Genomic DNA, 72,089 nt, shown 5'->3' on the forward strand with positions numbered 1-72,089 from the left:
TAAATCTTCTCAAACCAGTTTTACATGACGTGACACTGAAGCATAACTGGAATGGAGGAGAAATAGCTTCCTTTCCCAGAAAATTCCTTTCTATTCATTTTAGTAGCTTTGGTGATAGAAATTCCTGCTATGGCCAGGTCAGCTTTGAGGAAGGACATTCACCAGAAAAGCTTTCTGCCTCCTTAGACAACTGAAGAGGAGCAAAAGGGCAATGCGACCTATCCCTAGAAGAGGAATGGGATCCCTAATCCCATCAAGACCAATTTCTCTCTTCTTTTTTCCAAAGCTATGTTACTCTCCTCAATTTCCTGAAGAACCCTTTTTCACTGGCTCTTGGGCTCTGTTGGGCTAACTTGAAAGACTGTGGGACCTGAAGGAAACAGCAACTCATAATTCAAACTTCAGTCAGGATATTACATAAATCTGAACTTTGGGAGCATGACAGTAGAAACTGGTCCCCAGAGCTGGGATTATACTCATGGGAGGTAGGTAAGGCAGGCACTGTTTAATGGGAGCATGATCAAATCCACATATAAGGTTAAGAGCTGTAGATACAAAGAATTAGTTTACATATTGGAGATCCTGGCCAAAAGTACAATAGGCTGCCTCTCTCCCCTTGCAGAAGTTGGGTTGATAGTGCAGATCCCTTTCAGGGAAGGATTGGCTTCAATGGCTGCTGAATTCCCCTTCCCACTCTCCAGTTCTGTGTTTCTGAGACTTGTTAATGAGTAACTGTATTCCTCTAATGGGTTACTGATAGGAGCTTATCTGCTTTTATTGGCTAGTAGTACACTGCCCAGGTGGACTTTGGCAATTATAACCTGGGTCAGCTTGCAAACAACAAAGGAGCAAACAGTGAACAGTGATAGGCCCATGCAGAAATCATGGGGCCATGCCCTGCCTCGTCCGTTCTATAGTTTGAGCAATCAATTTGGCAAGTGTTTTTTACTGCTACATATGAGGTTACCATGTTGGCCACTCTTGCATTTTAATTTTAAAGAACAGAGATGAATACTGTCTTGAAGTAAGTCTTCTAGATCTATCATGTTCCTAACAGCTTTGAAGGATCTGTATTGTAGATGGGTTTAAAGCATCTTCCTCTTCACTTCCTTTAGCACTCTGCTTCTAGTCCTGGCCTTTATGTGGGTAGCTTCCAGTAAACAAACTTCCTAAACTTATTCCAATTCAGCATAGTCTTCATTGTCTAGGACACTGAGAAGGTAAGTAACCTACTTGGCTAGGCTCACATAAGGCAGCCCGTAGGGAGGTCTCGAACATTAGGACGGCATCTTGTCCAGCTCTATCCACTTGACCATTCTACTTTTTCCTGTACTGAGAGACTTCCTCTCTCTTCCCTTTGTCAGTCTCTCTCCCTCCTCTCTTCACTCCCCCATCATGCACCATTCTTTGATTTTTATATGGATGTCTCACTGGCTAAGACACTGTGTTGATTCAAAGACCCTGGATCTTATTCCTGACCCTGACATAGGCTGTGAAACTCTACTGTTCTGCTTCAATTTCCCTTCTTTAGGTAGAGACATGAATCCCTGTAATTCTTAAACTTTAAAGTGTTCCATAAATGTATCAGTTATTATTGTACTCACTTTTCCCAAGATACTGAGAAACTAAACATCAAGCAAACTACTCTGCATTCCAAAGACAAAAGGAGTCAGCTATAAAGAGCTATTATAAAGATGAAAGAAAGGTGCCCCAAAGGGGAATTTAATTGGGTGACCATGTTACTTTGAAATTACTTAGAAACAGAAGGAATATAATCTTCCTCATCCTTGGCACACCTTAATTACAGGGTGTGAGGAAGGCTGGAACTCTGAAAAAACAAAGGTCTGCCTATCTCAAGAGCAAATAACAGAGGCATCACCTCTTTGCCCTTTTCTTTCCAGACTTGAATAATTTTAGATTGCTGAGCATAATATAAGCTACCTTATCTCTTCTGGGGGTGGGGGTAGAGGTGGAGGAGATGTGAAATAGGGAAATACAGAAACCCAGCCTCCAGAAGGTGCAGGCAAGTAGGTTATATAGAAACAAGTTTAGTTGTTGATTGCACTTAAGAAAGAAAGGAGGCTAAGTCTGTCTTGATAAACCTGGGAAGGCTCTCAGTCCCATTCTAGCAAGGATGAAGCCTCCTTGAATTGCCTCCTCCCATCAATTCTAGGTTAGACTTATACACTGATTTCCTCTCGCTTCTGATTTTGCGTCTGATAATTTTAGGCTTTTCCCTTCTTCCATATTGGGGATTAGGAGAGGAGAGAAAGCTGTGTCAATGGGACACAGAGCAAGCTGTCTTTCACTAAATGAACACAAGTATTTTTTAATCAAAATGAGGAAAAAACTGGGTCAATGGAGTAAGCTTCAGAAGCCAAGGGGGCCTCTTACATTTTTTAGATGTTTTCCAGGCCCCTTATTTTTAAATACCCTGAGACACAAAATTAGAAGAAAAACAGGAATTTGAAAAAAATTTGCATTAAGTTTGCCTGATAAAGGCCCCATTTCTCAAATGTATAAGGAGCTGAGCCAAAATGATAAAAAAATAAAAGCTATTCTCCAGTTGATATAATCAAAAGATAAAGCAGCCTTTAGCAAAAGAAAATTACCAATAGTCACATGAAAAAAATGCTCTAAATCATTACTGATTAGAGAAATATTAACTCTGACCTCACACGTATCAGGTTGGTTAAAATATCAGAAAAGGAAAATGACATGCTGGAGATGATGTGGAAAAATTGAGATACTGATATGTGGGATACTTCCCAGAGAGAATTTGTGAACTCTGGGTACAGATTGAAGTATTTTTTTTTAACTTGGCTGTTTTATTTTGTGTTTTCTTTTGCAACCTGGTTAATATGAAATGTTTTGCATCACCTCATGTACAATCTTAAATCAAATTGCTTTCCTTCTCAAGGAGAGAAGATGGAGAGGAAGGCAGAGAATTTGGAATTCAAAATCTTTAAAAATATTGTTAAATTAGTTTACATTAATTCGGAAATATTCAATGAAATAAAAATGTTTTTTTAAAAATACCTTGAGGTACAAAGAAACTTCCTGGGGCAAAGAGCCACTCAGGCCTGAACCCGTGAATCCAACATCCCTGGGGCAGAAAGAAGCCTTAGGGAGGGGAGGCACAGAAATGTGAGTAGGCTTTTCCCCCCCAAATAGAGCTGGGTTGTACCCTACCGACTGGCATGGATCCTGAAAGCAGGCAGGCTTGGGTTAGCGCTCTGGAGAAAAGAGCATCCCGTGATTTGGGAGTAACCATGACGACACTTGCATCCTGATGGGATGGGGAAGTGAGCCGGAGGGGCCTAGCCTAAGACACCTTGGGTTAGAGTGTTTGGTCCCCGCTCTACCGGATCGCGAGGCAGCGGAGCTCACCCACGTTTAACCCTTTCTTTGCCTCGAACGCTTGTCACTCCAGAGCAGTCCCTGTCCGCGGGAAGACGGGGACGGCAGGGACGGGTCACGCTTTTCTCGGGCAGCGCCCCGCCCAAGCTCTGAATCGCCGGTGCCCCACTCCGACAGAAGGACCCCCGAGCCCGGGAGCGCGCACTCTGCCAGCATCCCGCGGCTCCGGGGCTCCGGGCACGGGGCGGGGCCGGGCGGAGGGGCGGGGCCGGGCCGGGGCTCCGCGGTGGGTGGCCCCTAGCTGCTGACGTGCGGGGTATATAGTCGGGCATGCGCGCGGTGGCGGGAGACAGGAGGGGGACCGGGGGCGGGGAAGTGGGTATCGCTGGGGCTTGCAACCGGTCCTAGAGCGCAGAGCTGCCGCCGCCGTCGCTTGTCATCCCCGCGGTCCTGGAGGGCCCAGCCGGTGCCGCGGAGCGCCGAGGAGCCGGGGCCAGCCCCGCGGGAGCTGCAGGTGAGCGAGCCAGCGAGCTCGAGCTCGGCCCCGGCAGACAGCGCGCGATGGGGGGGGAGGGGGGGAAGCATCGCGGAGAGAGGGCATGGGGAACGTGGGCACCGGGGACTCCCGCCGCACGCATACACCCGAGCACTTTAGGAAACGGGGACGCGCTTGTACCCTGGGGAAGGGGAGATGCTGGGGTGATGGGCCGTGGCCTGGAGCAGCTTTCTCACCTGCACACGCGGTGCCCAGAACGTCGGCGGACCCAGATGAACGCCGCAGGGAGCGCTGGGTGGTACCCGTGGGCCCCGAGGGCAGAAGAGGAGGGAGAGGCTGACACGTCCCGGTCCGTGGAAGGAAGTTGGAGGTAGCTTCCTGACACGCTCTGCTTCCAACCTTGCCGCCGCTGCCGCCGTTGCCCCTGCCTCCTTTGTGCCTGGGCCACCTCCCGGCCATGTGGGAAAGCTGCTGGCCCCGACCCCTTCCAGTTAGGTCCTCGGGAGCACGGCCCAGGGGCCCAGAAAGCAGACCTGGAGGCGTCCACGGGGATCCAGCGCAGTTCACTAAGTGCTAATTAAGCGCCTACTGTGTGCCTGGCACTGTCCCCTGCCCATTCGGTGGCAGTTTTGATCTCTTAATTAGGCGTTGGGAATCAAGAAACAAGTTTCCAACCGAGGCCTGGGTCATCCTCCCAGCATCAGATGCCTTTCACTCCTCTCAGGCTCGGTCCAGGGGCTTGCTCCTCCGAGTAGCCTTCCCCGGCTTCCCTCCTCCCTTCTGATAATGCCCTTTCTCTGGCGTTTTCCTAACGTTTTTTGGAGCTCTTCTTGATCAGTATTACAAACTATCTTGTATTCTGCCTGAGAAAGGGCCTGTTGGGTCCCACCTTTCTTTGCCTCGAGCGCTTGTCCTCTTGTACTCTCCAGACTTCCGCTAGAATGTAAGCTCTTCACACATTTTAAATCTCTGTAGTTCCGGTGCCTAGCAGAGTACTTGGTACATTATATGAAAAATATGCTTGATGGTTGGGCACGGGAACTATCTATCATTTTCCCTCTCTAACCCCAGAACTTGGCACTGGGCCTTGAACTTAGTAGGTACATAATAAAAAATTGTTGGTGAATTAAATTAAGGAAAATTTCTCTTTCTCATCTCCCAGAATTGCTGGGCTGAAGGCCTTGGAGGAATTTGCCAATGAGGTGATAGGTCCTAAGCAAGCAAAGTTGCCAGCTGATAGAGTTGTCTAGGTGACTTAGATAATGCTGGGCATGTGGTTTGAAGGGGGACTATGAGCCCTCTGCTCTGGCCTTGGCTGTGGTGCATGCGGGCAGCAGAATTATAAGAATAGCACTAGTCTGACCCTGTCTGGGGTGTGGAATACAGATTATAGGCAGCAAACCTTCATTATGAGGAGTAATTTTTTTTCTTCAAACAAGTACTCATTGTTTCTTCATGGATTGTTTTTCCTTGTCATAGGAAGGAAAGAGAGTAGGGTTCTAATTTTGACTCTAGCCAGTGTGGCCTTCAGTGGAGAGAGTAAAGGAACATGGATTAGAATCCAGATTGTGCTGCTTGATCGCTCTCTGTGTGGATTTAAGCAAGCAATATAACTTGTGAGCTTCTGTTCCCTTCTTTCTTTCTGGTTTGGATTAGATGACCCCTCAAGTTCATTTCAGCTTTAAATTTACAAGCCCATGCTCTTTGGTACCTCTCCAGACCTCGGTTTCTTTTCATGTGGAAAATAAATAAATAAATAAAGTTTTCAGTGTCTAGTGTAAGGCCCGGCCACTTCATCAACATATATTGAATTGACTGGTTATTACATAACCAAGGTCCTTCACAGGAGTAAATTTTATTATTATTTATTATCATTCTGTTATGCCACAGTCTCCTGTTCTACCTCAGTTTCCCTGCACTAGTTTCCCTTATTGTCCTGACTGAGTTTCCCTGAATTGTTCTATCTCAGTTTCCTTAACTGTCTGAGTCCCTTAAGTCGTAAAACCCCACCTGGTTCATTAAGACTGAGGACCATTTGCTCTAAGGTTATAAATTGTCAGTGGGAGATGAGGAGCAGACCAGACATCCTGGCTCCTAGCTCCCTCTGCCTTCAAAGAATTTTTGAGATTGTCCCTCTAAGAGATAAGATCACCCAGATACTTCAATTGACATCCTTACTCACATGCTGACTCTGGTTTTCAGTAAGGCTTTTATTGCTTTCCCCATCCTGACAGAACCAAACAGTTCTGTAAGAACTTTTCCCACTCTTGTTCTTTTCTTTGTTTGAAAGCTATAAAAGGGTTTGTCATTCCCCCATTCGTCTCTGGATACTTTGAGACAAAAGTCCTGTCCAGTCAATTAAACTCTCCAATTAATAAAATATTAAAAACTCTCTAATCTCTATCTTGCCTCAGTTTCTCCAGCATTACAATTCAAACTCAGAACAACCCCTAGAAATAAGACAGGAATTAGATTTGCGTGAATGTTTCTTTTGAGTCAAGAAAGGAGAGACACTGGAGTCACTTGGCAACTAGTAACTAGAATCAGATATTCTGACTCCCAGTTGTGGAATCAGTATCTCTATCTAAATGTGTGCCCATGGAAGTAAAACTCCTCCCAAACTGTGCTGGATGACTAGTTTTTGCAATGAGAGACTTGGGTTAAGAGCTTCTCTTCTGGAAAGGGATTAAGAAAAGAGATTCCTTCCTTTGATCAAAGGTGAAGGAATAGGGGATGCAAGGTCTCATTGATAGAGATTGTTTTTTCTTCTTCCTTTAAAAGGGGATCCCTTCCTGCCCAGCCCAAAATGCTTTGCTTCCCTTTCCCTGTTCCCAAGAGTGTGACAAGGGGGAAAGGGGGCAAGAGGGAAGAGGAGAGGGCTGACTCAAGAGAGCAGCTTGAAGTGAGGCAGGAGTGGGAGACCAGGAAAGCAGCTCCAGCCAGAGCATATCGGCAGCTGGACTGGAGATGGGATCTTCCTCACATAAGCTTGGAAAAGGAAAGTAGTTTTGGTTATTTAGTACCTAGAAGCACTGTATCCTAACTATCATCTTTGTGATAGTTCTTTCATTCGGTATGGAAAAGCTTCTGTGTGTTTTTGTGATGGGCAGTAGAAGACATCTTCTACAATCTTTTTTTGGAGGGGTGGGGAAAAGGGACAGGAAGAAGAGAGGAGGGACACACCTCCTATTTTAGTACTTTAAGAATCTGCTGCCCTCCGTAAGACAGGCCTCAGAACCTTTGTGCCTTAGTAGAAATATTCAATAAACATTTATTAAGTGCCTCCTATGTGCCAGATACAGAGCTTATTATTAACAGTTATTATAATTAGCGATTAGCAAACTGGCATTCCGTTTTCAGAGTACTTTACTTTGTCATATGGGTGTTTCAGGACCATCCTGGAAGTTAGTTACTACAGGTTTTATAATTTTCATTTTACATTTGAGGAAACAAAGAGAGGAGGATGAGCATTTGCCCATGTTTATTCAAACTAGAAAGGAGGTGGGATTTGAACACAAGTTTTCCCTGCCCCAAGCTCATGGTGCTTGGAAAATTCATCACTCTGTGGCCAAGTTGAAGATCAGTGTCTCCAAATGGATGTTTTCTTAAGTTAATCTAAGTTATTTGACTTTACTGTTTAGAGTATCAGTTATTCTCCTGACTCTGCTCACTTCATTCTTTACTAGTTCATAAAAGTCTTCTCAGGCTTCTCTGAAACCATCCTCTTATCATTTTTTTTACAGCACAATAATTTTCATTGCATTCATATGTCATCATTTGTTCAAGCCATTCTTCACCTGATGATGAGTATCCCTTTAGTTTCCACTTTGTTGCCACCTAAAAAGAGCTGTTTTAAGTAGTTTTGTGCCTATAGGTTCTTTTTCCTTTCTTGTTCTCTTTGGGATATAGGTACCAGGCTTATTCTGAAATACTTTTCAACTTGGTAGGGCCAGCCTGAACTTATGCTTTACTGGCATGGTGGCCCAGGGTCATCTTCACATCATCAGATTTAGGTGCACATACCTTTATATAGACTAAAAACTAAAAACAAGGATCAGGCATCATGAAGTCAGTACAGGTCAAGCCTCAAATGGTTAAGTTTCCTGAGTGATTCACAAGGGTTAGCTTGAGTTGGGTCTTCAGGGAAGAGTTCAGATAGAATTAGGACTTGAGTTTAGCCAGCAAGGATGGGTAGGATGTGAACAGTCAGAGAGGGATGGAGGAGGGATGTTGACAAGGGAATCAGAAGTGGAATGTTCTCATTTATAAAGAAGGATAGGTGGCCTCCACCTACTTATTTAGCCTCTTTTCTCTCATGTATGTTATGCAGAATAACTCTCTGTGAGGAAGGCCACAGTCTGGCTAAGTCCTAAGAATGTTGGTCATCTTTTCTCACTTAGGCTGCTGATTCAGTGGTGATCTAAAGCAAATCACTCTCTGGTTTTAAAAACCTTCTCCCTGACCTTCACCCCAGCTCAAGGTCCCAGGAGAATCAGCCACAGATTTCTTGCCACCTGCTGATAAAGGAGCTCTAGAGAAATAGATGAAAGCATAATCCCAAGTTCTCCCCTCTGTAGGAGGTTGGTTAGGAATAGACTCATTGCTGTATTATTCTGAACTTGTACCAGTCCTTTCTTTATCTCACATACTCCTCAGTTACTTCTATAAGGATCAAGGTCAGCTTAGGTGGTTTTATTATGAAGGTAGAATGTAAGCCCAGGCCTTGAAGGATGGGGAGGATTTAGACAGGAGGAAGAGAGGAAGAGGATGTTTCTGATGGAGGGATTAATGAGTAAAAGAGACAAGGGTAAGATGTAGTCAGGGAATTACAGGAGAATGGACATTTGGGGCATTTCTCCTAGTAACCTCAGCATCTTTCCAAGGGCCTACCACATAAATGATATTTAATAAATAATTTATGAATTGAAGCTGAACATATGTTCAGGGAATGAATGATGAATTTGTCCATTTAGTCTAGAGCAAAAAGTAGAAGATTTGCAAATGTACAAGAAAGGTAAGGTGACAGCCTAAATGAGGTGAGAAACTAATAATGGTTTGTTGAGTTCTAATTATTGATAGTTATGCAAAGAGGAATCTTGTCTTTGCCTTGAGTTGATATTTGGGCTAGTGGTCCAGGTTGTCTGGGGTTTGTACTGCAAGGTTTGGTTTCCCAGTATTTGGGTGCCTGAATTCTTAGCTTATCAAGGAATGAATGGCACTGGAGAAAATTCTTCAAGCTGTTCTAACTTTCTTAAAAATGAATTTACTTATATCCTCCCCCCCAAAAAAAAAAAGCCAATGTTAGTTTTTTTTTTTAATTTACAGAAGGAAAATGCCTTTTTTCTTGGAAAAAGGATCTGTTTGAGTAACCAAATTCTGCTTAAAAAGAAGTCTGATAAAAGCAACCAAATCTGAGCAGGGCTAAAGCTTTGCTGGTTGCTTCCTGTCCTTTGCCTGTATTGGGAGAGATGCCAGCTTTTTTCCATTAGCCATAGGCTATGCATTCAAAGTCATCGTTGTGGGTTTGTATTTTTTGGCTGGTGAAGGGGACTTTTTTTTAAAAAAAAATATCTCCTGAAGGTTCTGAGGTGACTCCAGGAATTTGGACTGAAAAGGTTTTGAGCTAAGGAACAATACCAATTTTTGTTAACCGAAGCACTCAAACTATGCCAAAAATGGGGAGGAGGACCTCTAAGGGCTGATAGATCATCATTCACCACTCTTGATAAATGAAGGTCCTATCCTGGCTGGAAGCTCTAATATGGTCAAGGAAATACATTATCCTGACCCCTCCCCAAAGGCAGGCTGCCTATTCAGATTTTAGATAAACTACTCCATTTGGAAAATGTCTGTTGTATGGAACTGGACTGCTGTTTTGTCTTTTGAGGCCAAGTGGGATGTTAAGATTTGTGTGTATTCTCAGGCTATATGGACGGTATGGAACTCTCCTTATCTCTAGTTCTCATCTCTGAGCCTTACAGGTTATAATTATTTTAATGGTACTTGAGGCTGCTGTCTGACTCTAGAGATAGCAAGTTCCCTCTCATGGAAGGACTTCTAGTGGAAGGAAGTGGGATGACTGCTTGCTGCACTAGGAATTCTTGGTCAGGTCTGAGGATGGATTAGATCAGAGCTTCCTAAACTGTGGGTCTCAACCCCATATAGGGTTGTGTAACTGAATGTGGGAATTGTGAAAAATTTGGCAACAGTAAAAGCTATAAGTAATGCACATGCTTTTTATTTTTATTTTCCCCAGTTACATGTAAAAAACATTTTTGTTATATGTATACATTCTTTTTTTTATATTTCTTCAAAAATCACATTGTAAGAGAAAAATCAGAATAAAAGGGAAAAATCAGAAAAAGAAAGAAAAAAGAAGAAAAAGGAAAAAAAGTGAACATGGTCTGTGTTGATTTATGTTCAGTTTCCATAGTTCTCTCTGTGGATGTATTTTCCATCCAAAATTGGGATATGTATATGCTTTTTTATTTAGACAGTTATATTAGATTCAGAGGCAACTGGAAAATCTTAAACATCACATATAGTGATTGTGTATTTTTTTATTCTGTAATCTGTATTGATCCAAGTTTTATAGAAATTGCAAACTATCAAGAAAAATGCAGTCTCTGATCCTGAGTTTATCCTCTAATTAGAGACTATTTAGAAGATAAAACCTTCACTGAAGTTTTTAGAAGACCCAGTAACAGGTGCCTCTACTTCTTTTCTTCTTCTGTCCTTCCCTGATTTTTGCACAGTGGTTTCTATCCTGATGATTCTCCTCTTTCCAAAGAAGTGATGATCTCTTAAAAGACCTTTTCTCAATATTCAACTTTTTTGACCTTCAGATCTTGGACACTGTTGATGATCTTCATAATAATACTCTTTTCCATAACACTACTCTCCTCTGCTTCTCCTGGCCTTTCTGACAGCTCCTTGTTTGTCTCCCATACTAAATCTTTATTCACACAAGATTTAATTCTTTATGTAAAAATAAATAAGCAAATTATCTAATTAGTATGTTAATTTGCTTTGGTCTTTTAATAAATGGTAAAATTATATGCAGACCAAATAATTGCTTTAAAACAAATTTATTTGTGATTTATTATCAGTAAATATTTGATTTGTATACCTATTTTATATACCCCAGAGTCATATAAAAATCTGTCAGGTGAAAAGGGATCACAAGTGGAAAAAGTTTAAGAAGCCCTGGACTAGACAAGGACCCTATCAAATCTGAGAGTCAGGGATTCCCTGCACTCAAAATCCTCTTCCACATAATAGTTAAAAATAGCTAGAGTTTGTTGAAGCACTCAGTGATTATATATTATAAGTTTTACAAAGTGCTATATCAAGAATATCTTTTTTGATCTTCACAACCACCCTAGAAAGTAGGTAGATGCAATTATTCCCATTTTTACAGATGAGGAAACGAAGGCAATCAAAGTATGCAGAGTCTAATTGGAACTCAGGGCTTCTTGATTCCAGATCTGGGCCCCAAAGGAATCATCAGATGTTAAAATGCTGTTTGTCCATCCTCATTGGGAACCAAGAAGTGACCTCCTGAGCTGTGTCTCCCACATAGCACTCCTTTTCTGGCTCAGGGTGTTTTCATAATTATCCTTCCTCTTCAGGCGCCCCTCTGGGCTTCCCTGGCTTTCTTCAAGTCCAGGCTAATCTCCCACCTCCTACTGGATACCTTTCCCTATTCCCCCATAGGGCAACTAAATAGGACAATGGAGAGAGTGCCAGGCCTGGAGTCAGAAAGACTCACATTTTTGAGCTCATATCTGGCCTAGACATTTACTCACTGTGTGACCTGGACAGACTGCCTCAGTTTCCTCATTTGTAAAATGGGCTGAAGAAGGAAATGACAAATCACTCTAGGATCTTTCCCAAGAAAACTCTAAATGGGATCATGGAAAGTCAAATAGAGAGAACCTTCCCTCTGTTGATTATCTCCAATTGTTATGGTATGTGTCTAATATTTTTTTGCATGTTGTTTCTCCCGTTAGACTATGAGTTCTTTGAAAGCAGTATTTCCCCCCTTTCTTTGAATCCTCAATAATTAGGATTGTGCATGTCATATAATAGACAGTACCCTGGTGCCTCATCTCTTTCAAAGTCAAATGCTAACATCAGCTTGCATAATTTTACACCACCTGGACTAGATCTGCCAACTACGCCTCCCCCAACTCTTCCTCCCAGTTATTCTTTCTTTACAACATCCTAGATTCACAGAAACAACCTTGTTTGTGCTTCCAGCTCAGATGCCTAGCCCACCTCCTTCAGGTTTTCAAGGAAGGCTCTTCGTAATAACTGTACTCAGTGTGGTCCCTCGCCTAGAGCGTAATCACTGCACCAATCTGTACATCGCTTGCATAAATGCCACCCTAGGCCACCCTAGGAGGGTACATGAAGACTGATTCTAGGAACCAGCATCGGTACTCTTCATCAGTAATGTTGGATGGCGGGCACCATGAGACTTACAGACTCCTTCTCTTCCTCCCCCCAACTATATTTATTTAAAACAATATTCTTATCCCACTTCAGAATTATTGAGGCCAGAGGGTAGGCAAAGGGAACCTTGGAATTAGTCATGGAGATAGCCAGCACAGCTATCTGTCTCCCAGCTTACCCTTTGATAGACTTCTGAGGCTATAATTACGGTCTTACGAAAATCGTCCCTGAACTTGGGAACCTAGCCACCCTCGGCCCCTCCCTCTTCATCATTTCCTTGGTATCTCACCCTTCCCCAACACCAAGAGGTCCTGGTCCCTGGCTCCTCACTCAGCTCCCAGGACCTCCGGTCAGGTGCCAGGCTTGAGCACTTCCAGCACCCTGGGCAGGCCCTTGGCACCCCCTGTCTCAAGTCTCTCCCCACTGCACTCTGTCTTCCACCCACACAGTAAAGTGAAAGTGCAGATCTCACCACATGTCTAGCCCTAGTCAGCAAACTATAGTGGCTCCCTATTACCCCCAGGATGAAAAATAAAATGTTCCCTGTGTCTTTCAAAGCCTTTCATAACCCGACCTTTGCATTACTCCTTCCACATACCTGATGGTTCAGCTCCACTTCCCCTCCCCCTTTTGCTTTCTGTGCCCAACACACTACATTGCTCAACTTAGTCCTCTCTCATCCCTGGAGTTCTTTCCCATATCTCTGCCTCCTGGCTTCCCATAGGTCCCAGTTAATATCCCACCTCCTAGAGGCCTTTCCTGATCCCTCTTATTGCTAGTGCCTGCCTTCTGTGATTATCTCCAATTTAGCCTTTATTGATCCTGTGTGAAGACAGCTACCAAATTCTCTCCTCCCCTCCCCTCCTCCCCCCCCCCACTGGGACTTTCTTGAACCAGGAATTGTCTTCTGCCTTTCTTTGTATCTTAGGGCAATGTCAGGTTGGTACGTAATAATAATATATAGGAACTATGAATATAACAAAAAACATTAATTGTATTATAATTTATACTAATGAAAATAATCAAGAATATGTTATAAAATAAATATCTCTAACTCAGTGTAAATTCATTATCAACTACCATGTTGATTAATAATATAGTCTACTGATTAATATTATAAATAATAAAATAAACTAATAAATATTTATGAATGAAGTCTAATCAATAAAAGTTAATTATAATATGAATAATAATTTGTTATTATTATTGTAGTACCTAACATGTATATAGGGTTTATTACAAGGGAAGCACTAAGCTAAGCACTTGACAGTTATTATCTCTTTTGAACCTCAAAGCAATCCTGGGTTTCTCATCATTGGCATGAACCCCCCCCCCCCGGGCCATTTTGAAAACTAAATGAGATGGTTCCTTATTTAAGACTTATATCTAAAAAGAAATTTATATCTCCTTTTACAGATGAAGAGGCCTCCAGGGTCCTTAAGGAATTTGCACAGGTTCAGACTGGTAATAAAGAGCAGAACTTTCTTAGGTCTCCTCGAACTCCAGATCTCTTTATTTTTCCCCCTGTGCCTCTTGGTGTCCTGAGAAGGAGAAGGTTCACTTCCTGCCTCTCACATTTTGAAAACATTTTGATAAAGGCCTGGTGATCAATGAAATTTTTGCCTGTTGCCACCTCATAAGAGAGCTCACATTCCTTCCTCCTCTATAACTTCAGTTAGGGTCTCTGACTATTTCCTCTATAGAGAAAATAAACTTAAAGGCAGGGAAAGTTTAAGAAATAACATAAGAAATGCTTGATTGATGCTCTCTCTTCTCTTTTCTCCTTTCTACTTAAGGGCAGTCACCTATATCCTGTTTTACTTGCAGACATGAGAGCCAATCATGCTTAGGACTGCTTTCTGCTCTAGCATGGAGCAGAGGCAATAGTTAGTTATTCATTCTACATTTATTGCATGTAATGTGTGGCTTTAGTATCTGAAGAGTATTCCCATTTCTGTTACTTTCTGGTTGTTAGAACCTCTATTGGCTTCTTAGCCTCAGATAGTAGGATGCTTTTTGGTCTGCTAGGACTCTCTCTCTCTCTCTGTCTCTCTCTGTCTCTCTGTCTGTCTCTGTCTCTCTCTCTCTCTTTCTTTCACACACACACACACACACACACACACACACACACACACACACACACACACACAATTGTATCTATAGCTTTTGTTGTTATAGCATTTTCCTTTTCTAAATTTATCCTTCTCCCTAGAGATTCTTAAGAAGATTTAAAAAAATAATAATTCAGCAACACATGAACTGAATCTGACAGAACTTGATACCCTCTCTTCTCCTTCCCTCCAAAAAGAAATGGAGGTACATTTTCTCCTCTCTTTTTCATGGTCAGGCTTGATCTTTATAATTAGGCAGCATGTTCATTTATTTATTTGTTTCTTTAGCTATTTTTTCTGTTTATGTTTTGCACATTGCTTTCTTGGTTCTGTTTATTTAACTTTAAATAAAGTTCATTCATATAAGTATTCCCATGCTTTTCCATTTTCATAGACTTGGTTTTTTCCATTCCCTGACTATCTTGAACCACAATTTGGTTAGACAATCCCTCAGATGATAGATATTTGGCTAATGTACATGTGTGAATGTAAAGTTACATTCTGGCCTTTTAGGGAAGCTTTGTCTTTGACATCTTTGATATATATATAGCCATGGCATCTGTGTGACAAAGAACATGGATATTTTAGTTACTTTCTTTGCATTTGTTCTAATTGTTCAAGACTTCTTTTGGGATTTTCTTGCAATATACTAAAGTAGTTTGCCATTTCCTTCTACATATGGGGAAAATGAGGCAAACAAGGTGGATGACTTGCCCAGAATCACACAGCTAGTAAATGTGTGTCAGAGGCCACATTTGAATTCGTCTTCCTAACTCCAGGCCCCTAGCAGTCTGTCCACTGTATCATCTAAATGCCCCCCTTTCTTTCCATACTTTCAAATTCTGCATACTTTGCTTTCCAGAACAGTTGGACTGAATTTCACCTTTACTAACAATATATCAGGGTGGTATCCATCTTTTCTATAGACCTTCGGAAACTGAGTAGTCCCATCACTTTTTATCTCTAGTTATCACATATAGATGTGTGAGATAAAACCTCAGAGTTGTTTTGATTATCATTTAATCTGGTTGATGGTTATTTCTCAGTATTTTTGATGGGCTTCTAACAGTCTGATTAGTTGGCAAATTGTTCTGCTATGCCTTGGCTTTCTGTGATTCTGCCTGTTCTTTCTTGCTTTGAGGTGTGATCTCTGGGTTCCCTAGGATTACTACTTGTCAGCCTTCAAATACAGCCCTGCCCTCTGCTTGTGCACTTCTTGTAGCTTAGGAGTGATACAGAGAATCATAGAATATGGAATACTGGAGCCAAGAAGGACTTGAAAAGTTTTACTTTTACATTCATAAAGAGGGAAACAGAGGCCCAGAAGAAAGCAGCTTGGGAACTTAGATTAAAAGCTGAGAGGGATTCTGGAGGTCATGTCCAAATCTTTTGTGTTACAGATGAGGAAACTGGGGTCTCAAGTCAAGTACTTTGTCCAGAATCAAGGATGAAGTAAGTGATGGAGTCCAGTCCATGTACTCTGGCTCCATGCACAGCATTTTTCTCTTTGAAAACGAGATGATATTCATACAGTGCTTGGTACACAGTAGGCACTTAATAAATGCTTATAGTACTTTCTTACTGTCACTTTGACATCAGCCCTTTATTTCTGGTCTCAGGGACAAATCACATGCTTGACTGTCCTTTTCGATCTGAATTGGCCAAAACCCAGGTGTGCCCTCATATCATTTGGGGATCTGTTCACCAAGGTAACCCTGCCCTTGACATTATCCTTCCTTAGAAAGAGTGGAAAACAGAAAAAAAAAGTTGGGGAAAGTGATGGGATTTTATAAGTGAGCCTTGAAAAAAGACTTCCAGGAAAAAGAGAGAACATGAGGCTTGTCTCCAGCTGCAGGCACCACTATCAGAAAATAGTTCTTCCACAATTAGAGAACTGACTTCTTTCTCTACTGCCCTCACTCATCTTCACTCTCCTGATCTATTATTTCTTCTGCCTTTCCCTAGTTCCAACATCTTTTTTCTGACTCTTCCCTTCCCCTTAGTCAAATACATTGGTAATATACCACCCCTTCCCACAGTCACACACAAGTGCTGATACTTCATATATCCCTTATGTGAAGAGAGAACCTTATTGACTACTGTATTTTGGGCTTAGCATAAAGAATTACACATTTCTATAAGATTGTATTGATCCTTTTTGTTTTTACAAAACAGTCATTTCCAGATATATCCCTCCCCCTTGGCTTTCCTTCCCCAACCTCTGCCCCCTGTGAACTTTCTTTTGGATCAAAGACCAAAAAACAAAACAAAACAGTTAAACAAACCCAACTAAGCTGCACAACAAAAGAATGGTTGTATATTTCCCTGTTTCTTCTCCCAGTCCAGGACAACAAAAGAATGGTTGTATATTTCCCTGTTTCTTCTCCCAGTCCAGGATTAGCCATTATAGATATGCAGCAGTTACTACAGCTTTATTTTTTTTTTTTATCCGTTCCATCTGCTTTGTTGCTGTCACTGCAAAAACATATTAAAGTTTTCCTTTTTTCCTTTCTTTATAAATATTAAGAAATACTTTCCTCTAAACCCCTTTCTCAAGTTTTGGGAAAACCCTTTGGAAAGATGAATAATGAGATATTGTTCAGTCATTTTCCACTCTTTGTGACCCCATTTGGGATTTTCTTGGCAAAGATGCTTAGAATGGTTTTCCAGTTTCCTCCTCCAACTCATTTTACAAATGAGGAAATAGACAAACAAGGTTACATGACTTGCCTAGGATCACATAGCTACTGAGTAGCTAAGTCCAGTCTTACTAATTCCAGGCTGGGCTTGCTGCTCTTTCCACTGTACCACCTACCTGCCACCATGACTGGTAAACCTAGACAAAAAAAATTTTCTTAAAGAAATAAATGGATATTATCCTTATTTTATAACATCTAAAATTTGTAGTGCTAGGCCTGTCCCTTCTCCATTGAGGAATTATTAATACTTTGATTAAAGGGAAGAGTTTTTTGTTTTTGTTTTTTGATTTTTTAATAACAAGTGAAGGAAATGGGTTAGGAGTAATGGGATAATGACTCATTTGCCCAAATTTGAAATGTTAAGCCAAACTGTATTTTAAGATATCTTTTCCTGGTTCAAGGTTCCTATAAATGTTGCTTAAATTGTCTTGGGAAAGAGAATCAATCCTGTTAGAGGGCATGGGGCTTTACTGTGCCAATTTTAGACATCTCTCTTTCCAAGCTAGAGATAACTTGAATGTTCTGTATAACTTCACATGTGCCTTCTCAATGGAGGGAGGGAGGTGGGAAGAGAAAGATGTAGGGGAAGGGAAGAAGAGAGAGAATCTGAAACTCAAATTTTAAAAAACAAACAAAAATTTACATATAACTGAAGAAAAATAAAATATTAAATTAAAGAATAGAATAGAAATGACTTGGATATAAATTAATGATAAAAAAGGTTTTTGGTAGATTGATATCTTAACTGACAATATAGTATTATTAATACTTTTTTTCAACACATGGTATATATATTTTTTGGTTCTTTACATCAATTCCCACGTTCCTCTGAATTTCTTGTATTTGTTATTTTTTTTCACTGCATTATTTGATGGCATTCATATTTATTGATTTAGTAAACATAATAAGCACCTTCTACTAGTCAGGCTCTATGCTAAGCCTTGGGGATACAAATAGAGGCAGAAGCCAATCCTTGCCTTGATGGAGCTTCTAACACAAGAAGGAAGAGAATGTGCAAACAAATATATACAAAGCAAGTTGTATACAGGAAAAGTAGTAAATAATTAAGGAGGGAAGGCACTAATTAAGAGGGTTTGGGGAAAGTTTTCTGTTGAAGGTGGGATTTAAAGGAAGCCAGGGAGGTCATTAATTGGAGTGTGTTCCAAACATTCAGACATTCAGAGAATCAGGGAAGGGGGTGTCTTGTTTGTGGAACAGCCTGGAGGCTGGACCACTGAAGAGAAGAGTATGTTTTGGGCAGTAAAGTGTAAGAAGACTGGAAAGGTGAGAAGAGGCTAGTCTATGAAAAGTTTTGCATGTCAAACATTCAAAGTATTTTGTATTTGCTCTTGGAAGCAGTAGGGAGCCTCTGGAGTTTATTGAGTAGGAGTATATGTAATATAGTTGGATTCTGCTTTAGGAAAGTCACTTTAATGACTGAATGGAGCATGAAGCCTTCTTGAGGCAGGCTGAACCACCAGCACGCTATTGTTGTAGTCCAAGGGTGAGGTGATGAGGACCAAAGTGGTGGCAATCTCAAAGGAGAGAAGTGGGCATATTTGAGAGATGTTAAAAAAGTAAAATGGACAGGAAACAACTTCAATGTGGGAAATGAGAAATAGTGAAGATTTGTGAGCCTGAGGGACTGAAAAGATGGTGTTGCCCTTTACAGTAGTAGGAAAAGTTGGAATTGGGGAGGATTTAGGGAGAAAGACTTTGAGTTCTGTTTCTTACATAATTAATTTAAGGTGTCTACTAGAAATCTACTTCACAATGTCTGAAAGATAGTTGGAGATAGGAGATTGAGAGGGGCAGGTCAGATAGATTTGAGAATCATCAGCACCATAATTAAATTCATGAGAGCTGATGAAATTACCAAGTGAAATTGTAGAGAGGAGGAAGAGAATCCAAGGGACACCTATGGATAGAAAGGGTATGATCTGGAGGAGGATCCAGCACAGGAATCAGAGAAGGAATCGTTGGTGAGGTAGGAGGAGAATCAGGAGAAAGCCGGATCCCAAAAATCTAGAGGGAAGAGCGTGATCCACAGTGTCAAAAGCTTGCAGAAAGATGAGGATTAAGAAAAGGCCATTGGATTTGGCAACTGAAGGATCACTGATAACTTTGGAGAGAGCAGTTCAGTGGAATGATAAACATCAATCTGTTTATTCCCCAATTCCAACTTCATCTCTAGTATTTCACTACCACAAAAACTGTTGTAGTATACATTTCTATCTTGGAGCACCTCAGATTGTATACTTACTAGTAGGTATCTCTGGGCCAAAAGGTATGTATGAATGACTTAGCCACTTTTTCACCATGTATAGTTCTCTAGAAGTCCCCAAGTTCTTTGGTAGAGTACTTCTGCCACTAATATTTATATGACTTATTACATGGTTAGGGTACTGTCTGTGGCCAAAAGAAAATCATCATTCTATAGTCAACCTAGTTATCAACCTCTCCAGATTTATTTAGGCTCATCCTTGGGAGATAGTCTTGCACTCTTTCTCAGGCTCTTTGCATAACTCAGGGGGGTACTCAATAAATGGGCTTAATGAAATAAACTGAATTTTGTTTAACCTTTATTTATAAGTACTTTCTGTTTAAAGTCCTGATGGAATTCCCTTGATCTTGTCCAAACTAGAACCTGTAGATTGAAATGGATATTTAGGGGTAGAGTTGCCCATGAAGAGAAATGGCCCATACTCTCCCCATCCTCAATGATTACTGAAAATGAAGTCAGAAAATAACTAAGTTCCACTAAGTTACTAAGTAACTAAGCCCCACCCACCCACCCACCCAAGGCTGACTGCTCTGTACAGAATGCTATTCCTAGCTCAGAGGCTCTAAGTCAAAAGATCCCGTTTATGCATTGTAATAGCAGAGAGTGACCCTTGCATTTCCAAGGCTAATAGCAAAGGTATGAAACTGGCAGAATTTTCATGCACGGACCCCAGAGTGGGGGAAAAAGTACAGACCCAACAACAGGCTGTATGTTTGCTTTCCAAGGATTTAGTAGCTTATCAGCAGGCTGGCCACAGGATAATAAAATATTAAGTCATTGAAACTCTCTAGAGTCTAGACCATCAAACTCAGAGTTTAGAATCTAATTTCACTGACTGTTCCTCATGGTTGGAAGTCTTGCCTTGCTTACCTCTGCCTTCTAGTATCCTTGCCAAGTCAACAAGCTTTTAAGTCCATGGTTTCCTTCCTTCAATTCCCAGCTACAATCTTATCTTCTCCAAGAAGCCTCAAAGAACTCACATTCTAGTGGGGGAGACAATATGCAAGGAATTATTTATACAATAAGGAGTAAATGGAGGTTAATCTCAGAGAGAAGGCCCTTGCAGTGTGGGGAACCTGGAAAGACCTTCTGCAGAATGTAGAACTGGAGCTGCACCTTGGAAGAAACTAAAAAGGTGAAAAGGTGAAGGTAAGGAGGGAGAGAGTAGGAGGAATAGGGACAGCCAGGACAAATTTATGGAGTTAGAATACAGAGTATTCTGTGGGAGGAGCAGCAGATAGGGAGCAGTGTCTCTGGCAGCAACTTGTAAAGGGAATCTAGGTCTAGGATGACTGGAAAGGTAGGAAGGGGCAAGTTAGGAAGACTTTAAATGCCAGCAGAGCACTTTTATAGCTGATCCCAGAAGAGGAGCCTCTGGAGCTGATTATGTGGTGCTGCTGAGCTTTAGAAGGACCACTTTGCCTATAGGGATCATGAAATAGAGCAGAGAGAGACTTGAGACAAGGTGGCTGACTGGAAGAAGTCTGTTACAACAGTCGGGGCTGAGGAGGGCCTGGCGTGAGGATGTCAGCTGTATGAGCCCAGAGTATGAGTATACACGAGAGATGTTATGCAGTAAAAACACAAGATGTGACAACCAGCCTGGAATTTTCTCCCTCTTCATCTCCCTGCTGCCTGGCTTACCTGGCTTCCTTAAGTCTTTCCTAGACTAAATTCTCTGGGATCATCTCTGTTCCTTTCTGGTGCCATCTTGTTTGTACCAAGTTGTTTGCATGGTGTCCTCCCCCACTAGAACGTGAGCTCCTTATAAGGCCGGGACTGTTTTAAAGCCTTTCTTTACAGCTTGGGTGCTCAGCACAGTCATTCAGGTGTGTGGCAGAGTCTTTGTGACCCTACTCGGGATTTTCTTGGCAGAGACACCAAGCTGGTTGGCCATTTTCTTCTCTAGTTCATTTTACAGATGAGGAAACTGAGACAATCAAGGTCAAGTAGTTAGTTCAGTTACATAACTATTGAGTGTCTGAGGGCAGATTCCAATTCAGGGAGATGAGTACTCCTGACTCCAGACCTGGCACTCTGATCCACTGAGCCCATCTAGCCTCCCTCATGGCATATGGAGGGCCCATAATTAGTGTCTGTTGATTGATACATAGGTTAACAAATGAAATAAATAAAGTTTCTGCCTTCAAAGAGCTCTCTAGGGACAGAGAGCGTAATCAACTAGTGGCTATTTTTTCATTGGAAATCTGAAACTGATGATTCAGCTCCTTGAGAGCAGGGACTATTTCTATGTATACCCCTGCGTTGGATCATGGTAGGTATGGACGTGTTTGCTTCCACTTAGAGGAGCCAACAAAATTACTCACTGGTGAAAAGAAGCTGGCGATTGCTCAGATCATGGTGAATCAGGTGGGAAGGGGAAGAACTGCTCAAACTCTCTAGGAGGAAAGAGACTGGGCAGGACCCCCAGACTTTGGGAAGGTTTCCACTCTGGGCCGTGAGTTTGTTGTGAAGCTTAGTTTGTTTTCTGCATTTTCCTGGTCTTGGACCAGCAAAGCTGAAGGAAAATGATTCTTTCTCCTCTCTCCAGGCCCAGCCCTTGACTTTTTTTGATGCTGATCCTCTAAAAACTTGCTCACTTTTCAGGAAGCAAGACTTATCCAAGGCAGAATTTCCTTTCTTCCCTCCCCTAGTACCCCTTTCCCTTTTCTCCTTTTCCCTGTCCCTCTGTCTAAATTGTGTGCCTGCAAAGCTGATTCTCTCCAACTCCCCATCTTGTAACCCCGGGAAGCCCCTGGACTGGCTAACAGCCCTAGCTGGTCAAACTGGAGCTCTTGCTTGGCTCTCTGCACCTTTTTTTTTCTGCCTGCCCCTCTTTGCCCACCACTTGTGTGTGGTTGGCAGGTAAAGGGCTGTTAGCTGTGCAATTTAGGGACTGAAACTCATAGTTTTCCATGAGCAGTGAAGATTTCTGGAAACTGCTTGTATGGTTTGGAGTTTTTCACTTCCCTTTTCAGCAACTAGGACAATTAAAGGATCATTTAAAGCAGTAACACCAAGTGACTAAAAATACTCTGTGCTCCAAGGTCAGAAAGTGGGCCAACAACTCCAGCATCCCCCTTTTCACTGTGTATCTCCCTTTGGATCATCTCCTTCTCTCACCTTTCTTCCATTGGCTTGTCCTGAATCTTCATCTGGGGCCTCTAGGTATGATTCCATTTACCCCCACCTCACTGAATTTCATAAATTGGGGACTGGGAAGCAGACTCAATATATTATCTCATTACTGGACAAGAAGCAACCCAGGAGTCAAGGAATGGGCTGGAGTGCAGGTTTTTTAATTCCCAGCAGAGACTTAGGTAACCCCTTGTTTCCTAAGGCATAATAAGCACTTCCCTGGAGGTCTCCTCTGTATCTTTTAACCATCTAAAATATCATCTTATTAGAGAGATTAAAATAAACTCCATTTCTCAGAAAATATTTAAGGAAAGATAAACTGGCATATGATGGCAGCGTATACTCTGATGCTGGGGGGCAAAAAAGGAGACTGATTCATGTAGGTTTAAAATCTTTTAGTCTCCTCCCATAATAATAAAAAACTTGTATTTATGTAGAGCCACTTGTGTGCCAGGCACGTTGGAACCTTACAACAGCTCTAGGAGGTAAGTTATTATCCTAATTTTACAAATGAAGAAACCGAGACAAACAATAGTTTAGTGACTTGTCTAGAGTCAAGCAGCTAGTCAAGGTCTGAGACCATATTAGAACTTGGGTTCTAATCACTACTGCACCCTGCCTCCAACTGTCACAGCAGGTGTCACATCCTGTCTATTCTAATTCTGCTTATTGCATCTGTCCCTTTTCACTATTCTGGTTTTCACCCTCCTCTCTTGCCTAGACCATTTTAATAGCTCTCTAAATGGCTTCCCTGTGTCCCATCTCTTCCTGTCTTCTACCTCGGAAGTCAGCTCTGGGGACATCCTTCTCCCCTGCTTATAATTCTCCCATGCTTCCTTCAGCCTGCGGGTCAGATTGTATATTGTGCAGCTTGGTTTTCAGGGTCCCTCTGCAGCCTCCTCCTTTGATATTTTTCCTTCCCTTTGTACTCCAGCTTGGATAGTCTCTGCCCCATTATCTCTGCTCACATTGTTCCCTGTACAGGACTGTCTTCTAGAGTGCTTGCAATATATCTTAGATTATTTTCAGACATTCTGCTAACTGTGGCTCTTCAACCTTATATTTTTGAAATTGGTTTTTTTTCATCCAATTGACATTTATCCTTAATGAATTTTCTTTTTTTCAGATTCAGCCCAATACTTTCAGCCTATAAAGTTTCCTTTGCATACAGATATCAGCTAGTTTGTTAGCTTTGTTTACCATCTTTCTGTCAGCTGCAGATTTGATAAATATACATGCTTTTATACAATTTATTTTTTAAGTATTAAAAAACACAGGAATTCTGGAGCACCCCAACTTCTTCTAAGCTGATTTTGTATCAATAATTGATTTTTTGACATTCAAACAATGCTGAATCCTTCTACTTGTTTTTTGTCTAGCCCCCATTTCTGCATTTTTCTCACAAGAATAATATGAGATATTTTATCAAATACTTTCCTAAAATTTAGATTAACTATGACTGTAGTAAAACCTGTGTTCAACTTGTTTAGTAATCTTTCAGTCACAAAAGGAAATAATTTAGTCCAGAATGACTATTGAAAAAGCTATATTAGAGATTTGTTATTACTTTTTTGATATTCATTAATCATTTTTAAAGATATGCTTTATAATTTTGCCAGAATTTGAAGTCAAGTTCACTGACCTAGAGTTTGACTATGTTTTAGTACTTCTTGTTGTTTCATAGTGTTATTAGCTTCATTTGATCCATTCTAACTTTTAAACAAACTGTTATTTAGTTAAGTTTTTATGCTTTGTGTACCAAGTTGTTAATAATTATCTTTCCAGTTCTTTCTTCCTTGGCTCTCATTTCTTTTCCCATTCTTCTCTCTAGTACTCACTTCATTTATAAAATAATTTTTAACGCTTAAAAATCCCTCTTCAGGAATTCTAAATGAATTGAGTCCAGGGGCTTTGCTTACAATAGTTTTGCAATTATTCTCTTCTTTAGAGTTTATGTCCTAAATTGCCAATCCCAATAAGAACATCTTATGGTGGGATTCTATTTTTGGTGTTTTTTTATTCTTCTAGTCTTATTTCCTGACTTTAGACTTTATATAAAGGCCATAATCTATACACTTTTAAAGGGGATGTCTATACTTAGTCCTGTTTTTTGTTTTCTTGGTTTCTCCTGCTGCTTTCTTAGGTTATTAAGTGCTTTGTTATTTGAGGAACAGAGGAGGGATAGCTTAATCTAGATACCAGCAAGCTTTCAGTATGTCCAAAGTCGTCTGATGATAGTCTGAGTACTGCAAATTTCCTAATCTAGGTTTGTGTCTGAGACCCAAACACAAACCTTGATTGGAGTTCCAGTATTCTGGAACTGCTGGACTCTGTTCCCTCCAGCCACCTGGAGAGCTCCACAAATTCAAGATGATTCAGAACTGCTGTCCTCCTTTTCCACCTGGGCTCCCTACTCTGTTTTTTCTGCTGCAGACCTCTATTCTGCCAGTCAAAGCCACGCAGAGCACAGTCTAGGTACATAACTCCTCTATTTCTACTTGTGCTGGCCCTCCACTGACAGCTATTTACCCTAGCCCTTCACCCCTAGATACAGATCCCCTTTTCAGGATGCACTGGATCTCTGAGGTGTGAGTGATAGTTGCTAGTTGCCATCTGTTCCTGCTCCCTGTACCAGAGCAGGTCCTTTTTTTCCAGATCTGGGATTTCTTTTTGCCTTAGTCCACATCCATAGGCAAGATGTCCTTTAGTCCTTGCATTCAAATGCTCCTCAGAATCTGCTCCTGACTGTATCCTTCATGTCCCCAAACTTCTCTGTCAGTCTCCATATGATGATTTGGAACAGAAAAATGAGGTTTTTCCCCTCGGAATTCCCAGTCAAAAGTTGGTTTGATACCTGTTTTAGATCTAGTGTAGTAGTTGTTGGTGGCAGTTGTATTGCTTCCTACTCCTCTACCATCTTGTTTGGTCTCATTGGCCCTATTGTTTATAAAGTTTATTTCTTCCTTTAAAAACAACAACAACAACAAAAAACCAAGGACTTTCACCCTTCTCTCTTCCTAAAGGTGTCTCATTTATATTCCCTCATGGAGATGAAGTAATAAAGCGCTTCCTAGTAATTCAAAGATAATATTTACTGTTGTCTGCAGCATATTTCCTATTTGAGTGTGAAAATCTAGTTTAGGAATTAACTAGTGATTCTGCATAATTTCATATGTTCCTTCTCTACAGCGTGGAGGAAGAGGAACATAGAGGAGAGGAAGAAGAGAGAGAATCTAGAACTCATAATTTTAAAAACAAATGTAAATAAATTTTACATGTAACTGTGTATAATAATTTTTTTAATCAATAAGTTATTAATTGCTGTTAATGCTGTCAGGAGCCCTTCTAGGCAAGCATTCCAGCATCCTTCCCACCCTCAGGAACAAAAGAGCTAGAATAGTGCTAAGCCTTTAAGACTGGCTAGAATGTAGATCCTATTTTAATGGGCAACCATTTGGTACTGAAAGTGGGGGGCCTAGTTAGGAAGAAAAGAACTAATGGAAATGAATTCTATTGTTTCTACTGGACAGCTGCTCAATTCAATTCTGCAAACATTTATATTAGGTAATTACTATGTATATCATTGCTGAATATACCTGTGGATATCTAGAACTTGTTGGAGTCCATATTCTATTGCTCATAAACCTCCCACATCAGGCTCGTGCTGGAGCCAATTAGATAACTCACAGTTCATCATAGCTCACCAATCATGAAATTCTCAGTGTGAACATTCCTACCTTGGAATCAGCAAATGTATAAATCAGGGATTGATTTATTGGTTTGTTGACTGTTTCCATTTAAGAAAGCATTGTAGAAAATGTTAGTAATGCAGATTAAACTTAAGTATGTCCTGCATACTTTTTGGTTTTTGGAGAATCAATTGCTAAATATTTGTCAGCAAATTCCTATTCCACTTCCCTTCTGAATCCTGACCAGCCAGAATGTCTGTGTTTCTCTCTCTCCCTCTCTCCCTCCCTCCATTCCTTTCTCTCTCTTTCTCTCTGTCTTTCCATCTCTCTCCCCCCTCTCTTTTTCTCTGTCTCTGTTTCTGTCTCTGTCTCTCTTCTCTCTCTGTCTCTATCTCTATCTCTCCCCCTCTCTTTCTTTCTCTATCTCTATCTCTCCCTCCTTTCTTTCTATCTCTCTGCATCTGTCTGTCTGTCTCTCTTACACACACACACACACACACACACACACACACACACACACACACACACGCCGCGCGCGCCATGTAATAGTATATTATAGGAATAGACATTTCAGATAAGAAATAAGGAAACTGTTCTCTAATCATGGACATCCCTCACTGCCATCTCTGAAATATAAGTCTGGCCTTCCCTATTCTCCTGTCACTCTCCAGAGTGAGCTCAGTCAGGAGGTGGTGACTAGCTCCTAGCTCTCATTACCTGAAATGCTGTGATCTTTTGAGCTAGACCCTTCTGTGTCAAGTCAACAAGCATTTGTTAAACTTGAAGACAAGAAACAAGGAGCTGTCCCCTCAGGTAGCATGGGGGTGTTGTACAGGCTCCAAGAGAGCAGAATAGGCATCTCTGGCTTCTTCTCCCTTCTACCTTTCTCTAAGGGAGACTGATCCCTGCCAAGAGGGAAAGAAGGAAGTCAAAGACAGATGCTTGACCACTCTGCTCTCCTCCGAGCAGAGGAGGAGCTACTGGACTAGAACTATATCTGTCTACTCCCTTAAATACTAGCCTAGAGGATGTAGCTAATTTTGATCACTGTTTCATTATTAGGGAAAATAGAGGACACAAGCTTTATAGCCAAGATATGACTCCCTTCCTACTAAACACCAGTTCCAAAATGAACATACACACATAGCAATTACCAAAGAAAGCTGTTCATACAAATCTATAGCAAAATAGAAATCATAGAAAGTATACATAGGAGAATACATGTCTGATAGTACCAAGTAGAGGAGGCCTACCATTGTGAGGAAGGAAACTTGGTTCACCAGAAAGTCTCAGATCTCATCCAAGGGGAAGTTCCCTGACGTCTTGACTGTAGCAAGCTGGGGACAGAGACATGATGGAGATTACCAGCTTTTCTTATCTCAGCTTCTTCACAGAGGTTTTTCCTTCAGCCACCTAAATGGGGATGTCATCTTCCATCTGCTCTCTGGAAACTGGAAGCCAGAAATTCCCAGTCTAAAGAGAATTAGTGAGTCTAAGAAAAACTGAAGAGGACTCAAAATTTGGAGAAAACTCAAGAGAGAACGGTGGGATGAACTAGAACTTTTCCCTTCTCCCTAACTCCACTCAGTCCCTCCTTCAGGCTCTGGATGCTGATCTCTACCAGTTAAGAAGGAATCCCTTATCCTTGAGCTTTATGGACTCCAGTTACAACTAATTTTCTTTTCTTTTCTTTTTTACTTTTTCAGCTTTTTTTTTCAAAATATATGCAAAGATAGCTTTCAACATTCACCTTGTGTTCCAAATTTTTTCCTCCCATCCCCCACTCCCTCCTTAGACAGCAAGTAATCCAATATAAGTTACATATGTGCAATTTTTCTGTACATATTTCCATGATTATCTTGCTGCACAAGAAAAGTCATGTCAAAATGGGAAAAAAATAAGAAATAAAACAAAAAGCAAGCAAACAACAGCAAAAAAAGTGAAAATACTATGTTGTGATCCATATTCAGTCCCCACAGTCTGGGTGCCAATGGGTCTCTCTATCACAAGTCTGTTGGAACTGGTCTGAATCATCTCATTGTTGGAAAGAGCCATGTCCATCAGAATTGATCATTATGTAATCTTCTTTTTGCCTTGTACAATGATCTCCTGGTTCTACCCACTTCACTCAGCATCAATTCATGTAAGTCTCTCCAGGTCTCTCTGAAATCATTTTGCTGGTCATTTCTTATAGAACAAAAATATTCCATAACAGTCATATACCATAACTTATTCAGCCAAGTGATGGGCATCCACTCAGTTTCTAGTTTCTTGCCATTACAAAGAGGACTGCCACAAACATTTTTGCACATGTGGGTCCCTTTCTCTTTTTTATGATCTCTTTGGTATAGTTTTCTAGAACAGTAGAATCCAACTCAAATCAAACTGGAGCTGCTAATCTGTGTAGAAAGACTGTGGGCCACATATAAATGGTAACAACAATAACTAACACTTAAATAGTACCTACTTTGTGTCAGCCACTGTGCTCAGTCTTTCACTATGATTATCTCAATTGATCCTCACATCAACACTAGGGACTATGTGCTGTTATTATCCCTATTTTACAGATGAGAAAACTGAGGCAGACAGAGATTAAATGACTTGCCCAGAATCATACAGATAGTGTCTGAGGCTGGATTTGAACTCAGGTCTTCCTGTCTTCAGACCTGGCACACTGTTAAACTATCTTGCTGCCCAATTAAAAATGTAATATTATTTACTTTTCATTGTTTTTTCAAACTTATTTGGTAGAATATTTCTCACCTGCATTTTAATCTAGTTCTGAATGCACTTGGGATTTTTGTGGCCTACATGTTTAACATCTCTATTTTAGAAGGTAGAGGATATGAAGAAAATAATATGAAATAATGCTGGCAAGTTGGTATGTGTCAGATTTTAGATGGCTTTAAATGCCAGGCAAAGGAGTTTGTTTTTAACCCCAGAAAAATTTTAGCAGGGTTTTAACATGGTCAGATCTGTGTGTTTGGATAGACTGAAGAGAGAAGAGATAATGAGCAGGGAGAATACTTAGGAGATTTTAAAAATAATTCAGGTGAGAGTCGATGAGTGCCTACAGTCCATTGGTGGCTATAGTAGTGGAGAGAACAAGACATGCTATGGAGACAAAATCCACAAGATTCAGCAACAGATTGAATTGTCAAAGGAGAGTTGAAACAGAGAAAAGAATCAGACATGATTCCAGTGCTGTGGAACTTGGATTCTTGGGAGAATGGGAAAAGAATTGAAGTGTCAGGTTAGGGGCAAAATTTATGAGTTGTCTTGGATGTGTTGAGTTTGAAATGCATCCGGGCTTCATTTTTCTCTACTGAACACAAATGCTTTTTAAAAAAATTGGCAAAAATACAATGGAATCATGTGTTCTCTGTATCTTTGTATCAATTTTGAAAATGTAAAACTGTGGTCTGCTACAGAACATTGTTTACAAAAGCCTTTGTTCTCTTACCCAATTTTCCTGAAAGATGATCTTGAGATCATTTTCAAAAGACTGTAAAAGTGAGAAATAGGCACATGGATGGGTCAATAGTTATTCTGTAAATAACTTAGATGTAAAAAGTCACATCATAAACAAATTAGAGGTGTGAGGAAGACATTAATTTTTAGAGTTATAAATAAATAATTCATGAGTAAATGATAAAGAGGATCACACAAGATAGGACAGAGTTTTAATTTCATAAAAAATTAGTTTCTGTACAAATAAATCTAATGTAGTAAGACTTAGAAGGTAAGGAAGTAACTGGGGAAAATCTTTGCAACAGGCTTCTCTGATGAGTCTCATCCTAAACTAATAAGGAATTGATTCAAATTTATAAGGTAAACAGCTCTTTTCTAGATAAATGATCAGAGGAATAGCAAATCCCAAAGAAATACAAATCAATGAACAATCCTCTGGGGGAAAAATGCTCTAAGTTGCTAATATTTAGAGAAATATATAGTAAAGCATATTTGAAGTTCCTCTTCACATCTATCAGATTGACAGAAATAACAAAAGAGGAAAATACTAAATGTTGAAAGGGGCTGTGAGAAAACATGTGGTATTCTCTTAGTATACTCACTGTTGGTGGAATTGAAGTTAGTCCAGCAATTCTGGAAAGTAATGGGGAATTTAATATTAGAGTCCAGATATGGTTCTGTTTTTCTTGACAGAGAAAAATCAGTGTTTATAGATTTTTTCCATTCATTGTCTGCCATTCTTACTCCTTAGTGCTCTTGGAATGCCAAGCTTTCTACAAATTTGTTTTCCTTTCTACCACTTTGCTGTGTTTATGAGGTGATGCTGCTCATGGGTTTCCACCATCCTTCTCTAAAAGATTTCATGAGTGAATTTATGTTATAATCCAGCGTTACTCTTGGCTGCTATTCCTCTCCATGTAGAAAGACGACCTCATGTTTACAGGTACTGGGTGAGGTGGTTTCTAGGCTCTATTCAATTATATTGGTAAAAGTTGTATAGGAAATTCTGTTAGTCTGAGTCAGTATATTTTCCTTCATCTTTTTTTCAATATTAGCGGCTTATTTAAACATTAGTCCAAATTTGAGTTATTTTTAACAGCACATGGTCTGTTCTTCTCTTTAAACTTTTTCCTAAATCTAACAATTTAGATCCTTGTTCTAACAAGTTGATATTTTGCTTGCACATTAACAGATGATTTGGGAAATCACTCCTACATGGATAAACAATCATTTCCTCTCAAGATAGAGTCATTTTAATTTTTTCTAATGTTGGGTGCTTTTCATGACCTTGCAACTTTATTGAAGAAAATATTCACAACATAAAGGAATGAGGCATCCACATTGATCTCTTTTCTTTCTAAATCCTCAGTTGTAATCTCCAGCATAATTTTCACTGCTCTCTCTAGTGTGCCTATCATTATATTGAAGTCACCCATTATTAAAGTATATGTTGATCTAATTTGAAGGGTCTTGTCAGTTTCTTCATAAGATGATTGAATGATCTATGAAGTGATGTAGAAACCTATTCTAACACATGCATTATGCTTTTCCTACGGGAAATCTGAGAGTTACATCTTGATCAGGGAATCTTATCCTTATTGTGTATCTTGGACCCTTACAGCAGTCTGGTGCTGAAGCCTCTGAATATCCTCTCAGAATAATGTTTTTAAATATTTCAGATAAAATATGTAAAATTACAAAGGAAACCAATTACATCAAGGCTCAACTGCCAAAATATTTAGAAAATAGGCTCAAGTACCCCAAATTAGAAACTCCTAATCTAGTTATAGCCTTCTTATATCAGTTGGTCAACATTTATTAAGCATCTATTATATGCCAGGCATTGTATAAAGATAGAAAGAAAGGCCAGCATGATTAAAGGAGCTTACATTCTAAGGCAGTGAACAACATGCAAATAACTAGATGCATACAAAATAGGTACAAAGGAGATAGAAGGTAATCTGAGAGAGACAGGGACTAGCAACTGTGGGTAAGGGAAAGGCAGGGAAGAGCTTCATGCTTCATTTATGGCAAGGGTGTCAATTTGTTATTCTTTAGTTCTTTTTGTAGTGTGGCAGCTCATTGAACTCGGTTATATATTACATTTAAGTGACCAACAATTTAGACATTATAGATGAATGCCATGTGATTCCTTTGGGAGTGGTGGTGTGATTTTTGCAGGTTTATTTGATAACCAAATACTTTTACTGAAGTTATTGTTTTAACTAATTTTAGTTGAATCTTTAAGATTCTCTAAGTAAATCATCACATTATATGCCAATAGTGCTCATTTTGGTTTTTAGTCTTTTTAAAAAGTTCAGTTTTATTTCATTTTCAATTCTGAATTATCTTCCTTTCCCTCCTATAATCTCTCTCTCCCCAGGAAAGGAAGAAGAAAAAGACTCATTCATTATAAATATGTATAGTTGTGAAAAATAAAGTCTTGCATTAGCCATGTCCAAAAAAAATGATAAAGAGAAAGAAAAAGAAAACTTGCTTTGGCCTGTAATCCGAGTCCGTCAGCTCTCTAGCTAGAAATATTTCATCATGAGACCTTTGGAATTGTGGTGGGTCATCAAGTTATTAATGTTTATTTATTGGGTTATTAAGTCTTTCTTTTCAAAACTGATTATCTTTATACTATTAATGTTAATGTGATAATTGTTCTTATTCTGTTCATTTCACTTTACATCAGTTCATACAAATCTTCCCAGGGTTCTCTGAAACTATCTTATTCTTTATTTCTTATAGCACAACAGTATTCCTTTATTCTTATACCTTAACTTGTTCAACGATTCCCCAATTAATAGCACCCCCTCAGGTTCCGATTCTCTGCCACCACAAAGAGTTACTATAGATATTTTTGTATATATGTATTCTTTCTCTCTTTCTTCCTTGAGGAAATAGACCTAGCAGTTGCTGATGTGCCAAAAAGTATGTACCGTTTAATACCTTTTATTATTGACCCCTAATTGCTCTTCAAAATGATAAGATTGTCACACAGTTCACAAATTATATGATTCTTGGTACTGTCTTTCCTCGTTTCTGCCTCTGTCACCATCACAGCAGAAGAAAAAGAATACAAGGCTAAGGACTTTTTTCCCCCTGTTTTTCTTTGTTTTATGAGTGGCCATAGCTAAAGAACTTATCATATGTTTGCTGACCTACTGGTAAGGAACTTCTCTACACTCAGTAAGGCTTGTTTTTAAGTAGCAGAAGTCTTATGTTACTGGAGCCTTTCCTGTATGGATTCCCAAATCCATACAGAATTTTTTTTTTTTTTTGGTCTCTCTAACCCTTGGTTTTCTACAGACCTTCTAATACCCCCTATTTAATGTGAAAGAAAACAAAGTCTAAATTTTGACATGTATATACCCATAAGAAAAACCTTGAGAACTGGTATTTAGTATGAATAAATTCCAACATTTACTATATTTTGCTCATAAGAAATAAAAGAAATAAAAAAGATTAATTTAAAAATTATAATTATTTCTCATATTCCTCATTCCCTTTTTGGCAGGCTTCTCATATGCTTAGGATATAAATACCCCAGAAATTCCACACTTAGAGCATAGGAGAGCCTGCCAGGGCTTACACTCTTGTGGGATAGCCAGTGAGAAAGCAAGAGAAGGCATTCGACTGGGACTTTTTTGGAGTCCTGGTGGCACAGTAAATAGAATATTAGGTCTGGAGTCAGGAAGATTCATCTTCTTGTGTTCAAATCCAGCTGCAGACACTTACTCACACTTAGCTATGTGATCCTGGGCAAGTCATTGAATCCTGTTTGCTTCGTGTCCCTCATCTATAAAATGAAGTGGAGAAGGAAATAGCAAACAACTGCAGGATCTTTGCCTAGAAAACCCCATTTGGGGTCATAAAGAGTCAGATATGACTGAACAACTACAGCTGGTAGAAGATAAAGCTGTAAAAGTAAGATTACCTCTGACCTTGAATACCAAGTTAAGAATGAGACTTGAGATGCCATTGTAAATTCTTGAGCTGGGGAATTAAATAGATTTTCCTCCTTATATGACAGTTGTATGCATTTTATTTATCATCTGTATGCCTTTGCATTGGCCTCTCCTATGCCAGAAATTCACTTGTCAGGTCTGTCAGCCTCTTAGAATTATTAGCTTGATTTTTCTGATTGCTCTAGCCATAGCAATGTTTCCTGTTTTTTCAAGTTAGTGTGTTGCATATAATTATCTCTTTACATATTGTATTCCAGAATAATGTAAAGTTCTTTAAGGCAAAGACTGTTTCATTTCTTTCTTCCGTCCCATGGACTACCACTTGGCCTTGGCCTCATAGGTATTTAAAATTTTTTTGAATTTAATTGTATCTCAGGAATGATCCAAAAATGAAGAGTCTAGAGTGTTAATCAATGAAAGCACTGGTTTTCATTTCAAGCATATGATCACTCCTAACTATGGACTTCCAAGAAAGGGAAAGGGGGGAAATTACTGCCCCTTCTCCATTAGCCGTCTGGATTATCTCATTCGCACCCTCCCCTTTTAGTTTTTCTCTGCCCAGGGACTCTTCTTTCCTCAGCACTTGCAGCAGAGGGTGGGCTGGTACAAGGAAGAAAGTAGCTATCTGAGGGGGTAGGGATAGGGCTGGTGAGATTTGGTGGAGGAGAGAAGAACAGCTGAAAGGCTGTTGTAGGGAAGACCTACCCTGGGATGGTAACAGTGGGAATTTAAGAATAGCTCTTTAGGTGGACTCAGGAACAGTTACTGTGGGCTTGAGAATTGGCAGTGCAGAAATGGTGTAGGTAAATGGATAGGAGGGGCAGCTAGGTGACGAACTGAGAGTCACAGTGGATGTAATGTCGTGCCTAAAGTCAGTAGGACTCCTCTTCCAGAGTTCTAAATCCCCCCTCAAACACTTACTAGTTGTGTGACCCTGGGCATGTTCACTTATCCCTGTTTATCTCATTTTCCTCATTTGTAAAATGAGTGGTAGAATTGGGAACTGAATTCAGGTCCCATGACTTCAGGTTGCATCATTATGCTGCATCATGTGGCCTCCTCCCCTTGTTCTTTTGGGTCCTACAGTGTTTATGAGGGATGGATTCAGATTGCGGAGAGGATAATTTTTAGGAATATAAGGAAGTATTTCCTAACAATTACAGATATACAGAATGGGAATGGAATGGCTTTGGAAATGTTGATCCTCCTCACTGGAGGTTTTCATGCAGAGATTGAATGATCACTTGTTGGGAATATTGTAGAAGGATCCTTGCTCAGGTTTGGGTTGAATTAAATGGACCCATGCAGATCTGAGATTTCAGACTATCCCTCTGGCTCCACCACTGCTTCTGGCTGTGATGTGGGCTGGTCCTTTTGTTTCCATATCTCTAAAATAAAGAGGTTGGACCAAATGATTTTTTCTCAGTTTTTTTAAGCTTTTTATTTTCAAAATACATAGTTTTCAACATTCACCCTCACAAAACCTTGTGTTCCAAATTTTTTTCTCCCTCCCTTAGATAGTAATTCAATATATGTTAAACATGTGCAATTCTTCTATATGTATATCCACAATTATCATACTGCACAAGAAAAATAAGGTCAAAAAGGGGAAAAAATGAGGGAAAAAAAACCAAGCAAACAACAAAGGTGAAAATACTGTATTGTGATCCACATTCAGAATCCAATATTCTCTTTGGGTGCAGATGGCTCTCTTTATCACAAGACCATTGGAATTAGACAGAATCACCTCACTGTTGAAAAGAGCCACGTCCACAAGTTTGAGGTTGCTGTGTACAGTGTTCTCTTGTGGATCAAAAGATTTTAAAGGCCCCTCGCAAATTTCATATTCCTTCTCGTCTGTGCCTAGTTCCTTGCCACTGCAAAAGAGCTGCTACAAATATTTTTGCACATGTGAATCCTTTTTCAGAGAGATTGCCCTGCTTTATATCTCCAAGGAATGGGCTCATAGAAAGGGCTTAATACATACTTGTTGACTTGTTTACTTGACATGTTTACTGAGAAGCTTTCTTAATGACTGCTGACTGTCAGAAACTCAGGCACTCAGATATCTAGCCTTTGGTAGAGAAATTGCCCATGGTTCTTATTCAGGGCATGAAGTTCCTGAAGATTTCTTCACTTCTAGCTCAAAGTATGGGAATGAGCCAGGGTTAGAAACACAACATCCAGAAAAAGAACTAAGGAGGCAGAATATAAATCAATGCATGCTATGTTCACTTCTTTTTTTTTTTTTTTAAATCTCTTCCGTGGTTTTTCACTTTTGCTCTGATTTTTCTCCCTTGTTCCTGGATATAATTTGGGGTCATTTTCAGTCCATCTGGCCCCAAAGTGAACCCCAAGGATGTTACCTGTCCCTGATGAAAATCCCACTTCTCCAAATTGCTCTTTATATTGTGATGCCACAATTTGATTAATGACGTGTGTGTGTGTCACCATAAAATAAAATTCCTAGACTGGCAATTGCTTTCTAATCCTTGCCAAAGTGACTTTCCTAAAGTATAGATCATGTCATAGTATAGATCATGTCATCCTTGTCTCCCTACTTAATAAACTTAGATGGCTCCATGATCCATATTCTAGGATCAAATATGTAAAGGCCTTTGTTTGGTATTTAAAGTTCTCTACAAGCTGACCCTTTCCTGCCTTCCTAGTCTTCTCACATTTTTTCCTCCCTCCAAATCCAAAGGCACAGAGATAGAAAGCAGTCAATTAGGCTGGACTGTGGAGTTTACACAGTGGAGTAATCTTTAATAGGGCTGGAAAGGTAAGTTGGGGCTGGATTGAAGAGTTCTAAATGATAGGGAAATTTATATATTTAAACCTAGAGGTGGTAGGGAACTTGTTATTGTTATTCAGTCACATCCAAATCTTTGTGACCCTGTGGGCTGTGCATGGGATCTTCTTGGAAAGACACTGAAGTGATTTGTTATTCCCTTCTCCAGCCCATTTTACAGATGAATCCTAAGCATACAAGGTTAAGTGGCCTGCCTAAAGTCACACGGCTAGTGAGTTTCTGAGAAAGGACTGACTTCAAGCCCAGCTCTCTATCCACTGAGCCGTGCAGCTGGCCTGATAGGGAGGTGCCAGAGTTCATTGGGTGGGGGATTGATAAGGTTAGATCTGCAGAGAACTTTGAGGCAGGAAGACCACCTCAGAACCTAGAAGAGAAGTGATGAGGTGACTGTGGGAGAAGAGAAGACTTACGTGGGAGCTTCTTATGAGGGTAGAAGTATCCAGACTTGGCAAATGAATTGGATAAGTGGGGTGTGAAGCTTCCTGGAATGGGTGCTTTGGGCTCCGGAAGGAGAAGCAGCCCTCTTCCATTTGTACACCAAGGGAAAGGAGTCGTGGAGACGGTGCTTTCCCTTCTTTCTTGCCAGTCCTATCACTTGCAGTCAGAAAGCTTCCTCCTCCTTGAGGTTGGGTTTGCTTTGGAAGCCCTGGCCAGAGAAGGCTGGAGGGGGAGTTCTGGCTGGCTCCATCCTTTACACTCTGCTTTGTCAACATGCCAGAGTCAGACTGGAAACGGGGAAGCCACCCTTCCCTCCTTCCTCTCTGCTCGGCTCCAGCGCACTCTGCACTTGGGCTCTCTATCAAGGGCCCCAGTGTTTCTAGATGAGTCATGGCTTCTGTACCTTTCCCGCCTCCCGAGGGCAGTGACCGCTCTCTTTTTCCTCTGCAAACCTTCCCCTGTACAGGCAGGCACACAGTGGGCGCCAGTAAATATTGGTTGATGACCCTGAGACAACTGCTAGTTCTAATCTTGTCTCCCTTCAGGGCTGTTTTGTTCATCACTTTCCTCACTCTGCCTCTACTCCCTTTCCTTCCCCAGGAAGGTCCCAAACAGAAGCAGGAGACCCAGGTCTCTAGCTCCCCTCCCTGGCTGCTCTGAGGGGAGGGGGAAGAACAGAATAAAGACCATAGTTCCTGCTGGGCAGGCTTCGGAAATCTCTTTACTTTGGGTGACCCCTTACTCTGCTAAGGGCGCAAAGTCCAGGGAGGGAGAAATGATAGGATCTCTTTTGGTTAATGTGAGCTGATAGGTTAGATAAAATCAGAGTATGTGTTCTGGACTCCTTTGGCAGACGTAGACTATGGACCTCTTCTCAAAATAATGTTTTAAAATGCATAAGATAAAATATAGAGGATTAAAAAGAAAGCCAATTATTATGGGAAAGCATTTTTAAAAGATATATACCCCAGTTTAAAAACTCTGAGACAGAAAAGGAAGGTTGCTGTTGTTTAGTCCTTTTCAAATCATGTCCAGCTCTTCATGACCCCATTTGGAATTTTCTAGCTAGAGGTACTGGAGTGGTTTGCTGTTATTCCTTCTCCAGTTCATTTTATAGATGAGGAAACTGAGGCAAATGGGGTGAAGTGACTTGTCTAGGGTCACACAGTCAGCATCTGAAGCCAAATTTAAACTCAGGTTTTACTAACCCAAGGCTTGCTGTGCCAGTGTGCCATCAATAAAATTCTGAAGGCCACCACTCAGGGTGATCATCCAGGCCAGTGTGCCAGTGTCCTTAAAGAAGGAACAGTCAGAATTAGTCACGAAATTCTCACAGATTATTACCTGAGATTTACTGTTATTGTTATTCCTGTTTCATAGCTGAGGAAACAGGCTAATAAAAATTAATCTATTTACACATTTAGGAAGTATTTGAAATGGGATCTTTCTGACTCCAGATCAATACTGGCCTCATCCCTCAATCCCTCCCTGGCTGGGAAATTCTGGGGGGAACATGCAGGGGAAGACGGGATGGCCTTTTACATTTGCTTCCAGACACAGAGAACTGTTGGAACTGTATTTACAGCTGGTGTGACCAGGAAAAGGAAAGACTGTGAGTGAGTGCATGTATCTGGCTGTGGCTGTGTGTCTGCGTGTTTGCTAAACGTATCAGGATTTATCCGCCCTAGGAATACGGGCTTCCGAAGTAGTCACCTTGGGAGCAGGCAGTCCTGCTGCTTTCAGCTCAAAGTGCATCTGGCAGTAACTCTTCTCTGAGAATCTCTTTCTGTGCCAGTTTATGAGTCACTGGGGGAAAAAGACTCCTCCCCTTTTCTTGGCTTTATAATGACAGCTCTGTTTGGTCCATAGTATTGCCCAGCTTGGTCACTCATTTCCATTATTGGGCTTAATTCTACAAAGTGTAGACAGACACCAACTGACCCAGTGGAAAGTTTGCTGACATTTCCCAACTCTGTGATCTAGTCAGTCATATGGCCTCCTACAGATCTAGTTTTCTCATCTGTAAAATGGGGATATAAATAACACTATTTACGTTACAGGGCTATTGCAGAAAAGTGCTTTATTAGAACTTAAATTGGTTTATAAAGATGAGTTGTAATGAATCACAGTAAACAGGGATCTTTGCATTTGATGGTGCTAATCTCATCCCCTCATTGGATTTGTCCAAGATCACATCAGAAATCCAAGCCATTCTCTAAGAATGTGCATTTCTCAGGACTAAATAAATTTAAAAGGTGTGGATTCTGAAAAGGAATTAAGGGGTTTATTAAAGAAATAAAAAGTTTTTTGTTAGGAATAGTGGTACAATTTCCCCCCTCAATCCCTTAAGAGATGGTGGCATTCCATGATCTTCAACTCTGTAGTATCACTGAGGGAATATTGGAATTTAAACATTAATTTTTTTCCAGGATTTTGTTTTCAGGGAATAGCATGGATCCTTGTAAACTCTGAAAAGTATTCCAAATATAATTTAGTCTACCTTCTTTTTCCCATTTCCTGAGCCTACCTCTCCTTTTGACCATCTGCAGTTTTCTGTACAAGATTTATGTACCAATAGATTAGTTCCATCAGTTTTCTACCCACCCAAATATTAGTCTGGACAATAGTCATTCTTCATCCATTGGGTTTTATGTATATAGATTGTTAGGCCCCAATTTTTTTTTCTTTTTACTTTTTAAAATTAAATTTTAGCTTATTTTCAAATAAAATTTTAAGTGGTTAGGGACCTTCCTTAAGTATGCTGTTTAGTATTGAGGCAATCAGGTGGCACAATGGTTAGAATGATAGGCCTGAAGTCAAGACAACTTGAGTTAAAATCCAACCTCAGACACTTATTAGCTCTGTGACCCTGGGCAAATCACTTAACCCTGTTTGCCTCAATTTTCTCACCTGAGCTGGAGAAGGAAATGGCAAATCACTCCAATATCTTTGCCCCCAAATCCCAAATGGGATCACTGAAAAACAACAACAAACAATAAGGAATGTTTCAGAGTTTGATGCAATCGGGGCAGTGTCATTTTCAAACAGAAGTATCTGGAGGACTTCATTATCTGTAGGGAGCTCTTCTTCCATTTGAACTCTGCACTGGATGCCCTCTATGTGCACAAATGCCTTTTGAAAGTGTGTGCCCTCCATGTTTTAGAACTCATTTCATATTAACAATCAAAGTTATTTCTAATGTTTTTATACAATGGAATCTTTTCTGATTTTAATATGTGTGCAAGAGACATAATTGAAAATAGCTTTTAAGATATATTTTTTATAATATAATATATATGTAGATAATAATCAGCAATCATTAAGTAAAATGGACTTTTAGTCAGTTGTGTGACTGTGAAATTGTAACCTGAAACATTGTTTTGTTTATGAAATTTTACCTGCGTATTCCTTTCATGTATCATCATCTTAGCATTATACATGGCATTGCCTGGTTTCTTCTCTTACTTTTTTGTGCTATAATATCCCAATTTTCTGACAATACTACTGTTTCCTCCATCTTCCTTCCTTCTCAGTTTCCCTCCATTAGCATGCTAAGAATTGTTATGAAGTGACAGAAAATAACAGGTAACGTGGGGCCTATAATAATAGACTTTTAATTTATTTTGGAGGTAGTCAAGGTTGGTGGCTTGCCCAGAGTCACATAACCAGTGAGTGCCTGAGGTCATATTTGAATGTAGGTCCTCCTGACTCCAGAGCTAGTGTTCTATCTATGGCAACCAACACCTGGCTATCCCTCTAAAGCACTATAATAACTAAGTAGAAGAGTTTTGGACTAAAAGAATTGTAATTAAGCATTAAGAAGCTAAAGGGCATTTATAAGGTAAAATTGATGGGACTTGCTGACTATTGATGAGAAAATAGGAAAAGTCAAAGATGATGAATAAAATAGTATTGTACCTTAAGAAATGGTGAAAACAATGGTTTCAGAGATATCTGGGAAATTTTGGACGAACTTATGCAGAGCAAACTGAACAGAACCAAGAAAATAATTTATATAATAGCAACATTGTAAAGACAAGCAATGTTGAAAAATTTAAGAACAATGATCAATAAAATGACACACAATAATCCCATTTGTTAAATATTGTTGTTTTTCCCCCTGGTAATGGGTAAAGTGGGGAGGTAAGAAAATAAATGCTTGATTATTAAAAACAGACTCTTAAAAAACAGTCAGAATTGATATATCCAAATTTTGAACCTGAGGAAGAAGAATGAAGAAATAGAGAGGGAAGCCAGTTTGTTAGGATATGGAAGGCAGAAACTCATTATTATTTCACTCTTCTTTCTTGTAGCTTTGTTTTATCACCATGAAGCTATACCAAGTACCCCAAAGCCTTCTATTGACGCTACTATGCTTCCTGGGTATTGCTTCCAGATCAAGTGCATCATCTCTTGGGCCACCAGCCATCACTGCTGCCTCCTTCCTTCAAGAACTCATGCATCGCTATGGTGAAGCAGACACCCTCACCCTGCAGCAGCTGAAGGCCCTGCTCAACCACCTTGATGTGGGAGTTGGACGGGACAATGTTACCCAGCCAAAGCTGGAACAGAGGAATCTTTCTAGGGTAAATGTGCTTTCTATCTCATCCAGCGCAGGAAGGAGTAACTGGCAAAAAGATTAATTCTTCATCCATTTGGCTGTAACATCGAACTTCTGGGTTTCCAATACTGGCTTAATAGTAATAGTAATTCATTTTCCTCTAATCCTTCAAAATTTGCAAAGGATTCTCCTCAGAACAACTGTGTATAATACAAGGCATTACAAAAGCCTTATTGCAATTTTAGGCTATCATAGCTTAACATTTGAATTTTGTAAATGGGGAAGATTAAAAGAGAATGTTATAGCATCAGAATTACAAGATATCTCAGAGATTATCTAGTTCAGGGATCCCTAATCGTTTTTATGTCATGGATCCCTCTCTCTCAGTCTGGTAAAGCTTTTGGACTTTTCAGAATCATATTTATAAATGTATACAACAAATAATACATTGGATGAAAAGAAAACCAATTATATTGAAATAATTATTAGACTTTAAGGAAAAAAAGCCAAAATAAATTTATTGAGTCCAGGTTAAAAATCTCTGATCCAGTCCACTTTACAGCTGAAGCAGTTAAAGACCTAAGAAACAAAGCAGATTGTTCAAGGACACATAGCTAATCAATGGCAACCCTATACCTCGCACAAAGGATATAAAAAGAGAGATGGAATGTTTGCAATGCATTTACTATGTGCTAGACACTGTTGCTGCATGCTAGGAATTCAGACTCTGGGAAGGAGCATAGTCCCTACCTTAAGAAATGTACATCTTATTGGGGGAAGACAGCATGTAAAGGCAAGCTGAAAAGTAGAGGATGGGGATGTGCCCCTTTTGGGATCTTATTTAATAGTAAGGAGAAAGAAAAAGAGAAGTTTGGAGTTGTTAGCAAAGTGTAGCATGTGAAACTCTCGCCTCCTACCCCTGAAATAGTGACATGGGAAAAAAGGAGGGCCTCATCTGAGAGATCTCCAGGTTGAGAGGGCTGCTTGGAAGCAAGATGGAGGACCAGAAATCCAGAGAAACAAGTTGGGTGAGAAGAGTTATGATATAGCTCTTACCCATAAGAGTAAACCTAGGCAGGCTTGGAAGGCAAGACTAGCCTGTGGAATACCTGAAGAAGAATACAATGTAAGTGCTAAATGAAATAGTTCAGATTATGAGAGATTTGTTATCGTTGTTTGTCCTTTGTTCTTGAAGAGGACTGTGACATTGGGGGGGGGGTGCCATGACATGCAGGTGAGTTAGACTTAAGGGAGGAAGGGACCTCACTTTCTCCTCTGAAGTCCTCTGGATCCCAGCGGCCAGATATAGATCAGGGTGACTGGAAATGGCCCTTCTAAGAGCCGTTTGGAAGAAGTCCCTAGAGTTGAGTCATTGGAAGGAAAGCCATTCTAGGCCAGGAAACAGTAGAAGGCATTGAAGTGATGCTCATGATACCTGGGATTGATATGACACTATGAGGGCTGGGTAAAAAGAAGCTTTGGAGTCTTGGAGCCCTGACTTTAAGTCATATCTTTCAATATAGCCTGGTTTCGTGACCAAGGAAAATCGATTCCCTTCTTGTTGTCTTAGCTAACTAAATTACAGACGTTACTGATCTGTATTCCTGGAGGGAGTCTGTTCTGAGAATCTCTGCATAACACTTCCACTTGTATATCATTGATCCTCAGAGAAAACTCTCCAGATGGGTTTTACAGATACTCATTTTACAGATAAAGAAAACAAAGATCAGAGAGGGTCACTTAGTTAGAAAATCAGTCAGGTAATAATCAAGCTCAGGTCTCTCCTGACTACAATTCTAGTAAGTTTTCCAGTGTGGCATACTGTTGTGCAACATGTGATATGTTCCTGGGGGAAGGGAGGGAGAAGAGTAAAAACACGGCAGTAGTCAAGTCAGCCCTACTGTGCCCACAAAAAGGGATAGGCCGCTCTCTTATGCCTTTTGAAATTCTCCTGCCCTCTCAAGAGCAGAGCGACTATATTTGGGGATGGGGCTTGCAGATGCACTATAGCAAAGGTCAGTTCAGAAGCCAGAGCTCAGGGAAGCACAAGGGGTGCCCCCAGTTTGTGAAGGCTTGGGAGGTGCTGGAGGGTTGGGCTCCTGGGGGCCAAACTGGGTGGCACTGGATGCTGGGCACCTCTTCCACACTGCTTGTTGGGTAAGTCATGGTGGGGATTCCTTTAGGTTTGTCCCTGCTGACTAGCCAGTTCTATGACTTGAGGCTTCTTTCTGGTGCTGCCTTTGCTATGAAGCCTTCCCTGACTTTTTTTTTTCTGACTTTTGAGTTCTAGAACATACTTCATTTCTACTCTCAGCAGTGAAGATCTTCTCCCTTCTCAAGATCCTTCCGGCCTGGTTCTTTCTTTTGCTGCTATCACACCTCACCTTGTTTAATGTGTGTTTATCTCTGTGGATGCTTTCTCTCTCTAGAACCATAGAATGTAAGCTTTAGGAAGCTAAGGAATGTAGTGGATAGTATGGGGCTCTTGACTTTAAATCTTGCTGTGTGATGTAGTATAAATAATAGCTGTGTGATGCAGAGAAAATCACTCAGCTTCTCTCAGTCTGTTTTCCCATCTGTAAATTGGAGATAATAATCACACCTACCATTCAGACTTATGAAAAAATGAGAGAACACATGGAGCAAAACTTAAAGCATTATATAAATGTTTACTATTATTATGAGCAGGGTCTGTGTCGTTTTTCATTTTGTATCCCTAGTGCTTTGTGAATAGTTGGTACCTATGCTTATCGAATTGGATCATAATAGAAGGTTCATATTCCCAAGAAGAAGTGAACACAAAAGCCAGAAACAATGGTAGTAGGTGTTAGAAGGGTGGCAACTTACGAGTTACTGTGAAACATGCTGCAATTTTCCATATTCTCAATTGTTTCTCAAAATTGAGTATAAGCAAACTTGACATTCAAAAAACGCTCAATTGTGTTGGAACAGAGAAGCATTGTAGCCAAAATGGTTGTACATGGGTAGGGCCAGGTCATGGTGAGCCTTGACCCATGCTAGCTGTTTTTTAATGAAAAGGCTGGGGAAAGTAAGAAGAAAGTGGAAAATGGGATAGGGAACCAATTCATAGCTGACATATGATGCAATTGGCTTCTAGAAGGAAAGAGAGTTCTGGGCTTTTAAAGCAATTTTATCACAAAAGAAACTGAAAAAAAAATAAGCTTTTCTAAATATGGGAAACTTCTTATTTTATTGAAAAAAATCTGAGTGAAGTTTCTGTTTAGAGAAAAAGCAAAGCTTTTGGACTCACAGGGGCTTTTATTTTTTCTTTCCTCCCAACTCCACTTTTCTCCCCAGTGTTTTAGCTCTTCAGATCTCTTTGCTGCCCATAATTTCAGTGAGCAGTCGAGGATTGGCAGGTCTGAGTTTCAGGAATTCTGTCCCACAATCCTGCAGCAACTAGACTCTCGAGCCTGCACCTTGGAGAACCAAGAGAATGAGGAGGATGAGCAGACAGAGGAAGGGAAACCAAGTGCAGTAGAAGGTAAGCAATTGGTGAGAGGCAGCATGCCTGAGGCAGCCTCAGGCTTCCTTAGCATTCCAGTTGTGCCACCAGAGGTGGTCTGAGGGTACAACCCTAGCGAGTCTCCTGATGGTGCTGGCCTTTCCCCTTCCTAGTGCCTGCCTAGCCCAAAGTAAGATAATGGGGAGAGCAACAACTATTCCACCAGTCATCCTCTCTCTTCCTGATTTCAGCCTAACAGGTTGTTGAAGTCACATGATAAACCTGGTTTGAGGCCTTTAATTTCTTGAGAGCTGAATATTCCTATTTGGCTGGACTTTACAAATGAACCACAAAGTAAAGCAACCTAAGCTCTCCTTCAATGCCTTCCACAGTCTGGCCCCATTCTACCTTTCCAGGCTCAACTCTAGTGACTCTCCCAGACAAATACTCTCCACCAAACTACATGTTGTGCCCTGGTAACACACTGGACTTCTGTGGCCTCCCCTTTCCCTTGATGTCTTCTTGGAAATTCCTTTCTGTTTCCCTAAATCCTGCCCAGTTTAAGTCCTCTTCCGACTCCAGCCAATCTTGTCCTTCATTGACCACTCTAGCTCACACACATCAGCCTTTCCCTCTTCTAAAATCAGTCACCATCAGGCCTACTCAACAATCATATACTGCCTTGTGATATCTTTCATATGGTCTATTGTCATCTTTTAACTCACTATTAAGGTTCAAATTGTAAGGGTTTATCTCCCAAGTCATGGACTGGTTGTGGTCTGTTTTGTTGGAGACTCCTCATACTAAGAGCTCCTCCACAATGGCAATTCTCATTAATTTGTATTTATATTGATTTTTTCATGTGTTTATGTCTTTAATCCCCAAGTAGATTGTAAACTCCTTGAAAGTAGAGACACTGTGTCTTTGATTTCTTTGCCTCTCCCACAGGTCTAAACTCAGAGCAGGTCTTACTCAAGGGTTGGTCAGTTGGCTCCATGAACATGTGGGTGTTGGACAGGGCCCTCCTCCCCAGGAGAAGTCCTGAGAGTCCTCTGCCACCTATTGCCCCTGTACTTGGTAACCAGGGCTGCTCTCTGTTCTTCTTCCTCCACAGTATGGGGCTTTGGTTTCCTCAGTGTGTCCCTGATTAACCTGGCTTCTCTCCTGGGAGTGTTCATCCTGCCCTGCACCAAGAAGACCTTTTTCAGCCGGGTCCTCACTTATTTCATCGCCTTGTCCATTGGAACGCTGCTCTCTAATTCGCTCTTCCAGCTGATCCCAGAGGTGTAGTAGACCAGAAAATAAACAAACAAACCAAAATACAGTTTTCTCTTTGCGTCGGCAGCTGGGATTTCCATCAGCTGGCTTTTTTCCTCTTCATTTCATCTCATTCACTCACCCAATCGCCATTCAGAAAATAAAAATCTCTTTTATGCTGAGCCTCGACATTAAAAATGCTTCTTCCTGTTGGATCTCTAGGACCTTCTCTTATCTTTCCACAATTCCAAGAAGCTCCCAGGTTTGCCTCTGGTCTCTCCAGGCATTGTCGGATGCAAGGTTTTTCCATATTCTTTCTCTCCCCTTCCTCTATTTGGAATTCCCATGTACCTTGGCTTATCATTTTTTTTTTGTCTAGTCCAGTGATTTCATCAGCATAGAAAACTCCAACTGTGGAAATTCCTTCCTCTAATAACAACTCCTCTGCAAATTATAGCCAACAGGTTGCCTTTGAGGTACTTGATATAAATATATCAAGAGGCAGGATATATACTGAGATCTTTCTGACTTTGAGGCTGGCCCATTATGCTATACCTGGGAGATACTATTCCTCAAAGTCTCTTATTATGGGAACTAAAAGTACAGCTGGTACTTCTGGAAACTTCCTGTCTCAGGTAAATGTAACCCATTAAGGTCATATATTCCTTGGTTCTTTAGTACAGCCCTTAATTCATGATCTTGGTAAGATTAAGGGTGACAAGGAAGACTCCTAAAAAAAATGAAATGTGGATCTGGGAAGGAAGAAAGACCATTCACAATATAATGGACAAAAGGTATTTTCTAGTTATGGTCTTCAGTTGAAGCATTCAGAGAGTTACAGGGAATACAAAAAAGATAATACAGGGAAGGTTCAAAGTTATGTTGCCAGTACCTGACTGACCATCTAGACCTTGCATCTTGACACTTTTTCCTAATATAGCTGGCTTCCTGGTGGCTTGTTGGGGCTTTTGTGAATTATGAATCATTCATTCATTTTTTTAAAATTATGTGATTTAAGAGCTGCAAAAACAACACCCAATTTGATGATCTTTCTAATGGAAGGAAAGTCTGCTTTCCTGCCTGTGTCAAGCACAATGCCTGCAAAAGGAGTAAGTTCTTAATAAATGCTTGCTTACTGTTAATTGGCTGGTCTGGCCCCTACTTGCTCTTTGTAACAGAGCTTCATGCCCTGGCCAAACAGAATTTGGAAATCTCTGAAGTCTGCATTATTACTTTTAGGAATGAGATCTGTGATAAGATGAATTTTTCCTTGGGTTAATCCCTATGCAGTAATTCCAGGAAACTCAGTTAGTTTTGAGTCAGGGGAAGGTGAACTTGTGTCCCGTTTCTCAGGGGAAAATTAAAAGCTGCTTGGCCTATAAAGTCTCTTTCATCTCTTTAGGCCTTTTGTACATTAACTACTCTTCCAACCTCCCATGTAAAGTCCCTATAATATAATCGAACCCCTAGATTATAAAACTATAAGGTTTTCCATTCTTATAATAGAGAGAAGACAAAAAGACATAGGGTAGCATCTCTCATATGCCCACCCAAGACACAAAGACTAATGAAGCTTTTCTGTTTAACCTAAAGTTTGGCAGTTTTGCCAATGTCAGTTGAAAAGACTTCATCAAATGTTTCCATTATTTCCCTTTCCACCCCCACTCTCATCCTGGGCAATTCTCATCTCCTTGGGTGATTGTTTTTACAGTCCTAAAAGTTTGATTTTATTTTTTTATTGGATATGAAATGCCTTTTTTTTTTTGCCTAATTAAGTGGAAATGAAAGGATTGTGCACATGCTCCACTCCTGTCATGGTTCACAGATACCATTTTCTGGAATCCTGATAACAACCAGTTTTTGACACAACCTAATTTAAGGTGGTGGCTGTACCTCAGAGTCTATGAAGGAACTGGGACGTGTGACACTGGGAAATGTTGAAAGAGAAATTGTACAATGATCTGGGTGGTCCTAGAGCTCTGTCTTCTAAGTTTAGGTCTTCCAAAAAAGAAAACTAGGCAAGTCTAGAATATAGGACTGACTAATGTGGGAAGATTCCTTGTCTACTCTTCTTCTTATTCCTGCATCTTACTATGCTTACAAATTTTGTTTGTATTTACTTTCCATTACTGGTTCAGATAATAATATGTTTGAATATATACTAGAGATTGAATTTACCAAGCAAAAGTACCAGATGGAGTTCTGCCTGCTTCTGTCTGCCCTTGCTTTTGCAGAAGCAAAGAGATTTTAAGTCCAAAAACTTACTTGGTCATAAAGAGGACTCATGATAACATATAACCACACTATTCATCCTTCAGAAATTGCCAGATGTGATTGTAAGAGCTTTTGGGAGAATCACATGGAATGAAACAGGAACCTAAGCTACAGAGCTCAAAGGCCGCCTTAAAATTCCTCATTGCAATCTGAATCAATTTATTAAATTTTTTTCTAACTCAAATCACTAACAAACGTTCTGTTTTCTCTCTCCCTCCCTATTTCCTCCCCATCTTTGATTCTCCCCCCCCCCCCGTGAAACTCCTCTGTCTTTCTCCATACATCAAACAAACCCTTTCTCCTTTATTTCCCATTTCCAATCTTCTGAAACTATGGGTTTATCTTCTTTGGGGGCCTTCTCCCTTTACCTTTAACCCTTGGGTGGGGTTGGCCACCCGACTGCAGTGTGGGGATACGGTCTGCTCTGCGTGACCGTCATTTCCCTCTGCTCCCTCGTCGGGGCCAGTGTGGTGCCCTTCATGAAGAAGACTTTTTACAAGAGGCTGCTGCTCTACTTCATAGCTCTGGCGATTGGAACCCTCTACTCCAATGCCCTCTTCCAGCTCATCCCTGAGGTATGCCAAGGACCTTCCTACATGGGAGGAGGTCTGGTCTCGGGTGGATGGGTGGGTGGAATCTAGTGGGGAACCTTCACTTTCATGGAAGGTGTGGAGAGAACTCTTGAGTCCTGCTTTTAGCCTGAATTAGGACTCAAATCAGATCTCTTGGTGCTCTCCCGTCATCCCCTACTTGAGCTCTTGGCTCTCTTTCAACCACAAGTAATCAGTTCCTAACAGTGTAAACTCAACTTAGAGGTCTCTTTGCTTTCTGTTCTGTTTGGTTTCTGTAGTAAAGAAGTAAGAGAAATCATCAGAATTTGGGTCTTTCTTACTTAGTAGCTTCATTCTCCTGTTTAGAAGGGTGGATATAGAACAAAGGTGATCCAGATGAGGTCATTCATTGTTAGGATTTACATGTATTGGTGGCACCTTTGCCCCCTTGCACAGCTGGCATGCTCTCCATAGTGGGGAATTGCAAATATTTATAAAGTTTGGATATCAGCTTCTGAGATTTGATTGTGGTATAATCAGATCTTAGCCTGCCTCTCCAGCTCATGAGATTTTTTTCAAATCAGTTGTCTCTGCAGATCTGGGCCTAGCTGTAACCGAGGCAGACACAGAATAATACAACTTAATATTTGTATTTGTTCAGCAAAGTATTTTCATGCCTATTTTCTCCACATGATGTTTATAACAACCTTGTGAGAGATAAGGCAAGTAATCTCCTTTTAGAATTAGATATCTAGACTCCTTCCTGGTGCAATGACTGCAGACCATAGCTTATTGATGTTGAAAAAGAGATTAGTCACTTATAACTTACTCAGAATGTTTTTGAGTTAATTTGGCTCTCTATGATGACATGACTTTTCATTCTGTCCACAACCATTCTGTACATCCAGGTCACTTAATGACTGTTCAGGCTTATTGGCATGTAATGATGTTATTAGAAAAAGACTGGGAATTGCTCCTGCCTTTTATGGAAACTCAGATACAGGGTGGGTCTCCTGAGAACATTCAGTAAAAGTCAACAAGATATGTTGAACCGGTTTACATCTCCTGACTTCTAGTCTTGTCTTCTTTCCATCAAATTCTGCTTGCTTCCTTAGTATAAATGGGAAAATGTAGGAAGAACTTAAAACAAATATTGAAATGTGCTAGAGTTGGTAGTCTGGTTTTTCATTTGTCTGCCATGTGCATTTGTGCCCGGGGAAGGGGCTATAAGTTTTCTGGAATAATGAGGAAATTGATTTCCTCTTATAGGTAGTCTGATTTTTATTATTTCCTTTTGTATTCCCAGATAGTTGAATAGGGACACTCTCTAAGTAAGAAGAAAAGACAGCATGTTGACATTCCAGTCAAATGGAGTTGATTGCTTAATTGGAGGAGCTTAATGATGACAGATGTACTTTGAAGGGAAAAAATAGTGAGAGATTTTTAAAAAGCATTTTTTGCCAAACGAGGTGTCCATGGTGGTATTATGCCCAAGGTTACATCTCTGCAGTTTCCCTGTTTTCTTATATAGAAGTAAGCTATGTCTTTAAGAGAACTTTTCTCATAAAGCATCTCTGAACAGACCTAACAGTCTTGTGTCAATGAAACTCCTCTGTGTGTAGTTTGGTAGTTTTACATTACTGTAAGCTCACTCTTTTGTTATGGGTCTACAGGCTTTTGGATTCAACCCTCTAGAAGATTATTATGTCTCAAAATCAGCAGTGGTATTTGGAGGCTTTTACCTCTTCTTCTTCACAGAGAAGATTTTGAAAATGCTTCTCAAACAGAAAGACGAGGTGAGGCTGAAGGGGCTGGCAAAGGAATCTCTCTTAAGGTTCTTCTCTCAAATAATTTTTACATATTTTATATTATTATAAGTCCACCACTTTGAACTTTCACATTCCTCTCATGATGTTTTGAAATATGTCTGCACCTCACCACCACCAGCAGCGGGAGGGAGTTTGAAGGAGATCTAAATTAAATAGCGATTGGCCCAAGCTGACAGCTCTAGTCCAATAACATAAGTATATTAACATTTTTTTAGTATTATTCTAGTTCCAAATGGCAGTTCTATACTCAGGGTTTTACCTACATGGGTTGAGATATAGAATAATAATGATGTTTGAAATATGATGATAAAATGATGAAACTTATTTTCTGGCATGGCTTGTTATTTTACTGTAATTAATTAAATTATATATAATTGGTTTAAAGACTTCTAGAAGAAGAGTTCTAAGAATGTTTTGAGGAATATCAGTCTTGTTAAAATTAGGTATACATAAATATAGCTTCCTCAAATGATTATCTTGAATGGGAGGAGAGATGATGACATTTAAGGCTTTTGGGGATGTTATAAATTTGGATATATATTTTTAAATGCAAATTCATCTTATAGTCATATTTCATACTGCCTCATGATCTCTTTTATTATCTTGTACAATGTCTTCCCCAAATAGAGTTTAAGTACTTAAGTATGAGCTCCATGTCCCATGGTACCAAGAAAAAAACATCTTATACATAGTTGATGCTTAATAGATACATCTTTACTTTATGGATAATAAGGAGTAATTCCTCATTTTAATGACTCTCATGTGTTCTTTATTTTTCTGTTCCTCTAGCATCACCATGGACATAGTCATTATGTTCCTGAGACTCTTCCTTCTAAAAAGGACCAGGAAGAGGGAGTGACTGAGAAGTTGCAGAATGGAGACCTGGATCATATGATCCCACAGCACCTGAATAGGGATCTGGAAGACAAGGCCCCAGGAATAGATGAGAAGGTCATTGTAGGCTCTTTGTCTGTCCAGGTAATGTGGGTCTTCATCTAATGAACTTCAGGAAACTATACAATTAGTAATAGAGCTTTGGGTGTGTGGTTTTCCAACCTTTTGTAGGAAAAGCTCTCTTCTCTAATATTCTTATTGGTTGGGGTGGGGGGGAAATTGGTTCTCTTATAGGATCTACAGGCATCCCAGAGTGCATGTTATTGGATAAAAGGTGTCCACTACTCTGACATTGGCACATTGGCCTGGATGATCACCCTGAGTGATGGCCTCCACAACTTTATTGATGGCTTGGCCATTGGCGCCTCATTTACTGTGTCTGTTTTCCAAGGCATCAGCACCTCAGTGGCAATTCTCTGTGAGGAGTTTCCACATGAATTGGGTATGTAGGAGCCTTATGATTATGTTGTTTATACATGTACCCTTTATGAGAACTATACATCCCTACTTACAATTCCACAAAAACACTTTTTATAATCATTTGTAGAATGTAAGTTCCTTAAGGACAGGGATTGTTTTAGTTTTATCTTTGTATTCCCACCAGCTACCATAGTACTTTATATACAGTAGGTGCTAAATAATTTTATTGAATTGAATTAAAAAACTAATTTGGTTTGAAATTTAGCACTGCCTCTTGCAAGAGAGATTTTCCAACTTTGAATAGAGGCCATATAAGATTTTCTTTCTTTCCTTATTCTCCTGTTTAACATGATTATGAAGGAGAAGCCTCCATTCTACTACTCTACGTTTGGCGTAGAGATGACCCCCATTCTTGAAGACTCTGCCCATGGAGAGGAAGCTTTGATAGGTCTTACCAAGCCAGAACACACCCAGCCATGGGCTGCCTGTCAGTTGCTATAGGCCCAGTCTCATTAAATGTAAAGAGGGTCATCACTCATGACCAGTTGATTGAATTATTTTTCATCCTCAATAGTTCATGAAAACCAACTACCAAGGCAAGAAGGAATTGGTAGCTTTATAAGTGCACTCACTGCCCACACTGATGAAATTATGTACTTTCTAATATTAATATGCCATTTAAAAGAGGTTAACATATGCTATGCTTATCATATCTATGACTGAGCACAATAAAAAGCTGTCAAGTCTAAGTTTGAGCTTCTGTGAAGCCAGCTAGCTGCTAAAATGTGAGCCAGAAAAAAAGGAAATGAGAACTGTGATGGATTTTGCTTGTCTCCAAGACAAAAATTAAAGCCAATTATAGTTTTTATGTCTTTATTATTCATCGGAATTAGTTTCTGATATCAAGCTTTGGACATTTGGCCAATTTTCCAATTGTAGGTAGCTCTAAAGCTTTTATAACTTTATTTTATAACTTTTGGGTAACCTTTGATTATACATTAACTTTGCCTTTGAAAGTTTATCCCTCCAAACTTTTTACATTTTCCATAACTTTGTGTCATCTTTCAAATCTTAATCTTAATTTTTTTTTCTACTTCCTTTGTTTACTTTTTTAGGAGATTTTGTCATTCTTCTAAATGCTGGAATGAGTATCCAACAGGCTCTCTTTTTCAACTTCCTTTCTGCCTGCTGCTGCTACCTGGGTCTGGCCTTTGGAATTTTGGCTGGCAGTCACTTTTCTGCCAATTGGATCTTTGCTCTCGCTGGGGGAATGTTCCTCTATATTGCCCTGGCTGATATGGTGAGTCTTCAATATTGGCCCTTGCACTGTTTGCATGAGAAGGCCTACCATGAACATACTGTGTTGTGAGCAACTCATCAAATGAAATAACGTATAAACAGTACCGTGCAAATCTTAAAGTGCTCTATAAATGCTCTCTAAATATTTACTGTGATCACATTTCATCAAGGCCCTGATTTAATGATTATTACAGATTATAAGTCAGTTTTCACAAGAGATCATGAATAGTGGACCATCATGGTCCACAGTCACGTTAACAGAGTGCCCCAGGCTCTCCTGGATCTGCAGAGGTACACTGGTGTCTCTAAATCTGCTGACAGGTTGGACCGTGTGGCTTGATTTCCATCATTCCTGAAGACTGCAAATGGCCCCAAATGGCTCATTCCCCACCAATAGTGTGAGGCTTAGGAGAAGAGCCTAGTGGAAATCTGGCTTCCTTTCTCCAAGCCACAAATGGCCACAGTCACAAATATATTCTTGTCACATATAAGTAAGCTTAAATTGCTTAAGTTATAGCCTATACCACTGCTGACTGCATTCTAGAGATAGACCAAGACATGGCTATACTGTGTACACAATAGAAAAAAAAAGTGTTGTTTTGGTTTGTGAAAGGCTGATTTTCAGCCAGAGTTCAAAAGCTAATAGGAATGGGACTTTATTTCCTGTCACTCCAAAGATGTAATTGCCATGGAGAAAAGCTGGCTGTGTATGACTATTAAATGCTTTTTTTGGGGGGGGGCACCTAAGTGGTACAAAGAATAGGGCATCAGCCATGGAGTCAGGGGGATTTTGGATATTTGACACTTAATATCTTTGTGACCCTGGATAAGTCACTTAACCACAATTGCCTCATTTAAAAAGAAAAAGAAAAAAACAAAACACCACCACCAAAAACAAAAAACAAAAAAACACTCTACCTGCTGCTGCTGCTGCTGCTGCTATTGCTTTCTTATCTTTTACATGGGAATTGTAGCAGCCTTCAAAATTTGCTGGGACCTGGGCTGGGCTAACAGGAAGGTATGGAATGCCAGAACTTTAACTCTCTCATTCTTTTTTTTTTTATTCAGTTCCCAGAGATGAATGAAGTTTGTCGAGAAGATGAAAGGAGTGGCAGCATCCTCATTCCCTTTATCATCCAGAATCTGGGTCTGCTCACAGGCTTCACCATCATGCTAGTTCTTACCATGTACTCAGGGCAAATTCAAATAGGGTAGTGTTATGCTATAAATAGTGGGTCTGGCAGTGGAACTCCCTGGGCTACCCTGTCAACAGATAGCACTGGTCTGAGGACAATTTCAACAAAGCACGACAGAAGAAGCATTTCTGCTAAAGGCTATTCCATCATCTAAATGTCATATCTCTTAAAAACACTATCCTAGAATAAACTTCCCTAGTAACTGGTTGCTAGGTAGCCTCCCACCCCTCTGCCCGCTCTCTTCTCAAAAACTGGACACTGAAAACAACATGGAAGACAGACCCAGCTTTTCTCTTGGCTATTTTCTGCTGTTTTTCCAGGAACAAGCACTGCTGGCAGTGGTACCAACAAACTCCAGAACCCATTTCCTCTCTGATCCAGCACATGTCCTCGATTCTTTTAACACAAACTATAACTGGTTGTTATTACATGCTATTAGGAGATGCATCTGGACCTCACCACGTCCCCTTTTGAGAAAAGTTCACCTTTCATATAGAGAAAAGATCCATCTCATCCCTTCAGAGTTTCTTTGGCTGCCTCATGCTTTTCAAAGGAAAATGGGGCAAAGGATGTTTAAAAAGAAGGCTCTATCGAGTGGGGAGAATGAAGGCAAAAATGAGAAAAAAGACAAAGCCACATTTCTTTTGCAGTGATGATGGCCTCCTCTTTCCTACTGAGGGACTATTGTTGGTTGAGCTTCTACAGGCATCCCCAGCATGTTGTGACTTTTCCTTTTTCAAACTAGTTAAACAACAGACATAACTATTACTGTTTCAGCTTCTTCTTTCCTCCAGAAAATGGAGATAAGGTATTCCTGTAGCTTCCAAGAGGTTCTTGCCTCTTTAGAAACATCTCTCTGAAGTAGCTGAAGTAACAAGCTGCTATGTTAGAGAGGAGACCATATACATCTTCTCCCCAAGTCAAGACCTCTACCATAGAGGCAAGTCAAAGCGGGACAGATGGGAGAAGAGTGGGGCTGGCCAAGATTCAGAATGTACTAAGAGGAAAATAGTACTGTGACTGGATATGGAAAACCCTGAGGTCAGAAGACTTTGGTTTAAGCAGCTTAGAGGACTTAAAGATAGTACTGTGAATTAGTTTATAATAGCACTCCCTGTTGTAATGCTTTCCAAGAAAAACAAAAGGGAGACAGTAGTGTGATTGGTCCTTGATAATACCAACTTTCTAAAGAAGATGGATGTATCTGATGAAACTAAAGCCCAGCCCTAGGGAATGTGATGGTATGGTCAGAACTTTGGCTTCAAGGGATAGCTGTTCCCCAAGTTCACTAAGTGAATTGATTTATTATTATCATATTGATAATGTCTAATTCTTTAGCCACTTGGGCAGTAGAGATCCCTGGAAGCCGTTTAGGCAGTGCCTCACTGTTACAACCCAGGGGCTGTCTTGGCTAATACTCATTTATTTAATTGGGAAGGTTGGTAGTTCATTGCTAGCATCTATGAGGTTTTCTTTTCTTCTCAAGTCTGCAAATGAGCATAGGGTTGATCTGTAAGAAAAGGTACTGCAACACCCTCCATCATTTATTAGTTAAAAACAGCATCTTTTTTTCTTTTTCTTTTTGATCCCTTAGAGAACTTTCCTTATGTCATTTTCATATAGGAAAAAAAGTGAGGAAAATGCTGACGATTCATTCATTGATAAAAGTTTTCCTCTTTGTTTTGCCAGTTACCTTAGGTAGGCTGAGGTTGGGCTAGATAAAGAGAAATTTTGGCATTAAGGACTGTGGGATATGCAACTTTCATCAGAATTAAGGCCCATTTGTACCAAAGAGCTGTTTCCTTGGACTTTGGAACATATATATATATTTTTTTAAGCCAATTCTTTTGTTTCCTTTACCCCCAGGAGCTGGAGAAATCAAATCTACTATAGATCATTCTCCTATACAGGAGAACTAGCAAACCTTTATTTTTCTTAATTCACATTTATATTAAAGTATGTGGAGTCTCTTCCAAAACAGTACTAAATTCTTGGCTTTAGAAGAGAATATCAGCATGGGGTGAATGACTTCCTGATTTAGGAGAATTGTTCAGTGGTAGAAAAATTATTTTAAATCACTTAAAAATGAAACATTTCAAGATATGGCATTTTTTCTGCCTTGCATACATCTTAATTTAAGTACTTTCTTTGCCTTTTCCTATAGCTGCCTCAAGGAAGTTCACATTACAATGTAAAATGGAGACGAGGTCAGTTATAGCAAAGGAGAAGAGACTATTATCGCAACTGATTAAAAGCTGCCATTAGTAACAGACCTGCCTCATATGCTGAAAATATGGCTGCTAATGGAGGGAAACTCAGTGACATTTTAATATGCATTCTCCCCACCATAGTATTATTAACTGTTGAATTGTACTTTTAGAGCAATTTGATATATAGGTGCCTGGGATTATATTCTATCTCTACCATCTGCACCCCCACTTTACTGCTTCTATAGGCTAGCTCTATTTTGCTATTTAAAATAGAGGAAGGTTGAGACGGGGGAAGAGGAAAGTGCTGAGTTTAGTGCTTCTCTGCCAGGGCAGGAGTTAGGCTACATAAAGAATTCCCTCCCACTTTGAGGGGAGGCAACTTTCCCTTGGTTAATAGGATTATTCTCAGCTTTTTCAGAGTTAGGAGCTTGGTTAGGTTAGAGTGTCTAGAGAAGTTACCATTCGAATGCTTAAGATATTGGCACATTATTCAACCTTTCTTTATTTGCTCTTCATCCTGAGCCCATAAGAAGCCCTTTCAGTCTACTTTTTCTATGGTCTATTTTTAAATGCACCATCTATTAACACAGTGGTCTCAAGATGGCAATTTGAAGAGGCATTCTATTATTTTACTTAGCAGTACACATTGCATTGATGGTATGCAAAAGGGGAAATCAATTAAATTGAGTTTTTGTTCATTTCTTTTTAAAGTTCTACAATTCCATCACAGTGTTCTTTTTAAAATCTCAGGTGTTATGAGAAAAAAAACTAAAAATATATTGTCATGTGGACTGTAACCATTTTATTTGTAAAATTCTATAAATAAATTTATATTCTGTAATGACTGAGAATCCTAAATGTGGTCTGTTGCCGAATTGTACAGGATTAAGCCAACCTATGGAGTAATGGAAATTTTTAAACACAAGGTGGCACAAGTGTACACAGTTTTTTTTTTTCCCCCCCAAGAAGTGGAGTAGAGTTGGTTCAAACTGGGTCCTGTTTCTTACCCGTTCTGAAAATGGGCAGCATAATCATTTTAAAAGAGTAGCTAATTATTCAGTAACTCATAGTGTCATTGAAGTTGGCAATAGAGTTTAATAAGATTTCCTAAAGAAACTATCACTATTTTCCCTCTTCAAAGCAAAAAGTTGTTGAGTTAGCTTAGTTCATTAAAGTAACATTTTGAAGGACAGAAGGAGTAAGGAGTAGAAATCCCTCCTTTTCCCCAGAGAGTCATCCTTTATAACAAAGAATTTTTTAAAATAAAAATCAGCAAAACCAGTCAACACATCTGATGCTATTAAATGCAATGTTCCACACCTAGACTTCCCTTCTAAAGGGGGTAGAGGGGACACTTGCCTATCTCTTTTTTGAGTCCAAGTTCCAAAAGACTTAAAATCAGAACTGGAATCTATCCCTATATTGATTTGTCATCATCATACACTGATGATGAATGCAAGGTTCTAAAAGAGAAAAAGGACAAATCTGTATAAAAATATCTATCACAACTCTCTCCAGAATGTCAATGAATTAGAAACAGGGTATCCATCAATTGGAGAATGGCTGAATAAATCATGGCAGTAATACATGATTATAATGGAATATTATTTTTACAAAAGGAACAGAGAAATCTGAGAAGATGCAAAGTAAACTGATAGAGTAAACTGAGCAGAATCAGATGTACCATTTGTACAATATCATAAAGAAAAATAACTTTGAAAACTTATAGAACTGATCAAAACAATGACCAACCAAGATTCCAAAGGACAGATGATAAAGTTGTGATAAAAATGTAATGGATTCAAAATTTAGAATGAGACATACATTTTCTTGAACATGGCTAGTGAGGGAATTTCTTTAACTGCATATTTAAGGATTTTAAGTTTTGTTTTTTTCTTGATAATGGAAAGAAAATATTTTTAGTTTTAAAAATTACTTTTATAAAAGAATTTTGGGACACAGAAGTAAACCAATAAATAAACCTAGTTACGAGACTTTTCTCTAATCTTTGCTTCTCCCTCAACACACACAAAAATTAAAATAAATTGAAGTGACTCCACATATATATGCCATACCAGGTATAAGTTTTTCCAAATGGCAAAATTTTTGGTGTTTCCAAAACCAGATACCTGCTTATAATGTGCTATATTTTGCTATAAAAATACTGGCTGTTCCATCATCAGGATTCTGAGTTATATCCCTATAAGTGAAAGATTTACTCATAAATTACACTCCCACCAGCCATTCACAAGTATTTATTAAGTTTAACTACTTGGGAGGTTTTATGCTAAGCAGTAGGGATACAAAGAAAGGCAAAAACAAGGATCTTACAATCTGACTGAGAGACAACTTTCAAATAATTATTTACCTACAAAATATGTCCAAAGTGAATTGAGATAATTTCTATGGGAGGTGGGGAAGGAAGGAATGGATTTGGGAAGGCCTGTTCTAGAAGATGTGATGCAAGTGGAGTCTTAGAAATTTAGAAGACAGAAACAAAAACAGTATTCCAATTGTGGTGGCCATTGAGGGAAAAGGCAAAAAACAAATGGGAAAGGAATGTCACATTCAAAAAACTGCAAGAAGGCTTTGGATTATCCCTTCTGACTGGAGTTCTGACTATCTCAGACTTTACAATGCTCCAGAAATTTCTTCACCCTAGAAGCTAACTTCACACAATGAAAATATCCTCTACCTCTGACTGGTTTTTCTATAATTTCCATTTTAAGGAACAAGCCCAGGCCAGTCATATTTTCATTCTTTTCTAAGTTACATTCTTAATCTTAAAATGTATTGTCTTCCGCATTAGAATGTGATTTTAGGGGGCAGCTAGGTGGCACAGTAGATAGAGCACCAGCCCTGAATTCAGGAGGACCCGAGTTCAAATCTGGTCTCAGACACTTAACACTTCCTAGCTGTGTGACCCTGGGCAAGTCACTTAACCCCAGCCTCAGAAGAAAAAAAAATGTGATTTTAGTGTAGAGCCTATTTTTACTTTTCTTTGAATCTTCAATGCTTAGCAAAGTGCCTGGCACATAATCAGCATTTAAATGCTTGATGAACTAAATTAACTTGGAGTGTAGATTATATAGAAAAGGAATGAAGTGTAAGAATAGAAAGGTAGAGAAAGGCCAGGTAGTGAAGATCTTTAAGTGTTCTGAAAACTAAGTTCACTTTGTGATCATGATCAAATCTGACTATTTAAGATGAAATACTAATAGCATGATTCAAATTGTAAATCAGGAGGAACTGATTCACCCAGATTGCCCCCCTACACACAAAAAAAAACCACATTCTTACATTAAGTAAAATGCCAATTGTCAGAAGTCATTGATACTGTTGTATATGCTGCAAAGATGTGATGGTCAAGAGGTGGAAATCAAAATTCTCTCATTTTATATCCCTGTTCCTCTTTTTCTGAGTATATATTCCTTTTCTCTACAGAGAAATATGTCTAAAGCCTACTATATGCCAGACACTGTGCTAATCACTAGAAATACAAAGGAATGTAAAATACAGTCCCTTATTTCTAGGAATCCCCAATTGGACCTGAGGTAGCAGCTACCTACACATAATAAATTAGGGATAATCAGCCCAAGGAAGCCACACATGTTAAGATGGAAATGAAGAAAGGCTTGGAGAAGGTAGACTTTTAGCTGAGACTTGAGGTCTGGGAAGTCAGGAAGCTAAATATTTCAGGCATCAAAGAAAGCCAGTGAGAACAGATGAGAGTTTTTCTTCTGTCAATTACATCAATAAAGTCAGTGTCACTGAATGAATGAGTAATTGAAGGCAGGAAAGAGTAAGGTGTAAAAAAACTGAAAAAGTATGAAAGACCCACGTTGTGGAGGACTTTAAAAAAGACAGATTTTATATTTGATTTTGGAAGTTACAGGTAACCACTGGAGCTGACTGAATAGGGAAGGGAGAGGAATAAGTATCTACCATATGTAGCATTGTGCTACAAGTTATCTCATTGTGCTCTACATATCTTTCATTTGATCTTTACAACAATCTTATGAGGTCAGTGCTATGATGTCCATTTTACAGGTGAGGAAACTAAGGCAGAAATTAAGAGGTTGTAGTCACATAGCTAGTGTCTGAGGTCAGATTTGAACTCATGTATTCATTCCTTTCTCTAAGGCCTGCACGCTATCCACAAAGTCATCTATCAAGGGGTCGCAGAGTAGTGGTGGGAATGATGGCTCTGGAGGCACCAAGTGTCACAGTGATGACTTATACTTTATAAAAATCAGTTTGGCAGATGAGAGAAAGATAGGCTGGAGTAAGGCAAGACTATTGTAACCAATAAGCTATTGTAACAAGTTAATAGTTGTTTCATACAGAAGCCATTTTAGAAACAAGGGTGATGCACTAATGTCTTAGTCAAGGGAAAAGTATGCTCATGCTATTTTCTGGAAGCTACTCTCTGCTCTTAATTCATATGAAAGACTTAAATTTCTTGTAGTCGTGGTAGTATTGAATAATATTTTTCTTAACATAATTTTATGTAAGTATAGTTATTACATTTGCAACTTCAAAATATTTTCAAATTATGCATAAAATTCCAAATCACCTAGAATTTAAGGTTAATTTATACATTTAATGTCTTTTAACAAAATAATGTTTGATTTACTTGTGTCCCCTTCCAATCTCTTTGGTGAATTTTCTTAGATTTTGTTGTTTTTATTTATAGTGTGTATTATTCTAATCTGCTTTATGTTGTATTGCTTTGTCTTTCCCTATTTATATTCATGTTTGTTGCTTTTTAATTAAGCTTTTATTTCAATAAGCAAAAATCCATCTTTTCTCCCTCCCACCAATCACTCCAATCAAGAAAGAAAAACAAAACTCCTAAATTTTCCCACTAGCCACATATATTTCAAAAAATGTCTCAGTATGCACTTTGAGTCTTTTACCTTTCAATTAGGTGCTAGATAGTATGTATTTCATCACAAATATTCCAGAATCATGACTAGTTATTAAATTCATTAGAATTCCTAAATCTTTCAAAGTTGTTTGTCTTTATAATATTGCTGTAATTGTATAAATTATTCTCCTGGTTCTGTTCTTCATTCTGCAACAGTTCATAGATGTCTTCCTAGATTTCTGTGAAACGATCCCTTTACAAAACAGTAATACTCCCTATGACATATACTTTAACTTTTTTGGTCTTTTCCCAATTTGTGTGTGTGCACTCTCTTGGTTTCCAATTCTTTACCACTGCCTCCCAAAAAAATCCAAAACAAAACTACAAATATTTTATACATCTTTTGCATTTATTTAGTTTAGGCCTAATCTCCTCTTCAACCTAATTTCCCATTCCTTCTTTTCCTCATTCTCTCCTGTTTCCCTGTTGAATGAAATGTATTTCTCTGTGTGTGTGTGCATAGGTATGTATTATTATTCTTTCCTCTGACCAGTTGAGATTAAGGTTCAAGTGTGTTTCTTCCACCTTTTCTTCCCTGTTTTTAGATACTTCAGCACTCTATGTGAAATAATTTGTCCTAATTTCTCTCCCTTCTTCCCACACCAGTGTATTCTTCGTCTCCTTCTTCATTCTTCTGCACCTTGGGCAAGTTAGATCCCACCTTCTAGTACCTCCTCTTGCCTTAGTGTACTTAATTTCCCTGCTCTAGAATGCTTTGTGCTCCATGAATGTGGGCCAAACTCTATCCCTTAGTGTCGGGAGTTCTCTCTATCTCTCTATGTTGACTTGGTCTGGGAAAATTATAGTGATTTTTTTTTCATCCTGGCTTCTTTCCATATTTATTACTTTCTGACATCATAACATTCTACTAATTATTCAGCCATTTCCCAAAAATTGGAAAGATAAGTTGCTTCCAGTTTTTGCTTTGCTTACTATTATAAATAAATGTCCTATGAAAATTGTTGTACTTATTTTTTCCTCTTTAATAACATCCTTAGGGGAAAACTCCAGAACTGGGATCACTAGGTCAAAACAAGAGCAGTTTTTTAGTTGTTACTGTATATTGCCATACCACTTTCCAAAAAAGGCCTGATCAGTTCACAGCTCCAGCTGAAACTTAATCATTTGACCATTTGGATAGTTAGGATATAGCACCAACCCTGAGGCCAGAACCTGAGTTCAAATGTGACCTAATACCTTTTTTGTGATCTTGGCAAGTCATTTAATCCCTAATTGCCTCTCCCCCCCCCAAAAAAATTAGTTTTTAAGAGTTTGCCTATTTTCCTACATAGCCACAATTTTATCATTTTAAACAATATTTGCCAATTTGGATGAGATAGTTCTCAGTATTTTAATCACTATTTTTGTGATTTTAATAAACTTTGAGTAACTGTTCAGGAAGTGATTGAAAATGTGTTTTCTTGTTTCTAATAAATATATGATAAAGTCCACCCTTTTTCTTTCTGGATAAAAAAAAATCTGCATTTATTATTAGATTCCATTTAGTTACTTGTGCTGAATTGTATTCTTTTTTTTTCTTCTATTTTTAGTAACAAGGTTAAGGGACTGGGGAAGAATTGAAAACTGAAAATGAGATATCAATGTTAATTTATTAATTTTAATAAAGTGACTTAAAAAGGAAAATTTCCATTTCTTCAGGCTATCAATATGCATTTATCCATTACTTGTTTTACTCCTTCCAGTGTGCTTGGTGTTGGGGATAAAAAGATAAAAAATGAACAATTTTGTCCATAATGAGTTTATATTCAATTGCAGGAAATAGCATGTACATATATGGGTATAAAAAACAGATATAAGCTAATTTAGGGGGAGAAAGTTTTAGCAGCAGGGTGAGGGGCAGAATCAGAACAGGCTTTTTATAGAATATGGTGCTTAAACTAAGTCTTGAGGCAAACTAATAATTCTAAGAGATGAAGGTAAATGAAGGATTGGAGGAAATGGGAGATGGTATTTCGAATGAGGAAACAAAATTTCTACTTAGGTTGGATTTCAGAATATACAAAAAAGTAACAAGGCTAAAAAGGTAGGTTGTGACCTTTGTTCTCAACAACTTTAAATGACAATTTATATTTTATCTCACAGGGATAGTGAGACCCTGCAGTTTTGGGGAAGTGGGGGAAAGAAAGCTGAAAGGAGGTGATGGACTTGTACTTTAGAAAAATCACCTTTGATAGTTGTGTGAAAAATGGATTAGAGTAAGGAAAGATTTGAGTTGGAGAAAAAATTAGCACTCTAACAGTCCATGCAAAAGGTTCTGAACTAGAGTGATGATTGTGTATTGGAGAGAAAAGGACAAATGCAAAAGATATTTTGAAAGTAAAATCAATAGGATTAAATTTTATCATTTTAAACAATATTTGCCAATTTGAGTGGGATAGTTCTCAGTATTTTAATCACTGTTTTGTGATTTTAATAAACTTTGAGTAGTTGTCCAGGAGGTTATTGAAAATGTGATGAAAAAGTCCACCCTTCTTCCTTCTGGATGTAAAAAAAAATCTGCATTTACTATCAGACTGCATTCATATGATGTTAGTTGTGCTGAACTATATTCTTTTTTACTAGATAATGAGTGCAGAGGATCCCCAAATAACCAGAATAGTATCATGGGTGTTCCAAAAGAATTTGTAAACTTAGATCATTTCTGGGTTGAGGCAGATTTTTATTATAATTGTAATGCTAATTAAAGCAGACTAAATTCCAAACATGGAAAGTAGCAAAGAGCAGGGAGCAAAAAAGTACATTTATAAGGGAAAACTAGTAGAGGCAGAGTTGGAGAATACAAAACAATAAAGCAGGGTAAATGATATCATGAAATTGAGAGTCACATGATTGGGAGGAAGTTTGGTATTGGGGATTAACAACAATCCCTTTTATCTTCTTTCATGAACCTAATTATTTGAGTCCAGTGGTGAGACAGCAGCCCATATTTTTAGATGACAAATCAGACATCTCTGAAGGATAGCTTAATGGGAAAAAGATAACAGCCTCAACTCCCTTTTTTTCATATACATTCTCCAAGGTTGTGCCACATCATCCCCAAGAACTAATCACTACATTGAGATTGTCTAAGGGCAAGTGGCCTTTGGTTTCTTGAAAAGTATTGGGTTTTCTACTACAATTGGACTTTCTATGACATCAAATCTATCAAGATACATTCAAGATGTATGTAGATACAATTTCAAAGCACTAATGAAATAATGATTTAAGTAGAGGGATATCCAATATTCGTGATAGTATCATACTAATACAATAAATTGAAAATACTATATACAAACCTAACAAGGGGATACTTTAAAGAGCAAGACAAAATAAGCTAAGAATTTTTTTTTAGGAACAACAAAAGACCTAAAATCTCAAGAGAAATAATGAAATAAGTAAAAACGACTACTTTTAACTCTGATTATACTATAAAGCAGTAAGCTATTTGGTACTGATAAAAAACAGAAAAACAGAACCCCGAAATAAACTTATTGCTCAGAAACAATTAAACTCAACAACCCCAGAGTTTCATAAACCTAAGAGCAAAAGTTAGATAAAAACTCCTTATCTGACAATAACTTTTAGGAAAAGTAGAAAGCAATGTGGCAGAAGTTGTTTTAGTTTCTTAACCTTTTAAATGTATACTATAAAGAATTAAGATTTTTTAATGCATAAAATACATGGGATTAAAAGGAAACTAATTATATTAACTAGAGTTATAAAAAAAAATTCAGACTTCAGGTTAAGAACCTCTGGTTTAGATTAACATCTTAAGACATGTAATATGGTAAGCCTAAAAGGGATACATGAATTGATGTTAAAGATCATAAAAATAAAAAAAGCAGTTTAGGTTCTATTTAGAGCTATGACCAGGAGGAGAGTTTATAATTAAATAAGATACATACACTATTATAAAAATATATATATAATTCTAATTACATGAAAAATTTCTGAATGAACACAAGATAACTAGAATAAAAGAGAAGACAATCGATTAGTAAAAAATGAAAATTTGTGTATCAGATATTTCTTATAATGGCTTGATATTGAAGATATAAAGGAATTTATCAATCAACCAATAATTATTAAGCACTTATGATTTGCTAAGGCTGTGTTGAGTATTAGGGATACAAATATAATGAATGATATATAATCTCTACCCTTAAGGAATTAACATTCTAATAGAAGAGAGAGGTCTAAGTATATACAGAATAAATATAAACAAATATAAAGTAGTTGACTATAAGGTAGTTTGGGAGAAATGGCACTAGCAAGTGAGGTATCAGGTTAAGCTGTAATGCCGGAGAAACTGAGGCAAGATAGAGATTAGTTTTTTTAATATTTTATTAATTGGAGAGTTTAATTGACTGGACAGGACTCTCGTCTCAAAGTATTCAGTAATGAATGGGGGAATGACAAACACTTTTATAGCTTTTCAGACAAAGGAAAGGAAGAAGAGTGGGAAAAGTTAGAAGCGCTTGGTTCTGTCAGGATGGGGGGGAAGGTTGTAAATTTTTACTAAAAGCCAGAGTTAGGAAGTTTGAATAAACAGAAGTAAAGATGTCAGTGAAGTATCCGAGATAGTCTTATCTTTTGGAATATTTTAGAGGGACAATGTCATAAATTCTTGGGGGCAGAAGGAGCTAGAAGCCAGAAAGTCTGATCTGCTCATCTCCCATTGACAATTTATAACCTTAGAGCAAATGGTCCTCAGTCTTAATGAAGCAGGGAGGGGTTACGACTTAAGGGACTGAGTCAGAACAGTTAAGGAAACTGAGATAGAACAATTCAGGGAAACTCAGTCAGGACAATAAGGGAAACTAGTGTAGGGAAACTGAGGTAGAACAGCTCAAGGAGACTGTGGCATAACAAAGTTTCATGTAGATGTGTTTGAACTGCACCTTGGAAAAAAGGATGCATTCCAACATTGACGTTAACCTATGCAGAGGTACACAGAAACAGGACGGAGACAGACTAAATGTAAGGAACATAGAGAAGAACCAATTTGGTGTATCAAAAAAATACGGGAGGGAGAATAATGTCCAGTGAAGCTGGAAGGATAGGTTAGGATCAGTTAAAGAAGGGTTTTAAAAGCCAAAGAGAAAATTATGTTTAATTCTAGGGAGAGATCAGGAAGCCACTGGAGTAAAATGAGTAGGAGAGTGACATGATCTGATTTGTACCTAAGGAAAATCACTTTGGCAGCAATGTGTACAATGGACTGGAATAGGGGTAAAATTGATTCAAATAGAACAGTTACAAGATAGCTGTAATAAACTAGGGTACAGGTAACAAAGGTCTGAACTAATCCAACTACAGAAGATCAACCATATAGAAGATCAATACCATAATTGGTGAATGGCTAAAAGATATAAACAAATCTTGAAGAAATGCAAACTCTTATCATAGGGAAGACTGATCCAAATCACTTATAATAAGAGAAGTACAAATCAAAAACTCAGAGGTTTCACTGCACAACAAGAAAATTAGCAGATAAGTTAGATAGATTACGTCTGTAAATTCTACAAAAACTCATTGACACCCCTCTTTTGCTTATGATATAATTTTATCTAAAGTTGACCATAATTCCCCTGCCATCCCTACACCAAAGTTTTATTTGTAGTCCTTTAAATTTTTCTTTTAATTCTTGTTGCCATCTCATCTCCTCAAACCCATCTATGTTTATCAATAGTTAACAATAATACACTACTTTTAATGCTTCTGTCTTGATTGCATTGAGATAGCAATGAGTTAATGACAGCTAAAAATGATTATTGTTTAAAGCACTCAGCACTTCTTTTCCAGAAGCTCATTTTTTTCCCTCTTAAGCCTAACATCACTTAAGGATCCCTTGATTATTCCTAGTTTTTTCCCCACTATGACAAAGCTGTTCTGTTTTTTTCAGAAACTTCTGAAATTCATTTATTTTAAATACCCATTTTAAAAAAGACTATTTGGCTATGTTAGGAGAATGAATTATATTCCGGCTTCTGGAATATTTTTCTTATGGAAATATGGAATCCTGTGAGATTCATATTGCTATTTTACTGTGTAATATTTTTCTTTTCTGCTTTGTGTTAGGATAATTGCACTGCCACAGTATACTTGAAGTTTGATGATGGTATGTCTAAATTTATCAAACTTTAATTTTTTCCTGACTGGAATTTAGCTAATTTTTTGTATTTGTGATATCCTTTATTTTTAATACTTTTGGAAATTTCCTTAATTTCCTAAAATAGGATCATCAGATTATTTTCCTTCAGTTTTAACAATCACTAATAATCCTCAGATTTTCCATCATTGAACTATCTGTAGCACAGATATAGATCTGTCACTTTTCTTTCTTTTCTTTTCTTTTTTTTTTTAATTTGGCTAAGGCAATTGGGGTTAAGTGACATGCCCAGGGTCACAAAGCCAGGAAGTGTTAAGTGTCTGAGGTCAAATTTGAACTCAGGTCCTTCTGACTTCAGAAGCAGTGCTCTATCCACTGCATCACCTAGCTACCCCTTCTGTCACTTTTCTATGTATAACTTCCAAAACTTTTTCTAGCATGTATATTTGATTCTATTTTTCCCCACTTCCATTTTTCTTTCAATTTAGAATTCTGATTTTACAGATATTTTTCTTTTTTCCACAAACTATTAGAAGAATCAAAATAAAAGGGAAAAACCACAAGAAATAAAAAAAAAAAAACAACAGTGAAAATAGTATGCGTTGATCTGCATTCAGACTCCATAGTTCTTTCTTTGGATTGAATAATAATATAATATAATATAATATAATATAATATAATATAATATAATATAATATAATATAATATAATATGATATGATATGATATGATATGATATGATATGATATGATATAATATAATATAACATAACATAACATAATATAATAATAGAGAAAACTCTCATGAGTTTTTTAGAATTGTCTTAGATCATTGAATTGCTGAGAAGAGGTAAGACTATCATGAGTGATCATCGCACAACATTGATGTTATCGTGTACAATATTCTCCTAGTTCTGCTCACTTCATTCAGCATCAGTTTGTGTAAGTCCAGATTTTTCTGAAATATCTGTTCATCGTTTCTTATTACATCCATTTACCACAACATGTTTAGCCATTTCCCAGTTAAAGGGCATACCGTCGATTTTCATTTTTTGCCACCACAAAGAACTACTATTAATTTTTTGTACATATAAGTCCCTTTCACCTTTTTTTTTTTTTAGGATCTTTGGAATGGAGACTCAGTGATATTGCTGGATCAAAGGGTATGTATAGTTTGGTTGCCCTTTGGACATAATTCCAAATGGCTCTCCAAGATGGTTGGATCAGTTCACAATGCAATCAATAGTGTTCTAATTTTCCCAAATCTTCTCCAGCATTTATCATTTTCCTTTTCTGTCATATTTGCTAATCTGATAAGTGTGAGGTGATATTTCAAAGTTGTTTTGATTTGCATTTCTCTAATCAATGATTATTTACAATTTTTATATGATTATAAATAGCTTACATTTCTTCATCTGAAAATTGCCTGTTTATATCCTCTGAACATTTCTCAATTGGGGAATGACTTGTATTCTTATAAATTTGACTCAGTTCTCTATATATTTGAGAAATGAAGACAATTTTTCAGAAACATTGGCTGTAGAAATGGTTTCCCAGCTTTTTGTTTTCCTTTTAATCTTGGTTGCACTGGTTTTATTTGTGTAAAATCTTTTTAAAGTAATCAAAATTATCCATTTTGCATTTCCTAATATTATCTTTTGATTGGTCATAAATTCTTCTTTTTCATAGATCCAACATGTAAACTATAAATTTGCTTTCCCAATTTGTTTGCCTTTATGTCTAAATCACATACTCATTTTGACCTTATCTTGGAATATGGTGAGATGTTGGTCTATTCCTAGTTTCTGTTATACTGTTTTCCAGTTTTCCCAGAAGTTTTTGTCAAATAGTGAGTTCTTATCCTAGAAGCTAGAATCTTTGGGTTTATCAAATAGTACTACTGTGTCTTATGTACCCAACCTATTCTACTGATACATTACTCTATTTCTCAGGCAATATCAAAAGTTTTGATGATTGCTGACTTCTAAAATTATTTCAGCTCTGAGATGTTTCTTTTTTTAACACAAATTTCTAAAGTGTTAGTTCCTTCCCCATTCCCCTCCAATTCCTTAGCTATATTCTCTTTATTTTTTTCTTAATGATTTTTTGGGGTCATTCCATTTGTTCCCTTGCCGTGGTCCTATATAAAATTCTGGTTTTCTGCACATGTCATGTAGGCAGTTTCTGGCCACCTAGAAAGTTGTTTGAGAATGAGCTTTCCTAGTACATGCAAATCATACACACAATTGGCTTTCAGAAAAATTCTAGGGAAAGGCTCTGACTTGAAACCTTTAGAAGTTATTCTGTATGACATATTTTGAAGCAAATGTAGCTATATTAAGATATTAAATATTTTTAAAATTTTAAAAATTAGATAATAGTTTATAGCTTTGCTTAAGATATAAAAAATGACTTGGAAGTTATATGAATGGAAAAATTTTCTTCTCTATTAAGTGATTCCTTCCTATTTTTTAGGATTTATGAGAATGAAAGTAAATTTAACAGCTATTGGCAAAGATTTACCCTAGTTTAACCTGTCTTCCAGAAAAAGAGATGCTTTCAAGAAACATGCTTCCTTCAACTCCTTGAGGATAATAAAATAGAAATATCTTTGAACACTTATCTAGCAGGGCTCTATGAAAAGGATTTCTGTATTCCCATAGTCTTGTAATTTTCAAAATGTTAGGCTCTCATTTCTTTGATTTTTTAATTCTCTCTTCTAAAATGGCATAATGGTGGAAAGAAAGTTATTTAGATTTCTTTTTTTGGTAGAAAATGGATTTTGTAGAGTTAAATTTATAATCAGTACAGGTCTCTATGAGTTTATGCATATTAATTAAGGGGAGCAGAGAGAGAAGTTTAAAATTCACTATACTTCTTAGCTTTGTAATGTGTTATGAGTTCTCCCAGTTTCCAATAAAACTTATTTTCCTAATTAGTTTCCTAATTAGCTAATGTTATGATATAGGATACTTTCATTCATTTGTATCCACCATTATGTGATAGGATAGCACAAATCCAGTTTTATGTCAAATAGTTTATCCTATCAAATTTTTAGATTCTCAGCCACACATCTGTGGTCCAGCAGAAGTCAATCAAATGAATTACCCAGAGTTTATTCCCTTACTGTAGGAAATTGAGAATTTTACCAATGGTCTTTCTGAAAAAGGAAAAGAGGGATCTGTTTTCTATCCATTGTAGAAATAACATACTTTGGCATGAAAGACTTCATTTAACCTTTGCAAATAGTTTTAAAAGAAATCTGTGAAGCATTGTGCTTGGCTTATTTTGTACCAAGTAGAGCATCTGGAATTAGACTTAAGGTTAACTTTCCTCTGCTGTAGATAAGCCTTTTCTCTAACCTAATGCATACTATTTCTTCTTCCATTTTGGAATGATCAAAGAATTTGAAGTCAAAGAAGTGACAGAGATTATCAATTTTACAAGTTTACACTTATTTTACAGATAAAATGATTCATGGATGGGAAATTATTTGCCATGGTCACAAAAATAACAAATGACTGTGCCCAACAGTTTTACTTTTTTTTTTTTTTAACTTTCAATTAACTTCTCTAGTACTGGGCATGCCTAGGTCTGAGGCACAAAGGATCTCCAGGACTATGGTTAAGTCTACTTCATCATTCTCACCTTTCTTGGTGTCTGCTAGGGCAAAACAGATGAAATACCTGTAGTTCATAAATGCAGTCAACAAAATGGGAAAAAAATGATTCATCAGCTCACTAAAGCTTCTTTAGCATCACCTACAGAATATTTATTTAAGAATATCAAGTCATTTGTTGGTTTGGACTGTATAACTATTCTCAGACTAACTTTAGGCACTACGACTATTTGTCTACTTCCAGAAAAAAATTAAAGAAAATGATTAAAATATGGTATTATATTTAAAGGAAGTATATATTATATTCAACAATAAATATTTATTAAATTCCTACCATATAGCAATTAGGAACTATATCCAAAGGGCTATCAAATTGTGTATACCCTTTGATCCAGCAGTGTCTCTGCTGAGTCTGTATCCCAAGAGATCATAAAAAAGGGAAAAGGACCCACATGTACAAAAATGTTTGCAGCAACCCTTTTTGTAGTGGCAAAGAACTGGAAACTAAGTGGATGCCCATCAGTTGGAGAATATCTGAATAAGTTAT

The 72,089-nt window shown here is 38.7% G+C and overlaps 1 protein-coding gene across 2 annotated transcripts; it reads left to right on the forward strand.

The window, feature by feature from the left end:
* Positions 1-3,688: 3,688 nt before the first annotated feature.
* Positions 3,689-57,725, forward strand: SLC39A14 (solute carrier family 39 member 14). 2 transcript variants are annotated; one of them, XM_074287503.1, is made up of 9 exons: positions 3,689-3,874; positions 41,240-41,512; positions 44,806-44,992; positions 46,068-46,237; positions 50,709-50,831; positions 51,654-51,842; positions 51,993-52,200; positions 53,294-53,478; positions 54,546-57,725. In XM_074287503.1, exons 2-9 carry the CDS (start codon positions 41,255-41,257, stop codon positions 54,690-54,692), a joined length of 1,467 nt encoding a protein of 488 aa, XP_074143604.1. In that variant the 5' UTR covers positions 3,689-3,874; positions 41,240-41,254; the 3' UTR covers positions 54,693-57,725. The 2 variants fall into 2 exon arrangements, with proteins under 2 accessions (XP_074143604.1, XP_074143605.1); XM_074287504.1 differs by lacking the exon at positions 46,068-46,237 and adding an exon at positions 48,890-49,059 and having other exon boundaries at positions 3,690-3,874.
* The last annotated feature ends 14,364 nt before the right edge of the window (positions 57,726-72,089 follow it).

Source organism: Sminthopsis crassicaudata, chromosome 2, assembly GCF_048593235.1.
Source record: "Sminthopsis crassicaudata isolate SCR6 chromosome 2, ASM4859323v1, whole genome shotgun sequence".
Classification (NCBI taxonomy): Eukaryota; Metazoa; Chordata; class Mammalia; order Dasyuromorphia; family Dasyuridae; genus Sminthopsis; species Sminthopsis crassicaudata.

Excerpts from the sequence above, each read along its gene's own strand:
- SLC39A14 (XM_074287503.1), top strand. The coding sequence starts at position 41,255 with ATGAAGCTATACCAAGTACCCCAAAGCCTTCTATTGACGCTACTATGC. Across the intron at positions 41,513-44,805 it reads AACAGAGGAATCTTTCTAGG|TGTTTTAGCTCTTCAGATCT; the intron begins GTAAATGTGCTT and ends TTTTCTCCCCAG. Across the intron at positions 50,832-51,653 it reads TTCTCAAACAGAAAGACGAG|CATCACCATGGACATAGTCA; the intron begins GTGAGGCTGAAG and ends CTGTTCCTCTAG.